Below are 72089 nucleotides of genomic sequence, written 5' to 3'. Positions count from 1 at the left end.
CATAACTTTTCTTGATAAATAATTTTTATCCATTTTCTTATGGATTTGATGTGGGTTGATTTTGTAACCATAATCTTAAGTCACTATATTTTATATTTTCTTTATCAGATTTAATTTTATCCCATAATTCTGAAACACTAGAATATGATACTTCACTCTCTGGGTTATAACATAAATCTCTTAAATATTGTTCTTTTTTCATCTTATTTTAATCCATTAATAATAATCTTGGTTTATTTTCAATGACTTCATCATTTGACTTATTTTCTGGTATAATAGGTTTATCATCGGAATCATTATCAATAGATTTGGATTTATATTTATATATTACACCAGAAAATATGATAACTGTTACTAATCCAATTGTAATATATAATTGATTATTACTTCCAGCATGAGAAGAATCAGATGGATTATCATTCGAATCAATAACAGATAGTTTCTGTGATTCATTTATGTCAGCTAATTTCTTTTTCTTATGTCAGTTAATTTCTTTTTCTTAGCTTTTAAACTCAGAAGATCTTTTACCCAATTCCCTTGCCCATTTAATTTGTTTCTCAGATCTAGGCTTCTTCTCAACATCATCACTCATTTATTTTAATTAATTTTTGTTCTGATTCAATATCTTCTGATTTATTTTTATCTTTACATACGATAGGTTTAATGTTAGGAAAAAAGTTATAACTCCAGTAGAGATCAATGTCATTATTCCACCTAATTGGAATGAAGCGTATCCAACCCATTTCTGTAATTCTGTCATAACTAAATAATCATTTTTTAAATCGCTATATAATTTATCTTCATCATCAATTGGTATTATCCGGTTACATAACTTGCAATAACATTTTATAATACCATCACTTATCGAGTCGTTTATTCTAGCTAATCTAGCTTCTTCATGTATTTTGAAATGTTTTATTACTTTATCTGGTTTCATGTTATCTAATTCTTGAAAAGTTATAATTCTATTTAAGAATTCCTTAGATTTTCCACCAGCAATCAATAGTCTAGATGGTGCTTACATGTTAAATAGTATTCATAATCAATATCATCATTTTGAATACAATAAGAAACTGTATCATTATTGCTAGTAATGCCCAAATCCTCAATGGTCTTTTCAATATCAGATTTCTTTGACATTTATTTTAGCAAAAAAGCGAAAAAAATATTATAAGTATTCTTCAAATGAAACTGATAACTCTTCAGGTTAATACTAGTAACTCTTTAGGTTAATACTAAATTGACTAGCTTAGTTAAAGTTAAAGAATTTTGATTCAAGTCTTATCAAAATCTATTTAATCTCTTTTTGAAAAGAAAATATTAGATTTTGAAAATAATTAAAATAGAAATAATGGCTGGTTGAAGATATGTAATTTTTGATATATTTTATTTGAATTCTATTTAAAATCTCACTACTTTTGTCTATCTATAGGAGCAGTTAAAATAACTGTCCAGATAAGTCATTTCGGATTCTCGATATTAAATTCCTGTAAACTATTCTTTAACCACTTATCAAAGGCTCAACGTATTGTTCATTATTTGGATCATTGTTCCATAATTCAATGAATTTCTTTGCTTTATCTAATTGATCCAAATATAATTGTAAATCTAGTTTGTTAAATTTAATCTAATTTTCTTTCTTTTCTTTAGGCCTTAAATTTTTCCAATTCCAAATTAGTTTTTTATTGTGTTCATCATTCATGTTAAATTTAGAAATCGGCAACACATGATCTATTTGGAAATATTCGCCATAATTATTAATATTCATTTCATCATTAAACTGATATATAATCCATGATTTTAAGAATTCATCTGAACAATCTAACAAATTTGTTAGTGTAACTGAGTGTTTATCTTCACTGAATAATTGTGTTAATCTAGAACTTAAACATTTTCTCATTTTGTAATTAAAATCTGTTTTATACCTTTCATTTTGATAATTATTTTTATTCTCTATATTATTTTCCAACCATTTTCTCATATATTCTTTTATATAATCCGGGTGATTTTCTCTCCATTCTTTATTCATTTCTTTGCTTTTTTTCTGGATTATTTGCTCGATATTGTTTACTATATAGTTTACTACAAGTTTACCACCTTTAGAATATTTATCTTTATAATATTCTGCTAATGATTTATTTATTTTACACTTATAACATTTCTTGTAGTAAATATTAATAACCCCAGTATTATTGTTTATATTGATAGTTTGTGCTTGTGTACTTTCCATTTATAATTTATATTTTTATTAAAATTGATTAACATGCTGGAATTCTTTTTAAAATCTCATTCTCTTTTGTTTCTTCTCTTTTGAACTTTAAGTTTTCTTCTAAATTGCAACCATAAGCAACTGTGTGTATGCCATCATCCAGAATATATCTTTTATCGTCAAATGGATTTAGACTAACCTTTTCAATTTCTTCAATAAACATTTCGTGGTACTCAGATCTTAAACATTTCATCTTATGTTTTCTAACTTCTTCATTAAATATACAATTGATGTAATCTTTAAAATGAATATTCTTTTCAACAACGCTTTTGGTAATTCCTTTTAACTTTTTAGATTCATGAGTTTTAGTTTTGTAACTATACATTTTAGATCGAATACCTAAAAATTCTATCATTTCTTCATCTCCTAATTCATCTTTGAATTTACCGGGCACCTTTTTATTATCATTGCTAAACAATTCATAATCTTTAGGATAATTACTAAAGTCGAAATGATGTTTTAATGTTTTTAAATCATCTGTTATGTTATTAGTTTTTATCTTTAATATGTAACTGTCGGTATCAAAATATAAGATTTCTATATGCCTTTCTCCAAAATGAGGTTGTAATACGTTTAGTAAAATTCATACATTAATAATTTTGATATTTCTAAAACTGATGCTCCAACATAAATTGGTTCATTAAATTTCATAGAAGTTCTCATTTTAACTGCAGCTAAATTTTTATCAAATATTCTGTTACCTATAAACTTAGGATATGTTTGTAAATGTCTAATTCTTTTACCATTACTAACTAACTCAATATCATTTCTATTTCTAATATTTTTACAAGTCTTACCATAGAATGCATTATTCATTAACTTGAAGAAATCTTTCTCAAAATCAGTTTTAGCTTTAGTTCTCTGTTTGGTGTTAAAATCTATATATTTTTCTAACCATTTAGATTGACTGAATGAAATATATCTATGTACTTGTTAGGCCAGCCGTAGGCTGAGCCTATTACTATACAAATGGAGCGAATTTAAATGACATGGTTTCCACACAAAAGGTTCTTTTGCTTGCCAAGTGAAGGCATATTCGAACAAATCACGTATTTAAGCGTAATCCATTCTCGGAATCGTAGCGAGCAGAATTTTGAAATAGGCTTTCATAAAAATGTTTTCTGCATTTTTCACGAAAATAAAATCGGGAAAATTTCAATTTTTATCAGCCAATCAGGATGTTGTGTCTTCCCTGTGATTGGTTTATCTAAAAATATCAGCAGCTGTTCACGTGAATTATCGTGATTTCATTACTGGCGCTTTTGCGCATGACGTCATGTATCAACACGCGACAATACTTCCGCGTTCGCTACGTGTTCGCTGATTGGCCCATTTACTGGGAAATTCCACAGAAGCCTAATGTGGTTTGTTACAAGCGCTGTGATTGGCCCGACCCGATTCTGGCACGGCTTTAGCTTAGTGGGTTCGAATCCCTTGACGGGAGAAGATGATGGATCCTATCGATGCTATCAACAAATAAGTTTCCCGGTTGGGCAGCTGCGGATATCTACCGAAAGTGTTGCGGTTCGATATTTCGAGGTTTCTTTGAATTTTGGAGTGATATTGAAATCCGGTAAACACCGGCGGTAGATTGTGAAAGCCCATTGCTTGATATTTGTACTACACTTAATCAACGAAAAGCGTCGGGGCCGCGCCAGGAATTTTCGCGATTCAAGTAGCTCAATAGCCTACTTCTTCGTGTTCGTCCACCTCCGCAATTTTCACTCCGCCGATCTCTGACACGGCTCTGTCGCCGTCGGCGCTGTGATTGCACTATTCGTACCACCAAAATTTGTTATTTCTGGAGAATAAAAAAGTCAAAATTTGGATATCACATAGGCCTGATTTCATCGAATAAGTCGACCATGGTCGTTACGTTTCCGTACTTATTACCACCTAAAACCGTCTGAACAATTTTGTCACAACCAACATTTCGTTTACAAAAATCAGGTGTTCACGTGAACCCGCGGTATCGTCTATTGTTTTACTTCCGGGTTTTATTTTAAGATTTAAAATCGTATTTCAAGATCGATTTCTATGAAATCTTTAGCTGATTTGGTGTTTGGGAGGAATTTTTATTTGCTCTACAGAAAATTCATCCTTGACAATTGCGCAAGGTTCGCAAAAAATTTCTTTTCCCAAATCGAGTGTATGAACTTGATATGCTAATTAGCCATGTGCTCGAATTGCAAATTCAATCAAATTTTATTCTGCCAAAAAATGTTAAATCCAATTCGCTTTCCGAGAGTTAATGGTATGCTGCATGGAACAAAGTTGTTTTGAGATGGGTCTTGAAGCTATTGAGTCGAGAGATAACCATCTAGATAGTTCATGAGAGTTCCAAAGTTTTGAAGACGCTTCAAGGTAATGTCTTGATATTTGGTTTATACGTGTATCTACCCTAGACACATCTTCAGGCCAAAAACTGGCCCTGTCAGATTCAAGATGGCCGACTGGCAGCCATTGTTGTTCGCCATAATCAGCACTTTTTACACATTTTAGAAGTTTTCGAGGGAAATTTTGAAGACACTTTTATCAATAACCTTGATCATTCGTATATATTTGTATCCCCCAAGGGCCCATCGGCATGAGAAAAATTGGGTCGATCGGACTCAAGATGGCCGTCCTGTGACCTTTTTTGTTCCCAAAAATGTTAATTTTGGCCTGAATTCTGAGTCCTGTAGCTTTCTAATGATGTGCCATTTTTCATTGCAATTTGTAATGGGTATTCTTTGGAAAAGGATCTTTTATATCCGAGAGGGTATTTTTGACCAGGCAATTATGACGCAATTGGCGGCCATCTTGGGGTCATCAGTACTCATTCATAGGTGGAAAAAAAGTTTTGCCACATCATTTTGATACTTAAGCATATTTTGCTACCATAATTAATTGGAAAGTTGTAGCTCATGACATGTTCTATGATTGAGGTGAGTTTCAAGCTCATTGGTTTTTGTTTATGGCCACCAGGGGGCGTTGAACAATACAATAACTTAGTATTTCTATATTACATTCGTACCTATGCATATTTTGCTACCACAATCAATTGGAAAGTTGTAGCTCATGACATGTTCTATGATTGAGGTGAGTTTCAAGCTCATTGGTTTTTGTATATGGCCACCAGGGGCGTTGAACAATACAATAACTTAGTATTTCTATATTACATTCGCTCCTGCTGTCTGTGTTAACACACGATTGTACTATGTAAATGACATTGAGCAGAGGGTGTATATTGATAAATATAACCCACAGATTACATCATTTATAAAAAGCAAATCTGACAGCAAGCCATTGTGCCCCTTGGGGCTCTTTTTTTAGAACCATTCCTTGATTCAAATAAAACTTCATTCTATAATGTACTACATAATTATATTTATCTTCCTGAGTTACCATTAACTTTTCTGTATGAATATGATTTTCAGGTTTAATTCTTTTTTGATAATTTGATAATTCTTCGTGAATAACAGTTTTATGTTCGGGACAGTATGCTAGATTTTTACATTTAAATTTTCAGGATATTATCTAATTTCTAGATTCTAATCTTCAGGATATTCTAAATCTACAACAAAAAAGTTACCAGTGTCTGAATCATCCGAAATATCTAGAATTATTTTCTTCCAATCAAATTTATCATTATTTTCATACTGTAAAACTTCACTTATTTCAAATACTCCATAAGGCTGTGGTTCCATCACTGCCCAACCATATAGATTATTTGCATCTATATATAATAACTTATATCCAGGGTTATCATTTACATTGAAATATCTATCACCTAAAACACCCGAAAGTCCTCCTCTTATTGATTTTTCAAATAATGATAATTGATCTATATTTGTTAACAAATCCATTCTTATATCTGTAAATTTTAAACCACCATCCGAGCCAATCCTGGGCTCGAATAACAATGACATGGATCAATATTAAAATATTTTAGATTTACATCTCTAAACCTTTCAAATATATCAGTTAATAATAATACATCTGAATTTAGATATAAATCTACTAATTGTCCATGATTTTTCATTCCGAAGTGATTCCAAATATTCACTGTTCTATTATAGACTTCATCTTTAACATATTCATTTTTTAATTCATCATAGAATTGTTCTTTTAATAATTCAGTTATATTGAAATCATTATGTGATTTATAAAATGAATATGAAATTGCTCCTTTATATCTCATTAATTGAAAATCATCATTATTTGGATAATGTTGTTTCAATATTTTTAATTCATCATCAACTAATGATTTTGATAAATTATCTAATGAACTACTTAAAAATCTATATGAATCTATAAATCTTAGACACCCAAATTGGAAAGATATATAATTCTCAGATGTTTTAGCTTACATTTTAAATTTATATGTTGGTATTTTATCTTTTGATCTATTTGAATTTACTCTCTCTATTTCATCAATGATTTCTTCTATTTTATGACATAGCTGTTTGATAAATAAATTAGCATCATACCCTGATTGATTATGAAATATTACAGGAACAAAATTGATTTTCTTAGCATGTAAGTTACAATTCTCATGCGCTGCACCTCTAAACTTTCCATTCAAATGATCATGGTCTCTAACTTTTTTATCTTTAAAATTAAATATCTTTTCACAATAGTAAAATTTATCTGCAAACTCAAATTCTTCTTTATCTTCTTCTGTCATAATTATTTCTTTATTTTTATTTAACAATTTATTAAATTTTATTTCATATTCAATTAATAAGTCACAAAAAAGATTGATAACATTTTCATTTCTATAATGATAATATTTTTTTTTAATTAGTTCTGGATAATCAGATTTAATATATAATCCAAAAGCTGCAGCTCTTTGATGAATTTTTTTAATAGTATTTGTTATTAGAGGATCTGAATAATCAATTACATCATTTTCAGAATTTAATTTCTTTCTTTTATGATATATTTCTTTTCTATCTTGATCAGTTAATTCCTTATTTAATGATTCAAAATCTCCATGTATTACATATGGCACTTTATTCTTGTAATCATATTTTTTTGAATTCTAATATCTTATATTTTTCATTTGGTAAAACTATTTTACAATAATCATGATTTTCACATAATTGTTTATGATTTAATAATGCACTTTCATTACTGAATTTATGTAAACATTTTCTACATAGATATATTTTACGAGTATAATCATTTTCTGATTTGAAAAATAAGTCGATTCTTTTTCTTTTAATGTTTTATATTGTTACCTTTTTTTTCTTGGTAATTTGATAAAATCAAATACATTTATCTTTAAATTATTATCTCTTTCTATTTTTGGGATATTTTTAATTCTAACAGGATAATTATCTATCTTATAATTATTTTCAAATGGTTTATAATTTGTTAATCTAAAACTATGTGTAATATCTTATGTTGGATGTAAAGAACTTATAATTGTCCATAGAAAACATTTATCATCAAAATTTTGTACATTTAAAACAGCATTAGTTTTAAATGGTAATTTGATATAACTTGATCCATTTATATTATCATCTTTATAATATGATAAATTATTTTCATCTATTGGTTTTGATTTAGTTAACTTAGTATATTTTGTGTTATAAACATGTAAAGTCATAAATATTATTTCATCGAATATTAAACCAGATCCTTCAAAATATTTTTCTTCTATTTTACTTTTTATTTCATTATAACATTTATCTAATTTATCATCTATATGTTGTTAATAGATTTTAAAAATTTTACTTTAACTGATATACTAATCTTAGGGTATTCAACACCAGTAATTATTTTTATAATACTTTTCATATTTTCTAAATGTTTTTTATTTTCTTCTAATGTTTTACCTTTATGAAATTTAAATTCAATAGCAGCTGGTACAATATCGCTTTTAAATGCTTCGGTTATTTCTATTTCTTTTTTATTATCTAATGAATTAATGTAATCTCTTACATCTTCCATGTATGGCCTTTTATTGTTTATTTTATTTTTTATTCTTTTAATTGTCTTCTGTTTCTTCTCATTATCGTTATCAAAATAATCTTCACCTAAGATATCATTATTCATATTTCTAATATGACTTTTAGATTTTAAATGTTCTTTATAATATCTTTTGTTACTGAATGATTGATTACATGTGTCACATTTGTATGTTTCTTTTTCATTCTTTAATTCATCTAATTTAGTTTCTAATATATCATCTTTATATTCTAATTTCAATTTATTCTCTAAATGTGTTTTAGTTTTATTATGTCTTGCTTTTTGAGATTTATCTATATCTATTTTACATGTTGAACAGTAGTACTTATTTGCTTCCATTTTGATATCCAATTTTTTATTAAAATTGATTTTAGAAGTTATTCGAAATCTATTTCATGGTGCCCTTTTTCATTCTTACCTTTATATATGAAATAGAAATCACCAGAACATAATTCTTCGAAATCTTCACTTGATAATCTATGAAATCTATCTGGTAAATATGTTCTGAATTTATATTTATTTCCTTTTAATCCTTCATATTCTAAGTGAATAACTAATTTATCTCCATATTTGTTAGTAACTGTATCAATATTTGTAATTAAATATTTCTTATGAATTGTTAATTCTGTTAACTTCTTAAATTTATAATCTACTGATTTAGCATTTGTGATATCTTTTATTCTATCTAGAAATGATTTGTTATTCTCACTGTGTACTTGTTTACTACTCTCAATTTTAATACCAATTTTTTTATTAAAATTGATTTTAGAAGTTTTTCATTCATATATATAAATAATTTAAGAGTAATAGGGAATATGTTGTTTCGTATCAAAGGTTGAAAGGTCGAAAAATAAATTCGAGTGTGCGAGAATTTATTTTTCGACCTTTCGACCTTTGGTATGAAACAACATATTCCCTATTACTTACACTACATAACATTCCCACTGACTGTTAGTAACAGCTTACAATTTTTTGATAGGTAAGACATGATCAAAAGTACAAAGTTCATAGAAATCATAGTTGAGACTTTGATTGGAATGATCATTTTATAAATTCTAAATTTATGTATATATCAACGTTAGCCCCAGGGGGCTTTACGACCAGCCTTAGATATTTGCATTTTATGAATGATGCAATTTATGGGTTATGTGTCAATATACATATTCTGCTTCAATATGATTTACAATCGTGTATTTAGTAACACAGACGGGAAGTAGGCAGAAACAATTACTTCAGATCTAATTTTCTCATTGATTTGAATGCGTAATAAAATGGGATTACTGGCAGGGCCACTGAGAGAAGCGAGGATTCGGTGATTATCCGCATGGGTCGCAAGTGGCACTGGGTAACCGCGCTTCTTGTGGGGGCGATTGTCCACCACCACGATATCCTTAGGATTGAATTTGATACGAAAGACGAATAACGAAAAGAAAACGATGTGTCCTGTACGATGCTGCGATTATGACTCTTTTTGTCCCCCGCGCGGCATGGGCCGCGAGCGGGGGACTTGGTATCCGCTTCCGTCCGTCCGTCCGTTCGTCCGTCCGCATGAGCTTGTGAACGCGATTCAAGGAGAACCGTTGATCGCAGGACTATGATATTACACAGTTTATTTCCACAGTCAGTAAAAAGTTTATCTTGAAATTTTCTATGAAATACCCAATTTACATTGGGGCCATCCATAGAAATCTGTAACAGTCGACTGAAGCACAGATCTTTTACACAGTCAGAGAAGTGATCCACGAGCATAGATGAATCAGCATGACCCATGAACTCTGAACCATAATATCGGGAAACAATTTTGCCATGGTCCCAGTATCGCACGAACATGTCAAGTTGCTTTTTTGATTCTCGCGATTTAAACTTTCATCGAACAATAATACAGAGTTGTCTTGGCTAGCAACATTTTTTAATAACAGTGACTTGAAGCAAGGAGCCAAGCCATAAACAGTTAAGTACATTGCCTTTTTTCACCACAGCTAAACCCAGCAGCTATTTTGCTATCGGGGAACATAGCACGTAAAACTGGCTTCAGATTCTCACATGAATGATACGAGTAATGCGATGACATCGCTTTCATAGTCCACAGAAGTTCCGATTTCAATACATCTGTTTTCATGACGGCGCTTTCGATAGTCGGTAAAACAGTTGAAGTTGGTCTACCAGTAGTTGCAGTTGTAGATTCATAACTGGCAGATTGTTTTTCTTTACGTCCAGAGAAAAACTGTGTTATTGCAATTGTGTTTGAAACACTCTCCTTGAATTTTTTCACAGCAGATATATGTTTCTTCCCTTTCATATGGCTCTTCGGTGCCGCTTTGCGCATCTTTCCAATATCGATTGTATTATCACATAGCGAACAAAATGCACGGTATCGACATTTAATATCCTTGCAAAGCCAGTCCTTGAATTCATCGGCAGAAATCCATTCATCCTGGAACATGCACTTTCCCCCAGGCATCGTAAGAGTCGTTCAGATTTTGTAAACTCTTAGAATTTTCGTAGCGAATGACTAACATCAGTGAACACACGCTGGCACAGCAAACGATAATGATGTGGTGTTCAATCATTTTATCTATTTAAGCTTGTTCGACTTAATTTGTTCAATTCAACAGTAATAGCCCTAGACTTGAAGACATAGTTTTACAGTCTGTCATTATCTAAATTACACATTACCTTTATTCTTTCAAACTTTACGTCCTACATAAAGGAATAATGATGACCACTAATTGCCTAATTAAGAAGGCACGAGTCAAATGCTCTATACACTTAAATTGTATAGACACTTCACAAACGATACCTGTACAAGACCATTCTTTGAAAATGGACTGACCATTGAAAACAACTAGAAAATATTCAGTTGACCAAGATCCTGAAATTCCATGAGTTTTCCAGGAAAAGCCCTTAAAAACCCTGAATTTCCAGGAATTCAAGGTCCTGGAATTGATTTTGCTCAAATTCCAGGAATTCCAGGAGGTGTACGAACCCTGAAAATTTAATTTTACAAATTAGCACCATTCGAAAACAAAAGGACAAGAAGATTACTACGAATTTTTTAATTACGGAGAAAAATGGAAGACTCGTTGAAACGCATCAATCGGGAAATTATTTTCTGCCAGATTCGAATTAATTAATTTTCAGCAGGAAAATTCAAATGTCAATACTGTAGCGGTTGTAGTGTAAACATATAAAATAGTAATTCTGGTAGTGACTGCAGTTGTCCATAGGTAGCGTGGTTGTAGTCACTCTGCTCTGCCGGGGCGCTCGCTACACGGGTCCGCCTGGGTCGACCGCACTCGGGTAGTGAATACGGCAAGGAGACTCTTGTCTTCCCCAGGAAAGTAAATGGTATAAAATATGTAGAATTTGTTCCTCTATTGAAAAATGTCGCTAAAAAGGGTGCTCAAGCAGTACGCTCTCCTCCAAACAGTCGCCTCGCTACTCCACGTAGCCTTAATCTGTGTGGCCAATACAATCCCCCCAACCCGCTCTCCTCAGAGTAATCCGCTTTAGGGGCTTTCCTCGGACGAAACTCACAGTGTTGATTACTCGGCGGATATGGCTACCCCCATTCCAAGTGCCCTCTCGCACATGGCTTTCCCCCGTCATCTCAGGAGCTAATTGCGACTCATGCCAGATCTGTCAAACTAGTCGTATGCATAAGTGTTGTCCGTAGCGACGGTCAATAGGGGAACGATCCTCACGTAAAACTAAATGGATGAAATGCAGTAGGAAAACAACAGAAATCCTCGTCCTTCCTTCCAGTGCCGGCGAATAAAATAAACGCAAGATTCGAAGTTTGATTGGAATGTAGTACGAATTATTAAATATATATATTTTCTTATAATACAAAGTTCATCGTTCTTGATGCCAAGGAGACATCACGTCCACATGAAAAATTCCATTCCAAAAATTTACATTTCGATATATAAAAAGAATGTTCCCTTGATGGCTTGCAAAGCCTTGGTACAATCAATGTACGGTAGCATACAAAAGAGACGACCGAACGTCAAATAGAAGCGGTGGCGCGGCGGACTCCGGCGTGTATCTAATATAACTTGGGTCTAAGTAAACGAGCATTGAAGCTAATCAACGATTAAGATGTTTACGACGGAGCGTCAAATAGTTAACGACGAGCGTTGTCGTTAATTAACGATAAGAATTATACGACGGAGCGTCAAATATAGTTAACGACGAGCGTTGTCTTCAATCAACGATAAGAATTATACGACGGAGCGTCAAATAGTTAACGACGAGCGTTGTCGTTAATCAACGATAAGAATTATACGACGGAGCGTCAAATATAGTTAACGACGAGCGTTGTCTTCAATCAACGATAAGAATTATACGACGGAGCGTCAAATAGTTAACGACGAGCGTTGTCGTTAATCAACGACTGCGCGCCAAATTCAAAATGTCGTTGACGCGAACTCGAAGAGTCGAAATTCAGAGGCGACGTCAATAAGGAGATGAAACGACCGCGTGTTCGTTCGAAAAAGGAGTGATACTGAATACAGGCGATTTTCATGGTCAGCAGAAATGACATCTCGGAGTAAGATTACGGAAATAGCACAGAAGATATACTATACCATTTTGTGAAATTTCTTGAATTTTTACATTGTCACCATGCCTACGAAATGAAGTTATTTTTCTTGTGGGGTCTCAACAACTAAATCAGGGTGGCGTTGGCATGGTAACAATGTTCAAATCCAAGAAATTTGACAAAATGGAGGATTTTCTCTCTCATTCAACTGGACTTAAGGAGTCTTTTTGCCAATCCATCTAATTGGTACAGAACTGGAAATATATCGGATATTCAGTTGTTGTCCGCGATTTTTGGCATTCTGTTAAGACATAAATGAGGTATGTTCCCCAAAAAGTAAGCAAAATATCCCAGAAAAACAGGTCTCATCAATTAATAGATAGACATACTATTACAGCGACGAGAGCGTTAAGATGGTGTAGCGTTTCTCTCCTGGGTAGCGTGTTTCTTTATAGGGTTGGATAAGTAAAATAGGCGTTTGCTACTAGGGTTCGCCCTGAAACAATATAATCGGGTGATACGAAAATATTGGGGGAAGTAATTCCTCCTCAGGGAAAAGATATAAATTCTTATCTAAATTATCGTCAAATAAATATTCATCCTTCTCATTCCATGATCAGGGCTCAGCATCCAAGTAGGCGACTACCTGGCCAGGATTTCGCTCGGGTTCGAACCTAGTTCTCTCCAACATCTACCGTTCTCTACGTATGACACTCTGTCATGACTACCCCCGGATGAAGGCCATCAGTCAATAAAGGACTGCGGGTTCGGATCCTCGATTGATGGTCTCCATCTTACTACTGCTGACACGTCCCTGATCGAACTGGTCCTCTCATAAAGACGAATAATAATAGATTGGCACTGAGGTGAAAAATAGGAGATTGGTGCGGTTTCTGACATTTTTCATACTTTACTATCGTTTTTTCTGACTATTTCCGGATCGTTCCAGAATAAATTAGAATTGCTTTTCCAGAAATTTCCGGATCTATCCAGAAAGCTGATCTCGTAACGGCACGGAGGAGGGGATGCCGCGGAATTCCGGAAAATCGGAATTATTTTTCCAGAAATCTCCGGATCGTTCCAGAATAAATTAGAATTGCTTTTCCAGAAATTTCCGGATTGTTCCAGAATAAATGGTCACCTGGATACCATAACAAAGTTTTACCGTTTTGTGTGAATATAAATTGATAAAATGGCGTTTTATTTACGTCTCGGGGGGGGGGGTACCGCGGAATTCCGGAAAAATCAGAATTATTTTTCCAGAAATTTCCGGATCGTTCCAGAATAAATTAGAATTGCTTTTCCAGAAATTTCCGGATCTATCCAGAAAGCTGACCGGCACGGAGGGGGGGGGGGGTACCGCGGAATTCCGGAAAAATCAGAATTATTTTTCCAGAAATTTCCGGATCGTTCCAGAATAAATTAGAATTGCTTTTCCAGAAATTTCCGGATCTATCCAGAAAGCTGACCGGCACGGAGGGGGGGGGGGTACCGCGGAATTCCGGAAAAATCAGAATTATTTTTCCAGAAATTTCCGGATCGTTCCAGAATAAATTAGAATTGCTTTTCCAGAAATTTCCGGATCTATCCAGAAAGCTGATCGGCACGGAGGGGGGGGGGTACCGCGGAATTCCGGAAAAATCAGAATTATTTTTCCAGAATTTCCGGATCGTTCCAGAATAAATTAGAATTGCTTTTCCAGAAATTTCCGGATCGTTCCAGAATAAATGGTCACCTGGATACCATAACAAAGTTTTACCGTTTTGTGTGAATATAAATTGATAAAATGGCGTTTTATTTACGTCTCGGAGAACTGTGTTCTTTTTTGAAAGCATCAGAGCTTTTCCCTAAATGTATGCCAAATCGATGGAAGCATTTTTGTACATATCTTGGAGCTTCTGAGGACATTTCAAACGATGAGACGAATAGAACGTATATAATGGTAGCAAACAGTAGTCGCTTTTCATCTGTTAGGACATTCGAAAAAAATGAAATGTGCTGCCGTGATCTTTATGGGGTCATTAGTCAACAATATCCGGATATACTTAGGATGGAGACTATTCACAAAGATATAATTTATGGGACTGTGTCATCCAGAAGAGATGGATTTAAACCAATCGTGCTAATGCCGCCGTTACAGATGTGTTTGTTTTGCGATCGAAAAATAACTTTGAGAAATGAACCGTCTTTTCCACATGTATTTACGAAAACCGGAGTTCACATAGCGGCTTCGTTTTCTGGATTATGAAAATCCAAACGAAACCTATTTTCTATCAACATCTCAAACCGCGTTTTCAATTGATTATCTTGAACATGTTTCCGTCTCGATAAATCATTTCGGGGCCTCTTTCAAAGCGCTCGCGGACGCCTACAACGAAGAACACGAAAATGCGAACAAAACAAGACTGCACTGTTCATCGGTCTTTTCGCGTACTCCTACAAGTGATGGTCAAGATGATTCGATAAATTGGTACCTGAATGAACTCAGACTCGAAGAAGCGTGGTTTTTGTACAGAATAACTAGGGAATCAAAACTGAACTACCCAAACCTGAAGACGCCAATATCAAATTTCAAATACTTAAAGAATGGACACATCGATTTAGATGCAATTTGCAAACAAGCGTGGCCGGTGAGTCTTTGAAAATTGTTCCTCAATGTTGACAAGAAAGATATAGGCTACTGATATCATGCTACATTTCACATTGAGTCCATGTTAACATTACATATACTTATAAGAAACCCACATAACATGAACGAACTAGGATTCTAACCATCTAAACCCTAACCTAATAAGCTATGGTACTCTCAAGCATAAACACCCACCAAAATAAACCTAACCGTAACTCTCTAAACACTAAACCCTCTAAATTCTCTCTAAAACCTTATCCCTAAACCCCCATTGAAACCTAACCCGCTAAACACTAAACCCTAACCCCCTAAACCCTAACCCTCTGAACACTAAAACCCGCTAAAATCTAACTCTCTAATCCCTGAACACTAAACCCTAGCCCCCTAAGCCCTAGCCCCCTAAACCCTAACCCTCTAAAACCTAACCCCGTAAACCCTAAACCCAAACCCTCTAAAACCTAACCCTATAAACACTAAACCCTAACCCTCTAAATACTAAACCTCTAAAACCTAACCCTATAAACACTGAACCCTAAGCACTTAACCACGTAAACCCCTACCCTCTAAACACTAAACACTAACCCCCTACACACTTACCCCTAAACCTTAACCCTCTAATCACTCAACCCTAACCCTCTAAACACTAAACCCTAGCCCCCTAAACCCTAACCCTCTAAAACCTAAACCTCTAAACACTAAACCCTAACCCTCTTAACACTAAACCCTAGTCCCCTAAACCTTAGGCCCCTAAACCCTAACCCTCTAAAACCTAAACCCCTAACCCCGTAAACCCTAAACCCTAACCCTCTAAAACCTAACCCCGGAAACCCTAAACCCTCTAAAACCTAACCCTATAAACACTGAACCCTCTAAATTCTCTCTAAAACCTTATCCCTAAACCCCCATTGAAACCTAACCCGCTAAACACTAAACCCTAACCATCTAAAACCTAAACCCCTAAACCCTAACCCTCTAATCACTAAACCCTAACCCTCTAAACACTAAACCCTAGCCTCTAAACCCTAACCCTCTAAAACCTAAACCTCTAAACACTAAACCCTAACCCTCTAATCACTAAACCCTAACCCTCTAAACACTAAACCCTAGCCCCCTAAAACCTAACCCTCTAAAACCTAAACCCCTAATCCCGTAAACCCTAAACCTCTAAAACCTAACCCTGTAAACCCTAAACCCTCTAAAACCTAACCCTATAAACACTAAACCCTCTAAATTCTCTCTAAAACCTTATCCCTAAACCCCCATTGAAACCTAACCCGCTAAACACTAAACCCTAACCCCCTAAACCCTAACCCTCTGAACACTAAAATCCGCTAAAATCTAACTCTCTAATCCCTGAACACTAAACCCTAGCCCCCTAAGCCCTAGCCCCCTAAACCCTAACCCTCTAATCACTAAACCCTAACCCTAACCCCCTAACCCCGTAAACCCTAAACCCTAACCCTCTAAAACCTAACCCCGTAAACCCTAACCCTCTAAACCCTATAAACACTAAACCTCTAAACACTAAACCCTAACCCTCTAATCACTAAAACCTAACCCTTTAAACACTAAACCCTAGCCCCCTAAAACCTAACCCTCTAAAACCTAAACCTCTAAACACTAAACCCTAACCCTCTAATCATTCAACCCTAACCCTCTAAACACTAAATCCTAGCCCCCAAAACCCTAACCCTCTTAAACCTAAACCTCTAAACACTAAACCCTAACCCTCTAAACACTTACCCTCTGAACACTAAACCCTAACCCTCTTAACACTAAACCCTAGCCCCCTAAACCCTAACCCTCTAAAACCTAACCCCGTAAACCCTAACCCTTTAAACACTAAACCTTAACCCTCTAAACACTAACCCTCTGAACACTAACCCTCTTAACACTAAACCCTAACCCTCTAAACACTAAACCCTAACCCCCTAAACCCTAGCCCCCTAAACCCTAACCCCGTAAACCCTAAACCCTAAAAACCACTAAACCCTAACCCTCTAACTCTCTAAACCCTGAACCCTCTAATTTCTCTCTAACCCTTTGAACACTAAACCCCCTAAACCCTAACCCTCTTAACCCTAACCCTCTAAACACTAAACCCTAACCCCCTAAACCCTAACCCCTAAACCCCTAAAACCTAAACACTAAACCCCTGAACACTCTAAACCCAAACCCTTTAAAACCTAAATCTATAAAATTTAACCCTTTAAAAACTAAACCCCTAACCCCGTAAACCCTAACCATATGAAACCTAACGCTCTAAAGCCTAACCCCCAAACACCACTCCTCTAATATAATGGGAAATAAATAGTTCGTTGCTTTGTTTATATAGAATCGCAGACAATAACGCGATTCTTTGCGATCTAATTTTAAAATAAGCTTAGCAGTCCGGTACTCGTTATATTAAAGGTATTTGAAGAAAAAGAACGAAAGTGGATTAAACATGTGTGCGAAACGAAGGGGTGTAGGGAGGGGTACGTCACTATCGATGGCAATGAAAAGCTTCATCGGGCAATGTGTGCAGCGGATAGCCAAGTACATTTTGACGATACAAACTCAATCAGAACAATCATAACATGTCAGAATGACCCTTCTTATGGCGGGAAACACAAACCCTCGTCAAGGTAGGTGTCAGCTCTGATCACTTCAACTCTTACGATGAATTCTCGATGATAGTTTATTTACGGGCGTAGGCTATAACATGCTCGTACATTTAGGTTGCCCTATCATTGAAAACATCAGCAAAACGTATACCTGTTAATTTAAAGTTACTTAATATCAATAGGTTCTGTAACGAACATAGACCAATGGAAGAGAAAAAGCTGACAGACAAACCCAATAAAGACGACCATACAAAACGACCTGAAAGACAGACGCGGATTCCATTATATCTCAAAGGTACATGAAAATTAACGCTAGGTTTATACTCATAGGGTCAGCGACAATTCAAGATGTTTTTGATTTATATTTTTAATTACAATCTGTTACTATTAAAGAATATATTTAAATGTTTGCATGTATATAAATATAAATTCAAGGTTAATTCAATACAACCTAAGAACATATTTAATATTTCAGTCCTCTAGTAACCCTCTAATGACAATACTAATCCTATGACTTCACTGACCATGTAATGATACTGAACATGTGACACTCTCGAACACAAGAACCCTCTCTTATGCTCCAACGCTATTGACAATATAACCCTATTACCTTCCCTGACACAACAACCCTATGATCCTATGACCCTCTCTGACCCTACGTTTAACTATACCCCCAGTATGGTTATGGTCAATGTCAGGGATTTACTTTAAACAATGATTCTGACCCTGTAAACAGGGTTTTATTTCTTTCGTTGCGATTCATATAGTAACGAAATCGATATTGTTTACAGATTATGTACACGATGTTAAACGTGCGCGAAATATGTTACTTGTGGATGAATCCGTCGCTGAATTAGGATGCAAAGATAGAGTACAGAAATTGAATAAGTTTTACTCTACTACTGCCGGTATGTTTGCTGCGATAAAACCTTGTGGAATCGTCGTCAGAATGGTTGAGATGTTTTCGCATGAAAGTATAACACAGGCTTTCCTTTTCTTACATGAAACATATGTGAGAAATGGATATAAAGATTACTTGAGATACGTCGGTTATGATCGTTGCTGTGAGTTGCATCCATTTTTGTGCCGACTAGCCAAAGACGGTGTTGTTGAAGCATCCGAATTGTTGGAGAACACCAAGTTTTTGGTGGATATTTTCCATGTTGTGAAACACACGAAGCCTACATGCATGCCTCTCGATGGGCCTCAATGTAAATACCATCCTAATTTAGATGCATTTCAAGATATCGCCGGCACGAATACAGAAAGTTGCGAACAGGGTTTCGTTCGATTGAATCGATACAAAGCGGCAACTAGATACATGACCAGGAATAAAAGGAAATTATTTTTCAACTTGATTAATAATGACTTTAACGAGAGACTTGAAAAAAGATTAAAACTTGTATAAAACATGTGTAAAACGCGCTTCACACCGTATGTTTATTACTTTTCTAAACTGATAAAGATATTAGTATAAACGAGGAGATTTTTCAAAGCTTTTGGCTACATATTCCAATGGTCGTTTTATTGAAGCTTGAGACATGAAATTTGATAGAAAAATGTTGTATTATACAGAACTAGTAACATGTTATGTTATGTTGTAATCACAGCAATGAGATTTGCTCATTATAGGTTATTTTAGCTGATGTTTGTCTCATTTCAGCCCAACATTAATGAAGGAGTTAATACCCGGCATTACTTTTTCCGAATATAGTATTTCCTTATAGTTTCTGAAATATTGAACTGTAAACTGTCTAATAGGGGGGGGGGGGGGGGGGTTACAAAGCTAATCCCGCTAAAACCAATTTCAAACGTCTTCTCTGGGATTAAAGATGTAGTTGACACGAAAATAGATGTGAATATAAACTTAAATCATAGCTCCAATGAAAATATATATATTCCCATTGTAATGTTACGATGTAAATAAGGATATACTTTTGAGATATTTTCAAGAAATGGTAAGTGGATAAGTTACTTCAGTTTAAATTCTAATGTGTACCGGTAATTATATTCGGATGGGCAAATATATAAACAGATACACTTACTGTTGTTCCAAAGGCACTTTTGATGCTGACAAGCTGTTAACAAACTCTGATCTTGTCACTTTCAACGAAGTTAACATCTCATCTTCTATGTTTTCAGTTTTGAGAAAACTTATCTGAAAAGAGATCAATCATAATTGTATATCAATATATATGCACAGAGAGGAATGAAAGGGTCATAAATATTTTAATGGACCCATGTATACAAATATATTGTGTTTGTATATCACGCGACAAACTGAAAGAATATTTTTTGCCTAGAACTAAGAATTGTTTAAAATGCCTACCTTATCAGTAGCAATGTTTATGGTGCCGGCATTTCGGTTCTCAAGCATTTGGAATATTTCTTTAATCTTATTCTTCCCCCCATTTACTTTGAATGCCGACTTCTTTTGCATCGCACTCATGAATACCTCTCTCCCTTGATTTAATATGACAATTTTCATGAGTCGTTGGTTCGTTTCGGTGATACCTTTAGTAAAACAATATTTAGATAATTGTTTGACGTATACGAAATAGTCGATGCGTGTACAAATGAAAAGCACAAAAACAAAATCTGGATTTTCCCGGAAAACTCAATCTAAAAATCTTATAATCTTTCTATTATGAGACCAAAAATGAAAAATAGTGGTTTTTCTCGGGAAATGCACATCTTTATATCCCTCTAGTTATCATGTAGGCCTATAGCTCCCATTTTATGTTGCGGTACCGTGGAATTCCGCGTAAACATAATTATTCTAACATAATTATTTTTATCAAGACATTATATTAGGATGACTGTCGAAATTAATTTTTGCTTTTATTCAAAAGCCGATAAGGCTAGCCTGTATACCTATATACCTGTACAAATATAACATATTTTACATTATTCTACCGGTTGATAATCTATTAGTGAAAGTTACACTTTTACCATTAATCTAGTAGTTTAAAAAAACAACAAATACGTGCGTTTTCATAATTGATAATCATTTACCATCGTATGTTTTACAGTCATTTTTAATAATGAAGCTTCAATTTGTACAACCTACTACGCTTCTTCAATTACACAAAATCTACTCCGGAATGAAGGCCAGTATACGCCAAACGTGATTTAAGTTCAGGACACTGTTACAGGATCCGATTGACCGATTGCCCGGGATAAGCATATTCTCAATAAGGCAAGTTAGTGTCAATAGTTCTATCGATTAGGACGAGGTACCTTTTCTACAGCCAGGGTTTGATGTAGCCTACGTCTTAAATTTTTTGACCGTCCATGTGGAGTAGTCCCGAGTGCATCGTCGACATAATGTTACATCACTCAGAAAAGTCCAAGGTGACTTGTGAGGAACTGTTATTGCGTTTATCTAAGTAACGTATCTTACCATCCGGGATTAAGACTGGCGGCGAATCATTTTCCATTCCCACCACAGTCGCGACATGGTCAATGCATAGCGAAACAATTTCTACCGAAGCCCTGATCACTTCTGATCTGATTGTGTTCCTCTCGTGATCAAGCTGTTCATCATCACCGTCATAGAAGATGTTGAATAGTAGTTGTATCGCTGGGCAAAGACGAAGTACCTGTCCCTTGCCTTTTGAGTAAAGCGCTGTTAATATGAAAGCAATATCAAATTAATTTTTCTTTAATGATTTTGTGGTAATATGTTAAACCGTAAAGTATGATCAATATTCAAATCGTATAGAACACTTGCTGATTAATTTGCTATGACATTATCATTTGCAAGTAGGTGAATTTGTTATTTTCTTTGTTTTCAACAGCTGGAAATACCTGAAGACTTGAAAGTACTCCTCGCTACTAAAATATAACTATAATATAATTTATTAGATTTAAACTCACCACTTAGCAGGTTGTTGGCCAAACAATTCGATTTCAATTTTTGTTGAAATTTATCATAAATGTCCGAAACTTCGTTATCTGTATCTGTGTCTATTCTGTACAAGGTCACATCATTGTCACCGTTGTGCAGTACTTGTTTACTGAATGCCTCGCCTACATTTAGTGAAACATTTATAAATCAAAAATTTGAAAAATATAGGAGGTACTTTTTAGGACTAGAATAAAAACATATAATGATCTTAATAAAAAACAAATTTTTTACTTTCAATACGTAAAAATACACTTCCAAGTAAAGAGTTAATTTAGAATTTTCAAAAAATATAATGAAAACTAATTGAACTATTTCAACGATTTAGCAATTCACGATATTCCGCTCCAAAACACGTTTTGTGCGATGATGAACAAGTGACCAACATCAGTCACGAATCAGAACATTAAACTGACCCGTTTCCCGTCTCATAGCAACATTTCATAAAACCGGCAACTATCTATTTACTTACATAAACGCTCAATGAAGACATCTCCGGTATCATCGTCCGTACACTTTAAATCTTCGAATGTGTTGAATTTCGGCTTAGGAAATAACCAAAGAAATCTTGATGTGAGACCTTTGTCAATATTTTGCTTCTCCGTTATTAATGAATATGCCGTACTTGGCTGTGTCATCCTAAATATCGATAGGCCGGTGGTTTCCATTGTAAAATTAGCTTTTTCACCAACTGTAAAATAGATACCGGCATTATTATCTTTTATGTTGAGCATGTTTATGTTAAAAATGAGAATTTCTAACAATACAACCGGTGGGTGTCTACAAAATTGGCGTAGCCAATGTTCTTGTTGTTAGTAAATTTTGTATATCAATAGACAAATGGTTACTAGTGGGCTCATGTGTTTTGATTATGTTCAATGACTTTAATAGGTGGCAGCTTCCCTGGCCTGGACACTGAGAGGTGACGACTATTGACTTGTTGCCGCGATCTGGACTGGTCCGGACACAAGTATGATTTAACTTTTATATGGTTTATCTTATTTATTGAATTGAACCTGCAGTGAATAGGCCTAAATTATTTGGATGAATCCAGAAATGACCTTACCCGTTTTCCTTGTCCAGGAATTACCGTTATACATTTGTAATATTCTTGAAAATTCGTTTGTTTCTAACAATCCCTTGCTTCCGCTGTATATGTTTATTTGCGTTAAGAAATTTGTTAATTCATCTTGTAGGGCAAATGCTTTTCCGTTGTTTTCGGCCATCAAGGCGCCCATTTTTTCAAAACTTTGATCGTCTAATGTCCAGATAACAGATTTAACGTCTGGTTTTGACTCTTCCACCTTGTTTTTGATCATTTTTAGTACTTTACTCATCAGCCTATACACTGTTGACTTCCCTGACCCAGTCGGGGTGCAAACGGCAAGCCAGTTGATAGCCGGTTCTTCCCACATGGTGTTTGAAACTTTGACGATCGCGTTACTACATATATATGATGATATGCCTAATAACCCAAAAAGTACTGACGAATCGGGTACGTTCATCTTATCTGCAAGAAATTTACAACCCTGCAACAAAATAAAATAGAATCATTTTTTTAGAATTACTTTTTGTTATAGGCCTAGGCCTATAATGAAATGAACTTCATAAAATATTATTCTAATACTGTTATACTTTGTTCAGAGGTTAGGCCTAGGGCTCAACCGCATTCCTAAATTCACGAGAAAAAGGTTAAATATTCATTGACTTGAATATGGAAGAAATGTATTTTTTTATGATTTATACCCTAGAAATTTATTGCTCAATTTCTTGTAAATGATATCCTAGCTATTCAATGACAAGGGTTAAATTTTCAAATTCCTGGAGCGGGGTGTTTTTGAGTCATGCAGGGCATGGTTTTGAGAAAAATTATAGGTTACCAGGGCTGTTAGGAAGTCTACTGACTAAAAAATCTAATCAATAATTAGGCCTAGACCTAGCCTTAGATCTATAGGCCAACCATGTTGACGATATTAATGATGACTATTTCCGCGATTTAAATTATTGTTGTTATGAAATAGGCTTAGCCTAACTAGAAAACCGAAGAACAATTTTGTATGAAATAATGGTAATCTCTTTGACGCGACGGGTAATACAGGCGGACTCTGTGTTGGTATCAACAGACAAATAAGAGGCCTCTACAGGGACACATTTACGTCATTTCAAACGGTGAAATGGTTAACGACTTCCACTACATATTCATTAAATAGACCTATTCCAACTGCATAATGTAGACAATAGTGCGGCATACATAGCCATTGAGCTAAATATCCATACGATGCAAGGAAATAGCATATGTTATGGAAAAGGTGCATGAATTACGAATTAATTCTGTTGCTAAATGCAGGCCTTAAGTATTTGATATGGTTGGCTAAAGTTTACTTACCTCTTCCAGCTTCGTTGGGAAAACATTCCAGCGTATTTCTTTCTCCCAACATTTATTTAAATAAGCTAATCTAGATTCCATGTTGAAATGATTGAATGGGATCAGCTTTTTATGTTCGATGATAAAAGTCGTTGTGTTACTACGCAACAAATGACTGTTCCCTAAATAAATTAGTTAATTTCCGTGGTAACGGATCAAAATCCTTATAACATTATTCACTGTACACGATTTTTGGAATGAGATTTCCGGAAATTTCCAGAAAAATCCGGAATTTATTTTTTTTCGGAATTCCATTTGACCCCCCTGCGATAATGAGATTTCTAGAATTTTCCGGAAAATTCTGGAATTATTTGTTTAAATTGTAAGACCCCTCCTTAGATTTTTCCGGAAATTTCTAAATGATTCCGGAAATTGAGAAAATGTCAGAAACCGCACCATTATGAAAAATAGCGGCGGAACTCCTCTCCTCGTTCAGAAAAGACGAAGATATAAGACTTATATAAATCGTCATAAGATAAGAGTCCGTGGACTCTCAAATTTAATGTCACTAAGTCAATAAAATTAACAGCATATCTTTAAAGTCTCTTAGTTCGCGGCGCGTCTCGAAAAAGTCTCGCGTCGTGGTCGCGTCAAAAATGCATGTCTCATTCGGGCGTACAGTACGAGACTCGAAAGGTGCTAACGACGATCTCAAATCATCGCTCGGATTATGTTATATATATATATACATTTATTTACATTTAAATCGCCCGACCGAGAGCGAATCAAGTCGGCAAGTAAATAATCTAAAAAATCGAAGCACCCGGCGGGTAGATAACGAATATGTACACAAGCTTGCTCGACGAAATATTTTGATCGGTGACGCTCTCAGTCGGCCGATAAAAGTTTAACTAGAAGATAGTCATAAACGGCGACATCAAACTCGGCCGAAAAGTCAAACTCGGCCGAAAAATCAAACTCGGCCGAAAATCAAACTCGGCCGAAAATCAAACTCGGCCAGACGATCGTACGTAAGTTAACGCGAATAATTAATTTGTTTCCTTCGGGTTGGATAAGATGATCTTATCCAACCCGAAGGCGAGATAGGAAGGATCAATCTCTTACATCTTAAATATACTTTATGTTCTCGATATACAAATAAAATCGCCCCACCCGGAGATATCGGAGGAAAGGATGAGGTGCTGAAACAAAAATGAACCAGAGCCTAGAGGTGTTAAAGAGAAACAGGGTCCATTTTCGCCACAACACCCCCTCCCAGCCTCCGACCTCTCCCGGCGGAGGCGATAAATAGCGAAAATCGGATTAGAGTCTCATACGATGCCAAACACCTTCTGGTCGATCAGACACAACGCGCATGTTACTGGTTCGTTGCTGAACCCATAGATTTCTACATCTCCGGCCGCGGTAGGGTGGCTGTGTAGCATCCCGAATGCCGTAGGTCGCGTCACCTCCACATGTCGAACGAACTCTGGAGTCGGCCACCGAATCTTGAACCTCAAGGATTCGACAACGCACTGGTTGCATACTGCTCTGTCGCATGGAGAACCGAAATATTTATACGCATTGCGACCAGGAACAGGATGACTGTGTAGCAGGACCATTTGTTCGCACAATGCTGAACCCGCGTCGTTGGCCTGGCAACTCTCTGATGACTCGTCGACTATGACATCTTCCAGCTTCGACTTATCTTTTTCTATCTCGACTGACGGCTCGGACGAGGATTCTTGCGCAACTGCTGGCAGCGACTCCGTTGACAACTTGACGACGGAAGTCGGAGACTGAATTACTGGTGTCTTCATAGCAGTAGTAGGCGGCTCGATTGGCAGGCTCTCGACGACGGTTGGTAATTTATCGCCTGCAGAAGTCGGCAGATCATCGCTGATGGCGGCTGGGAATTTCTCTGTGACGATCGAAGGCGGATAAACCTCATCTATGGTGCCCGACATCTCTTTCATGATTCGGGTGACGACGTCGGAAGCCGATCTCCCTTCCGATTGACAGCTGACGGGAGTGACGTCCATCTCTTGTTCTCTAGTTGAAGTAGCGGTATGGGATGGCGTACCAAAGTGGACCGTTCGAGCGTCGCCAGTGACCGGCTCATCTTCTTCTAATATCTTATTGATTTGAGCCGCTAACTGCTCTGCCGTCTCGTCGATCACTTCTCGCTCCCGCTGTCGATCCAATCTCGCTTTCGATTCTTCTGCGCGCTTACGCCGCTGCTCGTCACGTCGAAATTTTCTTTTGGCGGACACCGCGCTCACAGTAGAGGTAACGTTTGACGCGGATAGGACATGTGCAGGCGGGTCTCGGTCCCATGAATCTTCCGCGACCTCGAGGATACGCACCCTCTCATCATGGTACTTTACGTGCCCACGGGCCTTCAGTTTGGTAGCGAACTGTTTACCGCACTTTTCACACTCGAAGACTTTCCCCTCGCGGGTCCGGCCTTCGCAATACCTATTATGCGCGTGAACGTTTTCCTTGTCGACTCTACGCGCACAATAAATACACTTAACCTTGGTCGTTTTATCCCTATAAAATAGAAGGATAAAAAAAAAACATGAAAATTACGATGGCAGATGACATCTGGACTAGCACCAGTCGCCATATCTATCAGGTGGTCTCGATGTACGCCCGAAAAAAGTGGTTCTAAAATCGTCGCTTTTGATTTCGTCTGAGTATTTCTCTGGATAGTCAGGAGTCCTCAGGTCAGTTGCGGTTGGCTCAAGGTAGGGTTTCAGTCGGTCGAAATGCACGGTCATACGCTTGTTCGAATTAGGAAGCGCTATAGTATATACTACGTCGTTTATTATCTTGAAAATCTCACATGGGCCTACCCAATGACAGGCCAGCTTTGATGACTTCATGCCAGGCGTGACAGGTCGGAAAAGCCATACCCGTTCCCCGACTTTGTAATTCGTTCCGTGACTACGAGTATCATAATGTCTTTTATTTCTTCTAGCACGAAGCGCTAAGTTCTTTCGGGTGTGAGAAAAAGCGAAAGTAAGGCGTTCCTTCAGTTCCGTTGCGTACGTCTCAACTGGGAGCTGTATCGAAGGATGGGGAGTTCCCGAGAGAATATCTATAGGTAAGTTTATATCCCGGCCTAGCATTAAATAGTTTGGAGAAAATCCAGTTGAATCATGTGTTGACGCTCGGTACGCCATCGTTAAAAATGGTAGCTGCTCGTCCCAGTCGTCCTGGTTTTTATTCACAACCATGGCGAGCCCATTCAACAGGGTGCGATTGTATCGCTCAACTAATCCATCGGACTGCGGGTGATAGGCGGTAGTTCTAGTCTTACGCATTTCTAGCATGCCGCAAATTTCGGTCATCAATTTTGACTGGAAATTAGACCCTTGATCAGAGTGAAATTGTCTCGCTACACCAAATCTACTTATGAATTCTCGGACGAGTGTTGCTGCTATAGTCTTGGCTTCCTGATTTGGTAGAGGGTAGGCCTCCACCCAACGAGTAAAATAATCGGAGACGACTAAAATTACTGTGTTCCCGGCTTTCGTTTCGGGTAGGGGCCCCAAAATATCTAAAGCTATTCTTTCCATAGGTAGGCCAACGCGATAGTCTTTAAGTTTTGCTTTATTACTTCTAGGTGGACTCTTCCTGGTGGCACATAGGTAACAAGTCGCACACCAGAGCTTGACATCATCCCGAATTTCGGGCCAGAAATATCTTTGGTGAATGCTAGTGAGAGTTTTCTTGTAGCCAAAGTGTCCGGCGGTTCTAGAGGCATGAATCTCGATGAATACTTCGTGACGGTAAGTTTTAGGCAAAACTAACAACGCAGACGGTTCTAACCCTTCTCTTTCCTTGGTGATATACAGTACGCCCTCGACCAATTTTAATTGTTCCCACCGGGTTGCTAGAAATTTGCTGGTAGCGCCCTCACTTACGACATCCTGCCAGCTTGGTCGATCTTGGGACTTATATCGCTCTACAATCCATCTCAAATCAGGGTCGCTTGCTTGTGCTTGGCCTAGTTCTGTTGGCGACCATTTTGGCGCGCACAATAATTCAGTGGAACAGTCTCTGATAGCTCTCACCCGCTTGATGTGGCTGCATGGACTCTCGATTGTTTCATACCTCTCAGAAGCCCTCAAGCAATGTTGACATTCCCTGCGACTCAAAGCATCTGCGTTAGTGTGAAGACGGCCGGGACGATGTTGAACCTTGAAGTTGTATTCTGACAAAAGTGTAATCCACCGGGCCGTCTGTCCCTCTGGGTCTTTAAAAGACATGAGCCAGCGTAGCGAACCGTGGTCGGTGCGGAGCAGAAACTCTCTCCCTAACAAATAATGTCTGAAATGCTTGACGTATGTGACCACTGCCAATAACTCCCGTCTCGTGACGCAATAATTTCGTTCTTGCTTTGACAAGGTGCGACTGCCATAGGCGATCACTTTCTCAGCCCCATCGTGTACTTGTGACAAAACAGCCCCCAAGCCTACCCCACTAGCGTCGGTATCTAAGATAAACTGGGTATCCGGGAGTGGATATGCCAGTATGGGCGCTGTCATGAGCGCGTCCTTCAATTCCTCAAAAGCGGACTGACATTCTCCAGACCATTCAAATTTCCTTCCCTTCTCGGTTAATCGGTGGAGTGGTTTCGCCGTCGATGCGAAATCTCGGCAAAAACTCCGGTAGTAAGATGCTAAACCCAAAAATGATCTTACGTCAGTTTGACATCGAGGTACAGGCCAAGTCTTAATTGATTCGATTTTACCTGGGTCGCACGATACGCCATCCTCTGAGACTACATGTCCTAAAAACGCAACCGATTTCTCAAAGAAGTGGCACTTCTTGGGTTTGAGTTTTAGATCGAACCTTCTAAGCCTTTCGAATACTTGGTGTAGATTGCCCAAAGTCTCTTCAAAATTCTTTCCGAATACTATGATATCATCTAAATAGACTAAGCAAATCTCATACTGCAGGCCACAGAGAACCTGTTCCATGAGTCTTTCGAACGTCGCGCCACTATTGCACAACCCAAAAGGCATCTTGCGAAATTGAAATAGACCATCTCTCATGACAAACGCGGATTTCTCTCTTGCAGATTCGGACAGCTCGACCTGCCAATAACCAGATGCGAGATCCATAGTACAAAAATATCGAGAGCCAGAAAGGGAACGGATAGAGTCATCAATTCTAGGTAGGGGATAAGCATCTTTCATAGTGACGTCATTCACCCGCCGATAATCTACACAAAATCTAATCCCCCCGTCCTTCTTCGACACAAGAACTATCGGACTAGCCCACGGTGAAGTTGACGGTTCAACCACCCCGCGATCTAGCATCTCTTTGACTAGGTGACTGGCTACCTCTTGTCTTGCCGGTGGTAAGCGTCGAGCCTTCTGTCTAACCGGCTTAGCATCCCCTGTGTGTATATCGTGCGTAATTCCCGGGGCTACCCCTAAATCTGCGTCGGACCGAGCAAAGATGTCTCGATACTCTAAAATTAACTTTTCGACCTGAGATGCTTCGTCTGGCTGTAAGTCTTTCGTGCTTCTCTGGACGAGATCTCTAAAAAATTCGGGAGTCTCTCCGCTTGGAGGGCTGGGAGTATGCGTGGCTCTCACATTACTGGATTCTACTCTAGATGCGGGTCTCAAATAGCCAAGAGTCGTCCCCTTGTAAACCGTAATCTTGTGTGGTGTAGGATTTAAAACTCTGGTGGGTAACCATATTTTTTCGGTGTCGACGAGACTTCTCGCTGTCAGAAATCGATGTTTGTGGCTAAACTCAGACGGTTCTATCATAGCCCACTTCCCGGAGTGGTGTTGTACATCAGTCGTTCCTTCCAGCACTTTTTCGCTAAAAGGGGGGATAACGACTCGCTGACGGCTTCTGACGTGAGTATTGTTCTTATCTAGCTGACATTTCTTTCCGTAGATGATTTGCTCACCATGACACGTGATACTTTGCCTGGCCGGGTGAATCTGGCAGTCGTAGTGTGAAAGAAAATCTAAACCTAAGACGGCTTCATCTTCGATATCAGCTACCGCGAACGACCAGGGCATGACCTCGCCGAAAATCTCGACTCCGACCTCAAGTTTACCGTATGTTTTCAGAGGGGAATTATTGATACTGTATAGCTGTAAATTCGATTCTTCTAGATTCTCCTGCGATGCTGGGTGTAATTTCTCGAACACGTCTTCACTCAGAACTGAAACACATGCACCAGTATCGATTAAAAATTTGGTTTGTACATTGTCGATTTTTCCGCTGATGATTATGCTGGATACCGTGTTGCTGATCGCGCTTACAGTAACTCGTTCATTCAAGAGGGTTGGCGATGAGAGTTTGGTTTTTAATCTCTCCTCTGGCTTGACTCTCTTTGAGCCAGGGGTCGCCCGTTTCCCCGTCTCGGTCCTTCTCGGCAGTTTCTAGAGATATGGCCTGTTTGACCACAACTGTAACAGATGATAGAATGATTATCTCGACGAACGCTCTGTTGGGATTGTAGGCCTACTAACTGCTTGACCATTGTCGTCAACTCAGTCACCTGAGATCTCAATGCCTCAATTTGGTCGCTCTCTCCTACTTTTGTTGCTCTCACGAACCCATGAGATCCACGTTCTCTATCCTCCTCTAATCTCTTAAACCCCTCTAACTCTACGGCTAGACGGACTAACTCGTCGAGCGATTTACAATGACTCTGGTACAATTGCATACGCAGCTCTCTATCTTCGATCGCGTCTATAAAATGTGTTCGGACTAAACGGTCTCGCTGAAACGGGTCTAAATCGGGATATGCCCTTACGGCAAGGGAAAGTAGTTCTTGCCCCAGCTCTCTCAGGGTTTCCGTCCTCTTACGCCTTCTACTCTTAATTTCAGCTAAGAAGAGTTCAGATTGATGGCCGGAACCAAATCTCGAGTCGAGTATACCGACTAACTCGCCATAATCAAGCCGACTTTGATGCGACAAAGTGCAAGCTAATTGACGGGCGGGACCTCTAGGGTGTGCGAATAGAAAATCCGCCTTGGATCCATCGTCCCAGCGGTTGATACGTGCTACTGTCTCAAAAACTTGGATATAATCTCGCCAGGGACCATTGCCGTCAAAGGTTTCGGGTTTGATTCTACATGCCAGGTTACGGTCTTGAGTGAGGCGCTGACTCTCGAAACCAAAGTTTGATCCCGACGGAGCTCGGTCAAGACGATCACTCGTTTCGACATTGGACTCAAAACGGTCGGCATAAATGAAATTCTGATCTCCGGAGCTAACCCTACGAGGAAGCGCTGTCGTCTCTAAAGCCTGTGAGCCTTTCTCGAGTGCATTAGGCGCGGTCACCACTTCTGTCACGGTTGGGGAATCTCCTACGACCGTCGTCTCTCCGTCTAAGGGCTGACGATGGGTTAGATTCCCGTCTCTTCGAGATTTCGACGCCTCGTCGCTAAGACTTCGGGGTTGTCTACGAGCGTTACTCCTAGTCGAAGGTCTACCTCTCGGATCACCATCCACGTTAACTGATTGAGTACTCATCTTTGCTAAGTCACTAAAATTCAAATAATAGTCTTAATCGTCTTATACAAATTCTGAACGAGTCTACACTCTAAAAACAACAAACATATTTGGAACGCGTAGAACGCGAAAATAGAACACATAAAATGGGACACATTTTAGAACACTTTTTCTCCAGAACACCAGATTTAGAACACGAGAGAACATTTGTATGACATCAAGAACACTTCTATTGAACAGATTTTTCAGAACATATTTCGGGAACACTTCTAGGTCTGAACAAATCCAGAACAGGAATCGACCACTTTCAGAACACATGAAGAACAAACCTAGACTTTTCCTGGAATACAGCAGTGGGATCAAATGATTTTCCTCCAAAGCAGAAAAGAATCAACCATACACATAATACAAGATATCAGAAAAGATACAAACACTTTATTAAATTTTAAACACATTGTGTTTGATTAAAACAATATAACAATTGCTTTATCGTAACAAAAACATTAAACCGAGACCGGGTATACGTGTATCTCTCGTGGAGATCGAAAAGATTTAATACTTTTTAATACCTCTCTGTATTCAAATACTGTAATTAACAAAATACCACGTTAGTATATAACTGTATAAACTAAATCTATCAGGATAAATCATGATAGTCCAAGGAATGTGCCTGACGAAATAACCAAAATGAGAAAATTCTTACTTAGTTCACTTCAATACTTAGAAGTGAAATCTCATAAAATAAAAAAATGTTACTTAGAATTAAATTAGAAAGTGTAAAGCTAATATCAGCTCAACAAGTGATCAAGGTCCATTTAGTAAAAGATGCCAGATGGTACCAACTTTTTCACGGTTACTGCATTTGACAATGTTCATACCGGACACATACCAAATCTGAAAACTTGCAAGATACCAAACAAATATCGCTGTACTCCAAAAGTTGTAGAGCTGTAATAGGCAATTCCTAGTAACACTTTTAGAGTGGTACTACCTCTGTACATTTTGTGACAGCCCCTTAAACTCAAACATGTATCATAAAAAGCCCCTTAAACTCGAACAGAAAAAAGCCCCTTAAACTCAAACATAAAAAGCAATCATCATAAATTGAAAAAATTCAATTTTTTGAATGTTTTTCAAAATGATTCCAGTTAAAGGTAACCAGTTTCAAAGAGATAATAATAAAGAGAGTAAATATTGAATTTAAAAAAATCTTTTTAATTACTATACTGAGAAACTCACCCTGAAATCTCTTTAAAATTTCTCTTGAAAATGGCTACATATTATGTATATATACAAGTATCAGGTATACAAATGGGCAATCTATCTGACTTCTGGTGTCAAAACATAATGAAAAAATAGCTAAATCCAGGGAAAAATTAATTTCTGTTAGTTTTCCCAGTATTAGGAGCTTGTAGAAACTTTCAGTCTAAAATAAGTTAAGACTACATCTGTATTGAATTCACCTGAATTAAAATTTACCTGATATTTATATATATGCCAACCTATATAACCTGTTACAAAATATTTTATATTCTTAAACGATTTCTATAGATTGATAGTCTATCACGCCAATTTCAATTTTTGGAAAAGTATGCAGCAAGAAATTTCACAAGTTTTGGCTGCTTCTTCGTTTCAATCTTCGCATTCAACAATGCAACTTGTAGAAAATTCAAAATTGGTGCGAACTGTCGCGGATAGTTAATGTCAAATACATAATAAAATCCGAAGAGATCATGCAAAGCGCCACTAGTGTTATGTTCTGTGCACTCAATCATACGTTCCGCGGTTTGAATGAAGAACTCCAAATTGTGGTTGTTTTCCAAGTACACAATCCTTGGGAACTTCAAAGGATTCTTTACATCAGCAGCCTAGGAATGAAAGGTTAAAAGTCTGGATTACAAAGTGATGACATGTATCATTTGATCTGGGAGAACATAGAAACAAGAGCCCCATGGGGCACTATGGCCAGCCTGTCGCTTTTTCATAAATAATGCAATCTGTGGGTTATATTTGTCAAAATACACTTCCCGCTCAACATAATGAGGCCCTTTTTCAAAATTCGGCTTCGTAGAAATTGGAGAACGGATAATGCTTGAATGCATGAATTGTATGAATATATGCTCAGTTGCACAGTGAAAAAGCCTTTCAATGTATCTCATTTGAATTGGGTAAAATCTTAAATGTCTTTCCAATGGCATGTATTTAACTGAATTTGCTATTTTCACTGGATTCTCCAGTTATTCTTACATGCATTCAGATATATGGATAGCTAACCTTTATCTGACTGTAAATAGAAGAACTAGTACTACCATAACCAAGCTGATCTTCTATTCGCTGTATCAGACTGATGGTTTCGATGTTCTGAAAAAATATCAAATCAGATACTGAGAACATAAGTTTTTGGTCACTCAAGATGTTTTCAGTGATTAGTGGTAGTCAGTAAAGGTTGGAAGCTCTGCCGCTTTATTCGATATAACCATTATCGATATCTTAAATGAAATGAAATTAATTTAATAAAAACTTAAAGAAAATTTTTACTAACTCTGCCATTAAAACTTAAGGAAGGGAAAGGATTTATTTCACCCCTTAAGCTTTCAGGCCATATTGGAGCTAATAAACAAAATCTAATATAATTTACCGTTAATTGCTGTTCGATGTTAAACATCAAGGAGCACTGCGTAGTCATCTCTAAGAAACGCTTATGAAAGCATTCTCTTTCTGTTAAATTTAGCATTTTGAAGTCATGCATAATCTGAAGGCAAAAATTTACAGGATATCAAACTAATAGACGAATGCTTAACCAGGTGTCCAGGGTCACAGTGCCCACTTGGGAAATAGTATTTGTTTCAAAGTTTTTTTTTAATGGCCAACCGTGTGTACGTATTTGCTGCGTATTTGAAAGTTATTTTTAGCTGATTTTAGAGGGCCAAGAAAGATTTAACCTTAACTGTGGAACAAGCGTGAAATAGGCAAATTGTATATAATTCAAAATTCAACTCCCCTGGTGGCGAAAACCTGGGTAACACCAATTCCACGTGAGATGAATACTACAACAGTGACACTATTTATTAAATATCAAGACTAACTATTTGGAAGCTACAGGTCTTGGAATTGAGGGCAAAAATGACCTTTTGGGCACAAAAAAGATCACACGACGGCCATCTTGGGTCCGATTGACCCAATTTTTCTCATACTGATGCATCATAGGGGGAAACAAACATATGTGAAAGATCAAGATAATTGTTTAAAGCGTTTTCAAAGATGTATCTAGGGTAGATACATGTATAACCTAAAGATCAAGAAAATCCATTCAAGCGTCTTCAAAACTTCTCAAAATAACTGGATTCCGTCTATGGACGGACGACGGACGAAAAGTGAACGCAATAGCCCGCTGGGACTAAAGTCCCAAGTGGGCTAAAAGGGATACTACAATTGTGGAATCAGGGTTGGAATCATGAGCATAAGATGAAGATGATTGGTTAGAGATTAGGTTTCTTGATGACTTACATATTGCATGAAGTTGAAAAATTTGTATTTTCCAATTACAGCGTCTATGTCACCAGATTTCATGATTTCTTTTCTTCTCGCCTCAAATGTCTTCTCCATCAATTTGTTTATTCGTGGTCGATCTAACGGCATACTTTCACCAAGTTTTTCAAGGAGTTTCATGGAAAATGCAACTAAAATACATATGAAGCAGGCTTGTAAATGCATTATATTTCATGATTGACCATATAAGCATGTTCTTCAAGTCACAGAATCTACAAGTATCTTTATTACAGGAAAAGCCAAAGTTCGATCGAAATGTGGTAATACACTCATGACACTATGAGAGACAACTTTCCAATTTGGCGAAGACCAAGTGGGCGAAATACCAATGACTTTGGCACTTTTTTACTGAGTGGGCAGAATTTGCCATAGACGAGCACCAAATATCAAACATGTTTAAGCAATTACAATTGTATTTCTAGAGCCAGGTAAATTACCGTCTTTAACGTCAGCATTTTTGGTAGAATCTGAATACACGACATTGTCCGAAGAGATTGTTGGGTCTTTGCTGTTTCCCTTGTCATTTGTATGCTCTACTGAATGATTTTGTGACGTTGATGTAGCATTACTAGTACCTGCTTGAACACAATTTTCATCAGAACGGTCTTGTGGTTCAACTGTTGTGCAAGATAAAGCAAAATTAGGTAAACTATTTCAGCTTAAAAGCAAAGAGAAACGATTAGAAAGATTGATTTGGGAATGTAACAATACTTTTACAATTTGTAATTCGTTCTCACAAATCTTTTTCTATCAAACAATATATTTTGACTCAAGATATCAAGCTATTAGATTATTTTCTGAAAACTTCAAGAAATCGGTGTATTAGAAAACAAGATATTCCTAGGAGATTGATTGAGAGATGCACCTACCTGTAACTACAAAGGAAGAATCCTTCACAGCATTCGGTGTTTTGCAATCATATCTGATATGTCGGATTTTCTGTGATAGACTTTTTTTAAAAGCGGCCTAGAAATGCAAATTGAAATTCTAAAATATAAATAAGCGAATAACTGCTTAATGAAAATATACAAAGTGCTTAATTCAAAAGCCTGTAATTATTTTATCTAATTCACCAAGTTTTCCATTGAGGCCATTCTTTTCATCATTATATGAACAAAATATTTAGAGAGTGAAATTTGGCTCAATTACTAATGGTGCAATTACATAGGTTACGCTGGTAAAATTTCACTTGGGTTTTCTATTGTGAATATCCCAGTTATGTATTAGCATTATCAAAAAATGCCAAACAGATGAACTTATTGTATGTGAACAGATGAACTTATTGTAAGTTTTATACCCATGGTTTTTCTGCCTTCTGTCTTTTATTTTCACCCTGTTTCACATCATCTCTCTTCAGATTTGGATATTTCTCAACAATCTCTTTGCAAATCAGATCATATTCAGATTTCCTCCGTATGTCTATCTGAGCTAAAACACCGTAGGCAACTTCTGCTACTACATTATCCCAAACAGCTATGGCAGAACTGCGTGACTTTAATAAACTTTCAGATAACGTATTACTAATTATAGGAATCTGAAAAACGAAAAATAAAATAAGCATAAGGACGCCTCAGCACAAAAACTACCTTGTTTCTAATTATCAGGGAGTGGGTGAATTAAAATGAAAATGAAATCCAGATTTTCTCATATTTTTTAAGAATAAAAAATGATAGAGGGTGGAGGTTAGCTCATATACTTTGTTCATTAGTCCTTATAGAAATTTTACATTTATTTACTGGTACATTGACATAATGACATCAGGGGCTGTTCGAATATCACGGATACCGGATACCGGACACCTAAATACCGGATACCGGATACTCGAGATTGCAGAGTATATAGCGCATCGGGTCTAAGGAGTCGTTTCCGTGCTGTTGTAAGTAGTACTGCCGCGACATACAATTTATTTGTCAAATTGTTACAGAGGCTAACCAACTTATTTGTCAGCCTGATTACAGCCTGCTTTCACGTTTTTAGTGTCATCATCGATCTCAATATTATACATATTTCTTTCTGAATACTGTTGTTCTTTGGTTAGGTGAAGTTAAACGTTATATTCATTTTTTATCTTACTTCACTGGTGATGGATATGTATTGGTGGCCCTTTTTGGTTTTCTGTAAAATCCTTTCGTTAATAGGGCTGAGTACTGCAAGGCCCTATATCTCAAGTTAGAAAGCCATAAGCGAGTCTGGCATTTGTAACGTTTCTTCTAATAAAATTTGTTTTAAAGATCTCTACAGTTTGTATTTGTTGATTTAGGATGAACACCAATGAAAAACAAGTATTTACAAACAAAGAATTAAAATTCGTTTTCTTATTTTATGGAGTAGAATATTCGGTATATTCTATTTATTGGACGATATGTCTACATTTCATTCTCAATCACAATGTCCCTAAAAATGAAATTGAGTCCATGGCGATCGTCGAAAATCAACACCCCTGGACACCAATTGTTTTGGTATAACCTTCAAAAATCAGTTCGTCGAATACAGGTACCTACCATTTCTCTAAGTGACTATTTACCCTGATGTTAAATTTGATTCTAAAGATCATGAAAATATAGATCGTCAATAACGCTTTACTTAATTAAAATGGCCTTCTTCGTGAAACTGAATGATAAAGATATTTTGTATTGTACAGAAGCTCTGCCCAAAACGGTAACGGTCTATTCGGTAATCCGTTCAAATTGGCAGAATTATAAAAAATATTTTCTGTCCACTGTTTGTTACCGGGTCTGTCGTATGTAATCGAGTTATTACTCGGAAGCAATAAATCTGTATTGAATTGTCTATACCGGTAACATTTGTATGCTACTTTACTTGAAAAGCATATACCGATGTATTATGAAAATAATCTAGGCCTTTTATTCTTCTACTTGATCTCACACGAACTGCCGTTTACCGCTGACCGTTAGACCCGATGCGCTATATACTCCGCAATCTCGAGTATCCGGTATCCGGTATTTAGGTGTCCGGTGTCCGGTATCCGGTATCCGTGATATTCGAACAGCCGACATCAGGGCCGTACTAGCATTTTAATTTGGGGAAGGGGGCAGATATAACCGAAAAAGGGCGGTTCTATAAGATGTAACAACATTTGCAAAAAGGACACTTTTCAAAAATTATCTCATTTACTGAATAACTAAGGGAATAACACTAAGCATCATACATATGATTACATACTTACAATCAGCATAGCTAGGGAGGGTCGAAGTTTGGTACCTATACAATTGTGTCATACCTTCTGTATAGAGAAGCTAGGAGTGGTCAAAACAAAACAGCTTCTTTTCAAGGGAGTTTAAAAGTTCAGTAAATCACATTTTCAAACGAGCATTATATATATTACCTGAAAATTAGATTCTCCAGTATCAGAGGAATCATCATGAAGCGAAGCTGTATCCGATGACGATGCTTCATCCAAACTTTGTGATGACGAGTCATCCAAAAACGAGTCAATTTTGCTGGTGATGTTTAGTTTGTTGAATGAACAAGATGAACCTAGATATAGTGGCAGAAATACAAAATTTTTCAGGACCAGGAAGTTTTATTTTGTACCCTACCTTACAAAGTGGTGGTTTGGTGTATATCAGGTATGCTAACTTGCATGGGTATCCAACCTTTTCTTATCAACAATTTTCAATAGACATTTTGGTAAGATTACTCATATCACCAATTCCAATATTGGTTAAAAATCATATACAATAATAAGTATGGCAACTAACCAATATATTTGTTTCCAAAAATATAACTACGTATTGGCCTATAGAAAAGGGTACAAATCTAAACTTAAAATTTCTTACGATGATTGATAGGAATAAAAAAGATGCCTGTCAATTATAAAGAACAATGTAGGCCCACCTGCCATTGTGATTGGATCTTCATTGCAAATATAATATGCGTCAACTTTCAAGGCGCTGAACACCTCCTCATCTAATATCTCTGCTCCATCACTGGTGACAACCATCGGCAAGTGCAGATATCCAAACTTAGTCATAGCTGTAAAAATTAAAATGACATTTTTTAGTTGAGTTTTCAATAATGATGAATGATTTGCTGTAAAATAATCATTGTAGGCAATTTTGAGTCGAAATTATCAGGTCAAACAGTTTCTTATCATACTGCTGCATTTTATGAAGTAAAGAAATTAATATTGAATGGCTAACTAGAGATGCAATAAATCCACAGAGGATCCAACCAAGGAAAATACCTAAAAATAAGCTCATACCTTTCTTGCGCAGATCATTGAAGGTTGTACAGAAGATCCAGACCTTTCTTTTAGTGGCTTGCTCGATACATTTTACTAATCTATTCTCCATTATAAGCTGGGGTGAAAGATAATTATGTGCAACATTAACCTTGATGTAACTGCAAAATTCATTGTTGTTTATGGTTTTCATTATACATACAAGTAATATGATCAAGTCCTAATCAGGTAATATGATCACATATATCACTGACACAAACTGTTCAATTATGTAGCTAAATATGCTGCTAAATTCAGTTAATTCCACTGATCCCATCAATCTGAGTAAAAATGTTTTCATGTATTAGTATTAGAATATTTGTCCAGCCATTGCAATCGGCCAAAAATATATCCATTCAACCCATTAGCACTCAGGAATTTCACTATGTAGTGTCTATTACTCCACAGAAAATTCAAGGGAAAATCCAAATTTATTACGATACAGAATAGCTCATTCCCAGTTTATTTTCATGTATTTCAAGTTCGTGTTATTTTGTAGTAATATATACCACTATAAACGTTTTTGTGTAGCAGACGAAAAAAGTGTCAGGACGGATTCGGGTGGCTTGAGTGCTAATGGGTTAAAATTTCAAATTAACCAGTGCTTGATCCTACTACTATGGTGGCTGATTCGGGCCACATGAAAAATAAAATAAAAATGAAACTAGCTCACCACCAATTTTTTTCTAATTCTACATTTTTCGTTTTAACGATGAAAACTGGTTTTAACGTGGTGTTAAAACGAAAAATGTAGAATTAGAAAAAATTGGTGGGGACCAAGTGTCATCTTAAAAAATTTTTTTAATCAGCCACCATATACTACACCTTTTCATGCTAAATTAACAAGCGGCGAATAACACAGCAACACATAGCATGATTCATCAATGATAACCTTGGGTAGTGGCCAAGGGAATTTCAGCTCATCTGCGCATAACATAAGTATATGTTCGCCAGGACGAACTTCGTATGCATTGCGAGATAGACTGTAATGTTGAATATCCATCTTACAAACACAAAGATACTTGGTATCTTTGTAAACTAACACATGGACGATTCTGACAAAACACGGTAATTCTTCTTCAAAGCCAAGCAGGAGAATTTCATTTGGCATGTAACAATGTCCATTTGCTAGAACCCTTGGGCTCACCATGGCCCTATTTATTGTGAAATCTGGATCCTTTGCCATAAGGTATGTTCTCATAATATCTACATGATTATGTACATTGATATCTAACATAGAACCCAAGCAGACAGTATCGTGTGATTTGAGAAAATTGCTACTAAAGCTGTAAGTGAGCCACCGCTGATGTTTGACAGCCATTGATTTGGGGATATTTTTGAAGTTTTTCCATCGAAGTTGCTTGAAGTAGGCATGTTTAGCCTCGAACCGCATACACCAATGGTTTCGTAAGGGGCCAAACATAGCCATTTGTGATGGCAAATGCAGCAAATAGTGCATTTTAGGAGTAATGTTAATAGCTGGGTATAAGTCTCGAAATCTTTGATTATGCTGAGTAACAAGAATCTCCAAAAATGTCATGGTATCCTCCGATATTACTGGAGATAAACAAAGAATTGTAATCTTCTGTAACCGCAGCCAATTTTTCCAGTACTCATTGTGACTAGGTATGTCAATAATAAAAGGTAAAATAAACATAAGAATTTTCATTTCCTGTGCACTTTGACCAAGCTTTCCACTAGTTTGATTCTTAAGGAGCTTCTTGTCAATTGCTTGAGGCTTGTCTTTTTGATCTAAAAAGCTATATTCAAAGTTTTCAATAGCACTGTTTAATGCACTTAGGGAAATAAGGTTATCATCTATAAGCCTTGAAAGAAGCAATTTCGTTTCCATTGGGCAAACACCCTCTAATAGCACATGCATCACATCCATTACCAAGCATTCCGTGACTCTGAACCCTTTAACATCTAAAAGAGTAGATCTATAGTTTATACCATACTCTATACTCATTGCTTTCCTTTCCTGCCCATCAAGTTCCTCAAGATAATCACACCTTGCTAGGTGTTCTTCTTCATCTCTTTTTTCTGAATCATCAGCATGGAAACAAGTATTTAGATTTTCACTTTTGATTTCACATATTCTACAAGGCTTTTTGGCACCACCCACACCCTCTTTAAAACCTCCTATCTCATTTGAGGCTGGAGTGTCTGCTGAAAAGCAAATTAAAGCCCCATTAGTTCGGTATGGTCCAGTTTTTAGAGGTAATGTGTGCCCATTATATAATACATTTATATCATGCACAAAATTGGCTAGAAGTTTCTTAAAAGTTTTGTCAAATTTGTTTATGTCTTTCCTCTTTGCCACTGCAATTAACATTATATTTGGTAATTTGGAACGCATCTTTGGGGGAATATTGCACAGCATTAGATAAAAAAGAACGATTTTGTGCTTTTTAGTGTGAGTCCCAATGGGATTAACAATTTCTATGTCATCATCGTATGCAAGAAAAGACAATGTCTTTCGATTTGCAATAAAAACAGGATGATTTTTCACAAATTTTCCATCACACATATCATGTAAATATTCATTTGCACTATCATACGGACCAGAATCTACACATTGCTTTACATCTGACTGATTGAGTAAATTTGTAAGGGTCTCGAGTAATGGTATATAATATCCTATTGCAGGTACTCTCTTATACCGAAACTTCCCTTTGAATTTAATTTTTCTTAATTGATAACCTAAAACAATTCCAATTGGTTTTACTATATCGAAAACCTCAGAAAAGTATTTATCCTGGTTATGAATCGATCTTAAACCTTCAAAAATGTTTTCTCTATCAGCAAAACATCCACTGACAATATCTTTTTCCTCATCAGTCAAATTAGGAAGTTGATTAAAAAGGTTTTCTTTTATAATGAAATTCATATCCTGCAATAAATCTTCCACATTTTCAATAACCCTTAGGGTAGCTTGATGGCTCAATTGAGCACCTTCACGTAAACTGAGCAAAAACTGCCCAATACGCTTTTTGAAATTAGCATCCTGCTCAACGTCAGCATTATAATTGTCTATTTCCATCCCCTCATCTTCATTGTGCATACCAGCATCATTAACAGGTTCCAGTTCATTCACATTATCTTGTTCTACTCTATGGTGCCTGCTTACATGAGTACGATAGGATGAAAAATTAGCATATGTGGCCCCACAGAATTGACAGTTTATTCTAAAATTTGGAGCATTTTTGTGTTTCGCCAACAAATGTTTTTGGAATTTATAAGGATCCCTGTTAAAGTAATTGCAGATGCTACAATGCCACAGCATTTTATGGAATGTTAAACTTACCACTTTAGGCTTTGTTTCTAATCTGATATTCACATCTCAAGTGTGTAATAAAGTTTATCAAAACACATAGATCTGTATATGACCACACACGTATCACATTATGGCTATTAGGACACAAATAGTCAGTTACATCAAGAGATAAATATGCACAAAACTCTAAGGCTTTTATAAAATCGTTTGAGCGTCTGAAGTGAATTTCTGCACCCATTGGTAACTACGCAGAAGTTTATTGTTTTTAAACATAAGAGCAAAGCCCTAAGACCTGAAATATCAATGATGATTATTAAATTTTGACACTGAATTCTCACTTTGAGCATGCTTGATACAAGAAATTTGGAGTCCACCGTCTAAACGAATGGATTTTGAGCATACAAGTATCCTAAAAACCACTTTCAAATCTTAAAACAAACAACTGCAAAGCTCATTTCATGGCAATTTAGGCAATGTTGAATACTTTATTCAATCTGCTATAGACCTATTATACTGTAAACGTGAAGAAATGGGGTTAGGGTTGGTTCAAAATATGATTCAATTACATTTCACAAGGGTTCTCAGCTGGCCACGATGGTTCAGAGCAGCGTATGCCATTTCTTAGATATTATATCCTTTAGGTTCGAATCCGATTTTGATATTTACCATTACCAACAGTTCATGTTTCAACATTACCCAACTTGCCATTTCATGTAGGTAGGCGCATTTGTTTAAATCAGTTTGTTAAACTCAAATTGTTTCGGTTTAGGCCTAGGCCTAGGAAAATAGATGGGTTTTTTAGACTGCACAGTGTAACTGTGGTTGTATTAAAAAGACTGAGGAGGTGGTAGGCCTATGACTATGTGTTCATAAGTTTAAGAAAAATATTCCCAAAAATCAATGTAAGGCCTATAGAAGTAAGGTATCAGTTTACCGTCACCCCATAAGTCAAAAGTTGATACTTAATAGGGCCTATAACATCTTTAATTACCTAGAATTTTAAAAATGACAGCTTCAATTTATGTTTGATAGATGGCGCTAGTGGTAGCTCAGCTGTCAAAATAAAATAGATGACAAGGCATTCATATTCCAATAATAATCTCTAAATTTCAAGATATAAACATCGCAATCCAAACTTCTAAAGCCAATCTACATATTAAATATTGCTTTAAAAAACTTTTTATCAATGACTTTTATGTGTTTGGTGCATTATGTTCATTTTCTGGATATTAGAACATAAAAGATGAAAAATAATGACAATTTCCATGCGGGACCCGGCCATCTACGTGGGCGGTGACGGTAAACTGATACCTTAATTCCATAGGCCTAAGAAAAAACATTATCTTTGTCTCTTTAAGTCTAGGGCCCTCTAGACTCCAGCCTATAGCCTATAGTAGTATTATACTATAACTGAACGCTAGTAGGCCGCCGGGGGGAATTTCTTAGCGTCGAGTCCCTGTCATTCTCACTCGATTCGATGATCATTTACTGCCGTGCCGGCGAAAAAATAAGTCACAGCATAGGCCCAAACGTAAGGCAAGAGGAGAAGATGACAGAGAGACAAAACTTACCGCCCTAACCAAAATATTCTCGCTGACGAAAGCAAAAGTTCTCCCGACTGCACAATGGCGTCCTACAATCACGTGACTTTTGAAAAATGTTCAAGCGATGTTCTGTAACTGATCGGACATTTTGAGAACACGGCTCATTCATGGGTTTCCCACAGGCGTTCTGAGTTGGTATATGGAAGCGCTCAGAACACATTCACAAGATGTGAACACGTTCTTTTAGTGTAAGCATGTTCATTAAGTTCGAAATATGTTCCCTGTTTTTAGAGTGTACGTTCCACTCAGTGCCAAAATAATAAAGATAAAAGAATACTGTGCTAAAATTCTCGTTGAGTTTCTTCTGTGCAGGTCTATCAACTTATTGATCAAATCAATTCAAATACGATCCCACCGCTGCCACCATTTTTGTAGCGTTTCTCTCCTGGGTAGAGTGTTTCTTTATAGGGTTGGATAAGTAAAATAGGCGTTCGCTACTAGGGTTCGCCCTGGAACAATATAATCGGGTTATACGAAAACATTGGGGGAAGTAATTCCTCCTCAGGGAAAGGATATAAATTCTTATCTAAATTATCGTCAAATAAATATTCATCCTTCTCATTCCATGATCAGGGCTCAGCATCCAAGTAGGCGACTACCTGGCCAGGATTTCGCTCGGGTTCGAACCTAGTTCTCTCCAACATCTACCGTTCTCTACGTATGACACCCTGTCATGACTACCCCCGGATGAAGGCCATCAGTCAATAAAGGACTGAGGGTTCGGATCCTCGATTGATGGTCTCCATCTAACTACTGCTGACACGTCCCTGATCGAACTGGTCCTCTCATAAAGACGAATAATAATAGACTGGCACTGAGGTGAAAAATAGCGGCAGAACTCCTCTCCTCGTTCAGAAAAGACGAAGATATAAGACTTATATAAATCGTCCGTGGACTCTCAAATTTAATGTCACTAAGTCAATAAAATTAACAGTATATCTTTAAATTCTCTTAGTTCGCGGCGCGTCTCGAAAAAGTCTCGCGTCGTGGTCGCGTCAAAAATGCATGTCTCATTCGGGCGTACAGTACGAGACTCGAAAGGTGCTAATGACGATCTCAAATCATCGCTCGGATTATGTTATATATATACATTTATTTACATTTAAATCGCCCGACCGAGAGCGAATAAAGTCGGCAAGTAAATAATCTAAAAAATCGAAGCACCCGGCGGGTAGATAACGAATATGTACACAAGCTTGCTCGACGAAATATCTTGATCGGTGACGCTCTCAGTCGGCCGAAAAGTTTAACTAGAAGATAGCCATAAACGGCGGCATCAAACTCGGCCGAAAAGTCAAACTCGGCCGAAAAATCAAACTCGGCCGAAAATCAAACTCAGCCAAAAATCAAACTCAGCCGAAAATCAAACTCGGCCAGACGATCGTACGTAAGTTAACGCGAATAATTAATTTGTTCTCTTCGGGTTGGGCAAGATGATCATATCCAACCCGAAGGCGAGATAGGAAGGATCAATCTCTTACATCTTGAATATACTTTGTGTTCTCGATAGCAAAGTCAGAATTCTGCGTGTGACGCGTGACCATACCAAAGATCGGAATGTCCGACAGGAATGTCCGACACGCTCGAACGACCCGCCTTTTATAGGAATCCGAGTGCGCTCATTGGCCAGTAGTGATATCACTACGCGCGAAGTAGGCCAAGAGCGCGCACTAAATAGAACGCGAATAAAATAGAAAACAGGAAGATTAATGCTCCCAGAAATTCAATATAGTCAATACACGCGCTAAAAATACCAAAAGAATACATTAAAGAGGATAAAAACGAAATTCGAATATCAAACCCGAGTTTGATGTACGCGCGCAAGAATAGTGAGCCGTCTAGCGGTGCGACAAAACTCAACTCGCCGAGCGAGGAGCCGAAGAAAACAAATCAAACTACGTAAATATGATGAAAATAGGATTATGACATTACCAAACGGCGAGTCTGAATTGAAAAACGATATCAAAAGAATAGACTACAGGCAAGTAACTCGAATGTTATAGCGCGAATTTGCGATAAGAGCCGAATAACAAAAATGTGATCGTGCTATTTCCCGACAGAAACCGATCGCAAACCCCAACCCGAACGCGAATAGACCGTAACGAGACGCCCGAAAAACTTTACAGTGTCCAAATTTTAATACTACAAATTTAAACCATAGAAAACAGATACATATAAATATATACAAATAAAATCGCCCCACCCGGAGATATCGGAGGAAAGGATGAGGTGCTGAAACAAAAATGAACCAGAGCCTAGAGGTGTTAAAGAGAAACAGGGTCCATTTTCGCCACAGGCCTACTGTCTGTCACACCTACTCTCCGTGCGACGTTTTGGTCCGTAATTTCGTTAATAATCGGTTTATCTACCTTTATTATGCATCAATTTGTGCAGTGAGGAATTTGCATTCAGAAATAAACAACAATTTTCACTTAAGTTGTTTTTGTTTTCATTTATGAGCGATAGTTTACTCAGCATACGCTCGCGTAATGCTGAAAAATCCGCTTCGCGGACGCTCGGAAACGTTACAGTGACGTCATCACCTGCTCATTTGCATATCAAAATACAGTAGGTGGCGCCACGTGACGGGCCATAAAAGCCGTTTTTTAGCATTACGCGAGCGTATGCTAGGTAAACTATCGCTGATAGAAGAAAACACAAACAAATTTCTGCCAGTTCATGATTTATTTCTGAATGCAAATTCCTTACTGAACATATTGATGCATAAAATTTACAGATCAACCGATTATTAACGAAATTACGGACCAAAACGTTGCACGAAGAGCATGTGTGACAGACAGTAATATAATTTCACCAAAGACCGACATTTTGAGGTCAAACCCACCCCAGATATAGACAATTTTCGCCACAATACAAAAATTGATTTCTCTTACGAAAAATATTTATTTGTTTCTAATCCTCCGGTAATGTCGAGTACCGGGAATCTATGGCTCAAGTAAATAAGCAGTGCACGTGGCTAGTTCACTGAGAACCTTAGTGTCAGTGGTATATCGCTAACGCGACCCCTGACACTAAGTCGCGGAAGCCATATACGCGGTGACTTTAAATTCTTTTTAATTCAACTCTAATTATATCATCACTACGATTTCAAAAAATAAACATTGCAAACCTCTGATCTTTCTTGCTCTTACTGTTGTGTTTATTTAGTCATTTTGTCATCATATTTTGTGTATGAAACGATTTTTCATGACTTGTCAAATATCCACGAGTTGCGCAAAGCGGTATCTATTGTTGTGTTGCTAAGATATTGATTTTTTCATGCGGGTGAGTCTCGCGAGGAACCGTTTTTTAGTAAAACAAAAGTGGTACTAAAATATTTCTTGAGGCAATTTCCAGCCACTTGAAATTCAAATATATTCTTTGGAGTGTAAACAATGAAAAGATAACAACATAAGGTCAGTGTAGGTAGTTTGTTTATTGAAATCGGATGAGTAGTTGCCGAGTACTGAGTGGTTAAAGTGCCGACTGAGCGCTAGTCGGCAATTTTGACGTTAAATAACGACTACGTGACTGGGTGGGTGGTTCACGCGAGTTCTTTAGTATAGGCAGTATATGGAGCTCTGCGAACCGGCCATTCTCAGGACTGGGTGAAGTGGCTAGCAGTACCGAATTCCTTATTTGGTGAAAGAAGGGGCGGAGACTAAGTTGTTGCCGACCGTGATGTTGTTGCTGCTGCTCGAGCGAGACCGATCGGCGATCCGTCACGCTGCCGTGAAATTTTTAGGAAATCGTACGACTCGGTCTAACGCGACTCTCATCGCTGTTATAGAGTCATTTAATTTGATAAGATAATTAGATATTTCAGTGACTGCGGCTGGGGTTGACTGTGTAGCGGAAAACGGGGGCAAGGCGGTGCTGCCCTCTCTCTTCAAATATGGCGGTCGTTCTTCTGCTCGTCTCATAAATTCATTGATATAATCGGCAACCGAGAGAGATAAAATTAGCCACGATATGAAAATTCTAATTTAGTGTATACAGATTGTGGACACCGAGCACGAATAACCTTTTTTCTGGTATACGCTTATCCTCTGCAACATGTCTCTTACATGCCCGTAAGGCCCACAGCATATAGGCCTAATCGGGTTGGCCACCCCGAATTATACCTGGATCTAAGTAAGTGATCCCACCCCCCATCTATACAACATATCAATGCACAATATCTGAATACAGTAAACATCTTAAATTAAACAACAGTAAATAGATTTACATATATCATGCCCCCTCAAAATATTCAATTCAATACAATACAATACATTTTAATAATAACAATTGTACAAACGCTACACTACCCCCCCCCCCCTCCAGCTCTGGACGTCCTCGTCCAGAAAATAATTACATTGTATGACAATTTGATTAAAACTTCAAAATATTAAAAAATTCACATTCTACCTTGCTTCCAACCGGATAAACTAATACGAATTCCCCCCCAAACATCTCTCTAACATGCCGATGTTCAACCATCTTCCTTCTCGGGTCGGACGTAACATCTACCGGTATTAATGGAATCGTCCATGGTCTTGCGTCTTGATTTGAAGTTTTTGGTTGGAAATTTTCTTTTCTAATGGTCTTCTGTGGGCTATTAAAAGGACTCACACTTGGTGTTAGTACTGATGTTTCTTCCTGCCAGTTTCCGGTTATCTCTAAAAGTTCGTCGATTGAGATTTCTGGTACTTCTATAATGGGTTCCAGTTGAGTTATTTTAGTGTCTGTTGGTACTTTTTGTATGATTGAACGAGGAATTGATGGTAATAATTCGCGATCGTATCGTTCCGTAGGTTCTACTGTGCGTATAAATCTGCCTGAATGTCCTTTGACTGCATTCTTTTGGATTTTTTTTTCGACGTGCTCTTTTAGCAGGCTCACACTGTGTGAATTGAATTCACACAGCGTGCACTGGAATACTCTGTTTTCGGGTGTACATGTATTTTCCTTCCTAGATGATTTATTTCTACAGTTTCTTAGATGCCTTCGCTTGTTCGTACCTTCCGATAACGAGCGCATGCAGTACGAGCATTTCCATAATTTCTCGAAAGTAGGAGCCATTTTCTTTAAGCTAAAAATATAAAATCACATTTCGGTTTTCCAGCGGCGTGCCTTTCGGACTACCCGCCCCCCTCTTGTTGTCTGGTCACTTGAAATCTCATACTCTTCATCTTGAACTGTATATTCTTTGTTATTCTCTCTATCTATAGTCGCCATATATGGCTTTAATCTGTTATAATGTACTGTCTTTTCTACACCTTCATCCGGCAATTGTATTTTGTATACTACATCGTTTACTTCTCCCTTAACTATACAGAGTCCTAACCACCTATTTGCTAATTTCTTGGATCAATCTTGCGGAACCGTTGGATTAAATAACCACACTAAATCATTGCTCAGATATTTACTATCCTTCGTTCTAATATCGTAATTCTTCTTATTTCTTGTACGTACGGTATGAAAACGTACTTCTTTGAATGCCTGTTCAAGACATTTACTCAAAGAAATGCTATACGCGGTATAAGATTTCTCTACTTGAGAAGGCAATCACATCGATTGGTAAATCTACCTCTCTTCCAAGCATCAAGTGATTAGGAGAATAGCCCGTGGCGTCATATTTCGTGGCTCTGTACGCCATAGTTACGTAAGGTAGGCACTCATCCCAATCTTCTTGATCATCATGGATTGTCATTGCCAAACAATTCAATAAAGTTCTATTAAATCGTTCGACCAATTCATCAGACTGTGGATGATACGCGCACGTTCTAGTATTCTTTATTTCTAATAATGCACATAATTCTTTCATCAATCTAGATTGAAAGTTAGCACCTCGATCTGTATGAATTATTCTTCCCAAACCTCAATATAAATTCTACTAATTTACACGCTACGGTTTCTGCACTCTGATCTGGTAAAGCATAAGCTTCTACCCACTTCGTGAAATGATAACAAACTACTAATATATAGGTCATTAAGTTGCGTGAAGTAGGCAATGGACCCAAAATATCCATGGCTATTCTTTCCATTGGAAGACTCACTCTGTATAACTGTAAGCTAGCTTTTGGTTTCACTGTCGGTGTCTTTCAAGCACCACATACAAAACAACACAAGCAGTGCGTTCTTACATCTTGCCGGATGTGATGCCAATAAAAACGGCCGTGCACTCTTGTTAAAGTTTTACGAACCCCTAGATGTGCAACAGTTATAGAATTATGTAAACTGTGTAAAACTTCTTCCCTGTAATCTTTCGGTAATAATAGTAAAACGGATTCACTGAATCCTTCTCTCTGTTTACAGATGTATAAAACATCCTCTATAATCTTAAACTGTTGCCACCTAGCCCAATAGAATTTTGCGTCCTTGCCTAATTCGCTCACATCGGACTATTCTGGTTTACCATTGTTTTCAATACACAGAAATATCCACTTGAACTCAGGATCGTTACGCTGAGCCTGTGATATATTCGTAGGTAGCCAATGACCCTCTGGAGCAAATTGACTATACGTATATTGAGTTTCAGTTATATCTTTTTCTGATACTAAGTTGTTTACTCTACTCTTTCTCGTTTCATTACAGTCGCCCTCATTCTTTCTTGTGATACGATCGCATTGTGTGCACTCTTGTCTGGATAATGCATCGGCATTACCATGATTCTTGCCTAGCCTATGGATGATCTCAAAATCGTAAGTACTTAATACGGATATCCACCTTGCTATCTGTCCCTCTGGTTCTTTAAATGACATTAACCATTTTAAAGAGGCATGGTCTGTTCTCAAAGTGAAACGCTTGTCCATCAAATAGTATTTAAAATGCTTAATGAATGGTACTACAGCCAACAATTCTCGTCTCGTTACACAATAATTTCTTTCAGGCTTGGCTAACGTGCGACTTGCATATGCTATCACCCTTTCTTTTCCATCCTGAATTTGGGAAAAAACTGTTCCTATCTCCGTATTGCTATGCCCTAAAAATTCAATACTACTTTTGAAGAAATGAGATTTCTTCGGCTTGAGTTTCAACCCTGCTGCTCATAGGCGCTCAAAAACTTTTTCTAAATTCGTCAAAGTCAATTCAAAATCTTTGCCAAATATAATGACATCATCTAGATAAACTAGGACTATGTCGTTCAATAAGCCTTCTAGAACTCTTTCCATGAGTCTCTCAAACGTAGGGCCACTGTTCTTTAGACCCATATGCATTTTTCTAAATTGATATAAACCTTGCGGGACTACAAATGCAGTCTTTTCTTTGTCTTTAGGCGATAATGGAACTTGCCAGTAACCTGCCTGAAGATCGGCTCCACAGAAATACTTGGCTCCTGATAACGACCTTATCGTATCATCAATTCGAGGTAATGGATAGGAGTCTGTCACTGTACACTCGTTTAAAGCCCGATAGTCTAAGCAAAATCTAAGGTTACCATCTTTCTTAGTCACCAATACTATTGGACCACTCCATGGTGATTGGCTATTCTGGATCACTTTGGAATCCATCATATCTTTCAAAAGTTTATCTAATTCTACTTGTTTCGCTAATGGTAATCGCCGAAATCGCTGTTTGATAGGTGGCGTTGAACCAGTATCTATAGTATGGTAAACTCCTTTCGCTTCCCCTAAATATGTATCCGGTTTCGCAAATACATCTGTGTATTTCACAATTGAATTTCGCACTTTTCTAGATTGTTCTGGGCTCAAACCCTCACAACTACGCTTGATTAAGTCTTCTAGATAGGCCTATTCTAGAGATTCTTTACTCTCTACTTGATTAACTTGATCTGATTTGACACTTGTCTCTTCCTGTGACCATATAACTCTCACTCTTGAAATCTTAGCCATAGAGGTATTTTTATACAATACTCGCGGCTGATCGCCTAAATTTACGATTCTAACCAATATTTGTGATTTCTCTGTATCCACTACACTACGTGCTACACACATTTCGGGCCCTAACTTCCAATTGTGGTTCGATTCTAACATCGCCCATTTGCCTAAGTACCCTTTATCTTTCTCGTCGATATAGCCCGACGCAGTTATCTCAGATAAAGGTGGGACCTTTATCTTCTTTCTGTTGATCTAATTAATATTGTGTTCTCATGAATAGGAGCTATTGACTCCTCCTGAATTTGATGACCTTGACAAGTCACTGTCCGCTGTTTTAAATGAATATGACAATCATATGCTGTCAGAAAATCCATTCCTAGAATAGCGTCTTCTTTAATCTCAGTCACTATCACTTCCCAAGGTACATTTTTACCAAATAGACCTAAGGGAATGACCGCTGTACCTCTCACTCCAATACTACTATGATCAGCTGCATAGAGTTGTATATTTGATTATTCTAATTTTATCTTGTGATTCTTTATAATTTCAGTATACAAACGATTACTGATGATTGTGTTATGAGCACCGGTATCTACCAGATACTTCACAGACACTCCGTGTACTACTGCTGACAAATAAATCGCTGATTGTGATTTATCATTTTTGGACAGTACGTATACTTTAGAATCATCATTATTTTGTCTATCTTGAATCTCTAAATTCTTTGGGAGACTTGCTTTATTTACTCTAGCCGAACCTACTCCCTTTTGAACGGCGCGGGACAGTTTAAAGGCTGCTGTGTACATTGTCTTGCTATATGACACTTTTGTTGGCAGTTATAACGAACTACGTTATTACTTGCTCTATATGGTGTCGACTGAGATTTATAATTATCTCTACGACTATTGCACATACGTCGCACATCTTCTCTTAAACTTGCCATTTCTTACTTAAGCTCAGAAACTTCGTCTGAAACTATCGCTTGTCTTACATACGTTTCTCTTGGAAACCTATCATATGATGATTCCATTATATATATACTTTCTAAACGCAACGCGTACGAGATCAATTCATCAAAACTCTTTACATCTGATTGCCATAATCTCATTCTCATCTCACCATCAGACAATGCTTCAATGAAATGGGTTCTGGCTAGCTTGTCTCAGGATATGCTTGAGCACACAGTATTGTTACTGCTTGTCCCAATTCTTTTAAACTTTCATGTCTCTTACGTTTTCGATTGCGCGGTTCGGCCAGATGGACTTCAGCAAAATCCCCTGAACCAAGTCTTGCATCTAAAATCTTACAGATTTCTTGATACTCTAATCTTTCCGTATCAACCAACTTGGTACAAACTAATTGTCTAGCCGCGCCTCGTAATGAAGCAAACAGGAAATCGGCTTTAACCTCGTTTGACCAGTGGTTGATTCTTGATACTGTTTCAAATTGTAATCTATAATCTTGCCATGATCCGTCACCTGAATAATTTTCTGGTTTTATCTTACAGATCACATTTGGTTCTACATTGCGGGAACCGGGAGAACTTGTTCTACCTACATCCGCCAAACCACTACTTCGAGACCATGTTCCATCGTGACTCTCGCCAGAGAACGTTTGTACCACTACACGTACCACTATATATTAAACTTATACTAAACTTATCGACTCTATCTGAAGGGAACTTGTCAGAATCTACTAAAATATGTATCAGTTATCTTGCGAGACTATATATACAAAAAAATATCTCTCAATCTGGAATCTCAAAAAATGAATCATCCGACATCTGACACCAATTGTAGCAGAAAACGGGGGCAAGGAGGTGCTGCCTTCTCTCTTTAAATATGGCGGTCGTTCTTCTGCTCGTCTCATAAATTCGTTGATATAATCGGCAACCATCTAATTTGTCAGGATGTCTAAACAGGTAAAAATCTTATCTTCTAAGCCCGCTACGGAGTTCGCTCACGTTGAATGATTTCTGGGTGTGAAATCAAAAAGGAAATAACTAATATCTCGCCGCAAGGGATGATCCTCATGGGAAACCGAGAGAGATAAATATATAAAAATAGCCACGATATGAAAATTCTAATCTAGTGTATACAGGTCGTGCACACCGAGCACGAATAATCTATTTTCCTGTATACGCTTATCCTCTGCAACATGTCTCTTACATGCCCGTAAGGCCCACAGCATATAATTGGGTTGGCCACCCCGAATTATACCTGGATCTACCCTACATTCGACCGGTCTTTAGAATAATCTCGTACCCCTCACTTCATACTAATGGCAGTCCAATATTCTACCATCGATTCTCCCTCCTCATGGGCTGTAGGCTCTAAGTCCCTACTAAATAGTCCTCTGCTATTCGTCTCCACGGTGGCATTTTACCACCGATAAATATAAATCTATCTTAAAACGGCCTGATACGAAAAGAATTGTTCCTCAGTCCTTGTTAAGATTCTGACAATCACCAATAGATTAGTCTAAAACTGTATGAAATTATTATTAACGATTGAGAATACTCTATAAATTAGAGTACACAATATTTATATATTTACAAATCTACATTATTCCTAATAAAATATCGCTCTATTCAAAATCTAATTCGTTTCTTTATAGTAGCGTAGTGTTAAACCATCTAAATATCCTGTTTTCAAAAACAGACAAACGTACGACTGAGGTACGACGATACGTCTTTTACTAACGCGTATAACTAAGGGACTAAGATCATAATAAATATGTCAGCAGAGCAGGCCGTCGATCACGATTATCGGGAGTCAACACGACTGACAAACAGTTAATATCGTTAAATAATGATCGGTTGATCCCAGCATGACAACGGGCAGCTCGGCGTAGCATCCCTGCTAGCCCAACAACTAGCATGACAGCAAACCAACACCAGCTGATAGCGCCGCCACTCGCGTGCTACGGACACTACCAGCATGGCCGAAATCAACGGATATTTAACCGGTTGAAAATACGAATTTAAGTAAGTGATCCCACCCCCCATCTATACAACATATCAATACACAATATCTTTATACAGTAAACATCTTAAATTAAACAACAGTAAATAGATTTTCATAAAACATGCTGCCCCCTCAAAATATTCAATACAATACAATACATTTAAATAATAACAATTGTACAAACTGCTGTACGTGCGCGCTAGAGCGTTATTCTCCAAGATTCAAACCCGTGCGTGATGCTGGACCGGGCGCGTTTGTTATTATGAATTTGCTCCGGTTGCTAAGGGAATTTCAGCTATTTTGAACTCGTTCGATCAACGCGGTTCATTGTCAAACGATTCAACGATCCAATCTTGGTAGAAATTTCACGAAAAAATACATTCTGAAATCACCCGAACCAAAAGTTGCCGGATTTTAGTTACTTCGCTGCCGGATTTTCGTGTGACGTAATTCTACTTCCGATTTCCGAACTTCAAACCAGACGTACTCTGATGTCATTTTTTTCTGACTTTGTCAGTAAGTCAGATTCGGTCAAAAAGACACTTTCTAGAATCCAAATATACGCGTTTATCAAATGGCGTCGTCCGTCTATAAATGAGGCTGTGGATTTTCAATACTTCAAATGATACTGATTGGTGCGCCGCAATTTACAGGATTACGTTCTTCGAGAGAGCTTTCATCGATTTCGCGACAGCAGAACATAAGTCCTAAACCAAGGGAAATATGTAGACCAGGAGGAACTAGGTGGCCTAAATCAAGAGGCTCAAGAAGCATATCGCTCTGAATATTACCTGTGTCAGCCCCGATAGAATGAGGGAAATTTTCAGCCTTTTTAGCATTTTGTATGTATGTTGCTATAGATCTTTAGGGGTAAGATTGATCTAGTCCCAGCGGGCTATTGCGTTCACTTTTCGTCCGTCCATAGACGGAATCCAGTTATTTTGGGAAGTTTTGAAGACGCTTCAAGGTAATGTCTTGATATTTTAGTTACACATGTATCTACACTAGACACATCTTCAGCCCAAAAACTGGTCCTGTCAGATTCAAGATGGCCGACTGGCAGCCATTGTTGTTCGCCAAAATCAGCACTTTTTACACATTTTTGAACTTTTTGAGGGAAATTTTGAAGACGCTTTGATCAATTACCTGTATCTTTCGGATTTATATGAATCCCCCCAGGGCCCATCAGCATAACAAAAATTGGGTCGATCGGACTCAAGATGGCCATCCTGTGACCTTTTTAGTGCCCAAAAATGTTAATTTTGGCCCGAATTCTGAGTCCTGTAGCTTCCTACTGGTTTACCATTTCTCATTGCAATTTGTGATGGGTGTTCTTTGGAAAGGGATGTTTTATACCTGAGACGGGTATTTTTCATCAGCCAATTATGACGCAATTGCGGCCATCTTGGTGTCACCAGTACTCATTCGTAAGTGGGAAAAAGTTTTTCCACATTATATTGATACCTAAGCGTATTTTGTTACCACACTCATTTAGAAAGTTGTAGCTCAAAACGCGTTCTATGATTGTGGTGAGTTTCAAGGTCATTGGATTTTGTATATGGCCACCAGGGGGCATTGAATAATGCAATATTTTAGCATTTCTATATTATATTCGTACCTATGCATATTTTGTAACCACAATCAATTGGAAAGTTGTAGCTCATGACATCATCTATGATTGTTGCGAGTTTTAAGTTATTCTATATGGTCACCAGGGGGCGTTGAATAGTAGAATAACTTAATATTTCCTTATTATATTGGTACCAAGGCATATTTTGTTACCATGATCAATTGCAAAGTTGTAGTTCATGACATGTTCTATGATTGTGGTAAGTTTCGAGGTCATTGGGTTTTGAATATGGTCACCAGGGGGCGTTAAATAGTAGAATAACTTAGTATTTCCATATTATATTGGAAAGGAGGCATATTTTGTTATCACAATCAATTTCAAAATCGTAGCTGCTGACATGTTCTATGATTGTGGTGAGTTTCAAGTTCATTGGTTTTTGTATATGGTCACCAGGGGGCGTTGAATATTGAAATTGTTAGATTGTTGAGCATTTGGAACCACTTCCCAAGTGGGCATGGTGTCCCTGGACCCCTAGTTTCGGAGGTCATCAAGTTTTACCTCACACCAAAGGCAAGGATACGTAGATGCACTGCCTTGGTGACCCATCATCCGGCACAAAAAGTGGAGGTCCCCCATGTAAAATATCCCGATGATAATTTCTTCATTATACAGAGTGATGCTTTCGATAGAGTCAATCTCGGTCCGAAAATGACAAAAAATCTGTTTCATATTTTCGTTTGAGTCGACCCCTTCGAAGAAGCTGACTAATTCGGAGGAATCTGGGCTATTTGGAGATGGCCTGTTTATTACTGCGAGTACCATTTTAGTGCTTCCGCCGCCTTTGTCTACCCCAACTTTGACTCATATTTCGCTGTGAAAACGAGTTGATTGATCTAACTGTTGTGCTTCACTTAATCTCTCGACAGAACGCTCGATTTGTGTTTTCACAGAAGTAACAGACACATATGGGCACATTTTTTTTCATGGGTTCGGCTGTTAACTTCTAGCAATTCCTCTCCAGCTTTAACGCATGACGTGAACAATGATTGTCGTTTTAGCAATTCTTGCCTGATTTTTGCTGACGCGGGAAAGATTGGTATACTGTAGTATTCTAAAATTCTTTTCAGGTCAAGAAATGTATTCATAGGGAGTCGTAGCCGAAGTTTTAATTCAATTGCTTGGGATGGATCTATGTTTTGAAGAATGCCATACCTACTTCATCGAAGGCCATTTTTATGATGTCGGGATATTTCTTTATGAAACTTGATAAAGTCATAGCGATTTCACGGTGTGATGGAGTAGTTGAAGATATCTTTTCTAAAATCAGTTTAATCTTTTTTGCCCTTTGATCCAATGTTTTTTTCGATGCATACGCTGAACTAATAGTTGGCATTTCTAATTTTGTAAACGTACCGGTTGACAAACGTGAATTAGTGGTTACAAGTGGTGATGCTTGAAATATATCTGTATTTAGTGTACCGGATTTGATTTTAAGTATATCTGCTGAATAAAATTGACTTAGTTGATCTCTGAGCTCTTTGATTTCCGTGTACTTCTTTGTGATTTCTTCAGACAATTCATTTATTTTCAATTTTAGTTTGGATACCTCTTTTTTATATGTACAAGTATCAGTACAATCCTGAATATTATGGGTGACTGTAAATGAACTAGAAAATTGATCTGTTGCATCTTGTTCATTTAAAAATGAAAAATTGAAAAATGAACTTTCAGGTGGTCAGCTTCAGATTGAAATAGCGCTGAGCTGTCGAATTCATTTGCTGCAGATATCAGCGAGCTGTCGAATTCCTTTGCTCCAGATATCACCGAGCTGTCGAATTCATTTGCTGCGGATAGCGCCGAGCTGTCGATTTCATTTTCCGCGGATAGCACTGAGCTGTCGAATTCATTTTCCGTGGATAGCGCCGAGATGTCGATAGGATTTTCTTCAGTTTTGGATCCAGTATTTTTTTGTCCCTATGAGGCAAATGGTTAGAGGGAAATGTAATTCAAATTGTTTAGATCATCTATGGAAATTTTATTGACTGAGGTGGATCTGTATGCCGACTGACCCCTCTGGACTGGCCCAAGTAGTGTCCAGCCAATTGCTGTTCGCATAGCATACGGTCCTTCTCGTTCTGTGGGAATTATCTCAATTGGTCGTATTACTTCCGGTACATTCGCGCCTAAAAGTAATCCGACTGGAGTGTCTACAAATTTCAAATCGACGTTTCTCAACTGATGATACTTCGAGACATCCTTTACGGTTGGAATTTCCTTCCTGTTAATAGATACGGTGCGATGGGTGTAGAGCTCGTGGAGTTTGACCCAATTCCCTCCTGCTAGGCCTCGTACTTCCAAGTTTCGGATCTTTCTCGCTTCAATTTTACTGCTTGTCTGTAACATGGTAGACAGATCTAATGTCGTGGCTTGTCCTCTCAGCCCCATCTTCTTGGCCAAAGCATCAGTGATAAAGCTGGCCCTGGCCCCAGTATCAAAGAACGCGTTCGAAGTAATTTCGACTCCATTTTCAAGACAACGAAGTCTCAATGGTAATACAGCCATAGCTATAGTCCCTTGAGACCCAACTCTTCTTGAGTTAACAGGTTCAGGTGCATCGCGTGCCGCTTGTAGGCCATGCTTCGTTGGTTCTACTTTTGCTGTTTTCTTGTTTCTTCATTAGCGGACAATCTCTAATCATGTGCCCTCGTTCTAGGCACTTGTAACATCGGCCTAATTTCTTCAAAATTTCATTTCGATCAGTTCTTGTCAATCGCTTCAGTTTCCAACACTCCTGGAGCAAGTGATCTCCCTTGCAGTGATGGCAGTATTCATTTCGTTCATTGGACGCTACATTATATATGGGTCTTAGATTTGGTCGCTTATTCTTCCATGTTGATTTAGCTTCATCTTCTTGGGTTGGTCTAGAACCATATCATGGATTTGAGACCACTTTGGCCTCAATCTCAACAAATGTTACCAGGTCTTCGTATCTTGCTGGATATCGAGTCTTACTGAAGATATCCGTATCCCGTCTGATCCATTTATATTGTAGGCAATCTGGTAACTTGTCGACAATCTGGTTCATTGTTGTTGGGTGTTCTAGCTCTGTTAACCGCCCTAGCCCCTTAAGTGCGTTGAAGCTATCTCTTAGAAGAATAGCATATCTGTCCATCTCGACTGGCGCTTTCATAGATAGTCTAGGCCAGGCTTTCAACTTTTTTACGTATGCTCGACTTGTGTCATATGGAGCACCATATCTTGCTTCCAACAGTCTCATTGCCTCATAGTAACCTTCATTTGGTGAACACAGCCACGTACGAGTTCATGTGGAGTACCAGTTGATAAGGCCCTTAACTGTGTCAACCTCTCTCTGTCGGTGTCCGTCCATTTCGCTACGTATTCTTCAAAATCAATCAGGAATTCTCGAAACCCTATTTCATCACCGTTAAATTTCTCGGGTTCAGATTTCGGAAGACGCATCTGATTTGTCAAGTCTCGTTGGGTGTCTGCAATGGCCGAAAGTGCCCGTTCAGTAGCCTGTGTCATGGTTGTAGCGTGGGATGATCTGCTGACGTCAACAGCTACGTCGTGGTAATCGGTTCTGCCATTTCTTGGCACCGCCTCAGCTGGGGTGGTCTCTCTAGTTAATGACTCAACTTGTGGTGTCACTGCTGATGGTAGGTCAGATATACCTTCAACCCTTGTCATTTCTGGTGGCGATGACTCCGGTGGTGAAGTCTCCCTTTCTATGTCTGCTACTCTGTCTGTGGTGGTCTCAGCTCTGGGTGTAGACGTATTGGTAGGCATTGAAGTTATTCGTTTTGGTAGAAATGGGACTGCGTCTGGATGAAGTTCACTTCTCTGTGGTAGTTCCATTTCAGCCATCGACTCAATCCAACCTGTGACCTCTGCTCGAAACTGCTCATAACCATCAGTTCTAGAGTCACAATATTCCTGGTCAGTTTCACGTTGTTTTATGGTTAGCTTAGCTTCGAGTTGGTAGTTTGTGTGACACTAGAAATTTCTCAACCAGTTCATCGTACTTATTCAATTCGTGTTCGACTCTTTTTGTATCAATACATGTTTCCATTAATCTTTGAAGCAAGTTTTTCCTTGCGGTTATGCGCCCGGTTAACGCGGACTGACTGTGTTTCAACTGCTTTATATCTTTTTCTTTGTCTAATTTACTTGTTGCTACTCGTCTGGTCGGCCTCCCATCACTAGTTGAAGGGCTCACGATTAATGCTGAATCTTCGTTTTCATCGGTTTCAATTTCTCTGTCAGCATCTTGACTGCTCACTGAGTTTTCAGTGTTGCTCATGATTAAATCTATATCACCCTTTGGAGGCCTCAAGTAGTGCACCCGAAATTATGTAACTGGGTGTTCTAGTTGATGGTGTGTAAAGTAATAAACTTTACTCACAGTTCTTCAACGTTTATTTTCTAATGGGTTCGTGGTCCAAGGTCCAATCCGTTTACATACAGCAGTCTTCTTCTGTTCGAAAACATATCAGTGTAGTTGGCTCCATTGATGCGAAGAAGACCTTTCTTTAGGATTTATATTGGATTTTAATATCGAGACATAACGAACATGAAATGCTGATCTGAAATTAATAACATATAGAATTTAAACTCTGATCTTAGATAAATTTGAACACAGATCTTAGATTAAGTTCCTATTTAAATAATTCATTATCATAATAGAATACAAATTAACTGGTTAAACTTACATGTTTTTGACCAATATATTCTCCTAAATACTCATTTAATTGCATGAAATCTAATCTCTAAAAAGAATCGACGTGTCGCTCGTTGTATCTACTAAAGTCCTAGATTTCGTTGTTACACGTAACTCTTGATGAGGCTCTCTATGAGCTATTCGTACCTCTAACAATCGCATTAACGAGGTTTAACAGTACAAATAGCCTAGGCTAAATCGTTCGGCAGAAAATAAATTCATTTTCAGGAATAAAATCGTACTAGAAAAATAGACCTTTAAGTCGGTGGTCCTCCCAATCGACATCGTCATAGAAGATTTGCCGGCAGATGTAAAACATTATAACCACTTAATACCACAGTATAATCTACCAATGCTTCAAGGCCCATGGGCCTCTGGTTTCTTCTGATTTTATAAAACTTACTTTTCCAGAAATACTAATTTTTGGATATTCAACATCTTTAGCAAAGTCCATTAATTTTTCAATTATTTCAATATATTTGCTATAATCTTCTATTGTTGAACCTTTAAAAAATCTAAATATAATAGCTGCAGCACCAATTTTACTACCTAATGTTTCTAAAATTTCAATTGTATCTTTTATTTCTAGTAAATCGATTTAATTTCTAACCTTTTCCATAAAAGGTTTATTTGAAATAGATTTAGTTTTTTACTTGTTGAGGTTTATCATAAAAATATTCTGTTCCTAAAATATTTTTATTCAAATTTTGTTGGTGTTTTTGTGATTCGAGATGTATTTTATAATTCATTTTTTTCTATAAATTCATTACAAACTTCACATTTTATTTCGTCATTTTTCATATCATTTAATCGTTCTTTTCTTTCATTTGAATTTCTGGTGTTTCAAAATCTATAACATTTTTTAAAATGATTTTCAGTTTTTCATGTCGAGATTAATTAGATTTATCAATGTATTTTTTACAATATGGACAATAATATTGTTTTTCATTAACATAATTTTTTCTGTTTGGTTTTCACTCTCCCCCATTAATCAGGGGGAAAAATTACTTGTGGTGATGAGTGATGTGCCATCCTCTCGTCCTCTGATCTGAAACCCTCATTTTCCAATTACTCTCAACGTCCGTAAACAGCGTCGCTTCCCCATCCTGTCTCGCATCAATTCATTTTCTTAAGTGGTAGCATTCATTCTACTTAGGAATCGGTGTCGAGTTCATTGTTGATATTTTCTCTAGCGTAGCTCGTCTTACAAGGAAATTTCATCTTTTTTCGGAACTTCAAGAGATTAATTCATTCTCGCGTAGAGCGTTTTCTTTGGAATCCGATACCATTCCTATTTTGGATTAACATCCACTGTCCGGTTTTCTTCATCACGAGATATGAATGAGGTCGACTATCTATCGAAGTTTGGGCGAGTAGCCTTATGCATTGCGCCCGACTTATCCTGTCCGGTGTCTCTCTCTTTCTCCTTTCCGTAAAAATACAATTATAACAAAACTTACAGCCCTTATTCCTGTGGTTTTAACTTAAAACAAAATTCGTATGAGGTAAATTGATAATCAGAAATACCAACATCCCCCACCCCTAGGACGCCCTTATGGTGTCGTCATTATAAGGTACATCATTCAAGGAAAAGAAAAGAAACTTACTGCCGTCGTTAACTTTTTGTTGTTCCATTCTAAAATCCATGAAAGATATCGGTGAAGCGTCTAGAACCAGGATTAGAATTGAATAAACTGTAATTAGGTCAACCTTTTATCAAATATGGCGCTATACAATTACATCCATGAATGCATGTCCGTGTCTAACAAATCGATTCGAATCCCGAAAATACACCAGTACCGTACGCGATACACTTGCCACAGCTGGATCGCTACCTGTAAGTACTGAACGGTTCGTTGAATGTACACATTATATAGGCATGTATAAGACCGTACATATTTCAACGAGCTAAGGACATTGGACCACCGTAAATATATTAACGGTTTGTATGGAGACACTGTTGATTATCCGTAGGTATCCTATCGGTTATATGACGTATTCTTTGACTTGTTGACTTTTATTCTTTGACTTGTTCTTGGATTTGCAATATTGAACAGCTGATAAAGATGAAATCATGGTGCACTTTGTAGCATGTTAAACTTTGATGATGATATACATGGTTATCGGTTTTCCCTTTAAGTCACAAGTAAATGGTAGAAAACACTTCTCGATAATGTCACCGAGAAAGCCCGGGATTTCCAAGTGATGCCCTTGTGAAGGGCTCTGTGATGTCATGAAACGAGGTTAAGCATCGAGTAGTAGAATGGGGGAAAAATTCATTGAAATTTTGCACATTTTCTCCCAGCACATCCAAGTGGCTTAGAGCTGATGGATTTCATGGCATGTGATTCCTTCCCTTCTTTTTGTGGTTGGCTCATTAAGCTCGAAGCTTCACTTTATGAGGCTCGAAGCTTCACTTTATGAGGACGGGGAGAGTTTCTATATGCGTGATCTGAATTACATTTGACTTTAGACAGTCTGCTCGACTCCCCCGAAATGGAACTTTTATCCTCGTTGGACATGAATCTCTCCTTTTGTTCAGGAGTCGATCTTGAGTTTGCTGGAATATATTTTTTGCGTAGATTATCTTCTATTTTTATTTTTTACATCATTATCACTTGGTGTTTCAGCATCAATGGAGAAAATGTTTGCACCAGTACTGTCATGCGCGAAATCAAAACGATCATCATCAGTTACATAGTATGCACATCCAAGCACATAGTCTTTTTGAACTTGTTCATTAGTAGCAATTGATAGTAGCAAAGATCTTACCGTCTCCAATTTTGCATAACCTTTCACTGCGAGATAACTAGCTTGTTAACAGTTTTAGCTTTATTTCTGTGTAGCTCTTTATTTATTTATAATAATTTTTAACGTAATCGAAATATCTTTAAATTCAATAGCGCCTGATGCGGGATCAATTTTTACATTGTTTTCCTCCAAAAAATCCAATCCTACAATAAAATCTGTATGTGGCCTGAATGCGCTATACATACTCATCTATCCGAATGACTATGACAGGATTTTTGATACATCTTTCGAACGTCGACCTAGCAATACATGAAATTGATGCACCACCTGTATCGACTAATGCTCGTAACAGTGTTTAACGATTAACTATAATCCTATTCGATCCCGAAACAAAGCTTATATCAACCGCGTTGATATCACGTACACATAATCGAGATGCCTCTTAGTGACAAACATTCTTACTAAAACGGTTGTAAATTTGAGCTAAAATCCTCATTACCTGCCAAAAAAACCTAAATATGACTTAACCTAACGACCGAGCAACCGAGTGGACCGAAAATCCAAACACAGATTTTGTCGCATCGAGAACTGTTAACTCAAAATCTATCACAACAGTTTTCGGCAAGAGAAAAAGTCCCTTTGCATCGCACTTTTCACATAATACGGTGCGAAATTCTTCATAAGTTTCCTGAGTTTTCCTTTGAAGGAACGCATAAACTGGAGAAATAGCAGAATCAGCAAGAGGGACATGGATTACACAACTGTTCGAACAAAAGTTCCATTTGGAAATTCCCGTCCATGAACCATGTATCAGCTCACTGAGTTTTTTTGAAACACGTCTGTTGCAAAAATCACGATTCTTGATGTATGTTGTGTGCTCGCGTTATCATACATCAGGAACTCTTCTCCATCGTCTCGGGTGACACGACTCGACGCGACACTTTCGTTTTAACACCGGACGCACAACCGTTGAGTTCGTAGACCGGTTTTCGTCAGATGGTCGAAGCCGTCTAATCTGTACGGACCGCTTCGTACTTCGCCGCCGATCAAGGCGTGGTTCAATCGCATGTTCTCCATTTCTGCGACGAATTTCAGCCATCGGGCGGCCATCTTAGACGTCTTATCCCCTCGCCGGTATCCGCCGATGGGGATGAGACCGTAACGCTTCGTCGCACAGTTTTCGTAGGAGTCGACGTGAGTAATCGAAAAAACAGTTCTTGAAACTCGACGACGGACCTATGTAAAATATCGCTTTTTTGCGTCCATACCGACCGGGTTATAAAAACAAGCGTCTGGTAACGGCCAGTCGTAGTCCATGTTTATGGGTCTAAAAAAACGTAAGGGAAGTAGCCCTTCTTTTATTCTTCGGAGCCGAGCGTCTTCGATAATTTCGCTCATTTCATCGGCAAGAAACTAAGCGAATCCAAGACTGTCATTTCTGTATGCTCGACTTTCCTCGATAGAATCTTACCACCGACCTGTATGATCGAAGGGATAATACCATTGTTGATTAAGTATTAATCAAGATTAAGTATTCTAAGACGAAAATACCATCGAACGCTTTGAAGTTATGAGCAAATACTAGCCCCGCTATGCCCAGCGATGGATGTACGTAAACAGCCTTTGACAGAATTCGTCTAGCTTTCGGCAACGGAATATATTTCTCCCGCCGAATTTCTTGCACTTGCTTACATCGGTGCGATCGTTTTTACATTGATAGCAAAAGTGATATGCTACACAATAACTGACTTTGTGTTCGGACGACGAGAAGTCCGTTTTAAAATAAAAAACAATCGTTTTCTTTTTCAAAACTGTCGCGTAAGTCATTCTCTTTTTAGCAAAACCCGCGTGATCTGTTAGATATGTGGACTTGGGCTTTTTGGGGTTAGAAAAATTGACGGGACAGCGAAGGGATACCGAGCTCGGTTGCGCGTGAGCGTGGATTGTGTGTTTAGGAATTAGTCTTTTACAATGCGTGTAAGAGGCCTTACTGAAAATTAAGGTGATTATCAAATAGTAGCAGAGCGAAACAACTAAATTTGATTGGTAGTGCGGTGAGCTACTGTGGCTGTTGACATCGAGACGATCCGCTGTGGATGGCAATTCGTCGTCGGAGTTTGTTTCAATGTGCGAAAGTGGAATAAGGGCTTTATTCATCGTTTTGTTTAAAAAAAAAGGAGACGAAAGAAAGATCGTTGCTGTGTTTTGTGTGAGTAGCTGAGGTTTGCATCGGTTCGTTCGTTTAAATAAAATTCGTTGCATGTGGCCGTCATTTTTACCGTCCGGTGGCGCCGCATTGTGTTAAAAAAAAAAAAAAAAAAAAAAATCGCTGGTACATTTCAAAATGGCGTCCGTTGCCTACAAAAATCCGCCGCTGTTGGATAAAGCGACGGATTACCAATCGTGGAAAGATGAGATTGAGATATGGACTCTAGTTACGGATTTAGATGTCAAAAGCAGGCTTTAGCAGTGACGTTGACATTGCAAGGACAAGCGAGGGCTGCTGCTCTTGAGCTGTCAACGGCATCGTTGAATGCTGACGATGCAATGAAATCTTTGCTTACAAAATTGGATACGGTTTTTAAGACTGATGACACGGATAGTGCATACTCAATATACACAGCTTTTGAGAAATTTAAACGGACTGAAGGTATGTCAATTAATGATTATATAATCGAATTTGAAAGGCTCAACAACCGGTGTGTTAAACGCAACATGCAGTTACCGGAAGCTGTGTTGGCATTTAAAATCTTGGATGGAGCTGGATTACAACAAAAAGAGAAGCAGCTTGCTCTCACAGCTTCACCTACCCTCAGATTAGCAAGTATGAAATCTGCTCTCAAGCGGATATTTGGAGAGGCAAAAGTCAAACAGTCTACTGATGACAATTATGATGAATTTCGACGTTATGGTACTGATGTGAAGGTCAAAGGTGAAGAACATGATACATTGTATGCAAATCAGGAAAATCGTGGTGCTCAACATAGATCTGGAGATAGATCTGGACGGAGAACTAGATGTGCTGTTTGTGGCAGTACTTTTCACTGGGCTAAGAACTGTCCGCATAAGGCAGATGAAGTGCATGCTATGCAACACGAAGAGGTTTCTGATGAGGTTGTCCTTTTCGCGAAGACAAGACAACACAATTTTCATGACAGAGGCTCTGGGTGCCGCTGTTATTGATACTGGATGTACTAGAACTGTGTGCGGTAAGAAGTGGCTCCATGATTATGTTGACTCATTATCACCTTCCGAATGGGATAAGATTGTCGTCACATCTTCTAACAGGTTTTTCCGTTTTGGTGACGGTAGGAAAGTATTTCGTCTGAAAATGATATCATCCCTGCAAACTTTGATGGTCATACGTGCCGATTATCTACAGACGATGTAGATCTTCCTCTGCTCCTTAGCAAAGCGTCATTAAAAAAAGCAGATGCCATAATAAATGTAGGTAATGATGAAGTCCGTATGTTCGGGAGGAATATCAAATTGGAGCAAACTTCTATGGGACATTACTGTGTTAATATCTGTAGTGATAGATATTATAACGATGATTTTTGTAGTGAAGCAGTATTGATCCTTCAGACTGCTGACGATGTGAAGAGTAAAGAGAGGGCTATGTTAAAACTCCATCGTCAATTTGGACATGCTTCTTTAGAAAAGTTGAAAAATCTTCTAGAGGAAGCAGGAATCAGTGATGCAGAAACTCGTCAAGCTCTAGAACGAGTCGTTACTCAGTGTCATTTATGTGAAAAGTACAAGAGAACATTAAGTCGTCCAACTGTCTCGCTACCCATGGCCTCAGATTGGAATGAGACAGTTGCAGTAGATCTACATCAGTTAGGAGAATCATTATGGTATCTTCATATCATTGATCTCTACACGCAATACAGTGCGGGTGCTATTTTAAAGTCTAAAAGAGCGCATGATGTTATAGATGAATTCATTAAGCACTGGATTAGCGTTTTCGGCCCACCAAAAAGATTGTTCAGTGACAATGGTGGTGAGTTTATGAATGAAGAAATGATTGAAATGGGAGGACAGTTTGGCATCGAAATATTGACTACGGCAGCGTATAGTCCGTGGAGTAACGGAATTTGTGAAAGGCACAATAGGACACTAACTGAAATTGTTACAAAAATCAAGGACGATAGAGATTGTGACTGGGAGACAGCTTTAGCTTGGACTCTAATGGCGAAGAATACACTAAGTACTATTCATGGGTATAGTGCACATCAACTAGTTTTCGTCTGTAATCAACTTACCATCAGTCTTATGTGACAAACTGCCTGCATTAGAAGGAAGTACCACAGCTAATGGTATTGCAAAACACATTATGACTCTGTTTGCTGCAAGACAGGCATTTACTCAGGCTGAATGTTCTGAGAAGATAAGAAGGGCCCTTCGAAAACAGGTTCGAACTCACAATTATGAAATTTATAGAAGTGGTGACAAGGTGTTCTATAAAAGGCCCGACCAGTCAACATGGAAGGGACTTGCTCGAGTTATTGGCCAGGACGGAGTTGTGGTATTTATTCGACATGGTGGTCAGCTCAACAGAGTGCACACATGTCGGTTAAAAAAGCTGTATCTGAGATTAATCATCAACCTTATGATGACAAACGTTATCAACAACAAGATAAGTTTGCCGTAAGAAATGAAACCGAACCGGCAGTTGTACAGTCAAATAATGACAGTGATGACGAGAAAATCAACAACGAACAGGATTCCAGTGATAACGAGAAAGTTGACAGCGCATCTACTGGGACTGCGGCGCGACTTGAAGAAATAGTTGTTGATAATATGTTATCTGAGAACCAGACTTTGCCCAACACGGTCGGAAATGTGAACAGTTCCGATGACGCTTTGAATCAGGGAGTGGTTGATAATGAGAAGCCAACCTTAAAAAAGGGTCAGCAGATTAAATTTGAAGTAAATGGAAACACACAGGTAGGGACCATCATAGGCAGAGCTGGAAAGAAAACTGCACAATATAAAGACTGGTACAATATTGCAACAGTAAATTCAGATGGCGAGAGATATCAGAGTTCAGTGGATATAAATCAGTTAGATAATCTTCAAGTTCTCGAACCAACGATTGACGATGCCGATGTATTAGTAGCGCAATATGGGATTTTTGACCAAGCTAAAGAAGCAGAGCTAAAAAGCTGGAAAGACCATGGAGTGTACAAAAGAGTCAATGATAATGGTCAGCGTGCCGTATCTACCAGATGGATCTGTAATATGAAAGAAAAAGAAAAGAGGGTGTTCTGGTACCTAAAGCTAGACTGGTAGCGAGAGGGTTCGAAGAAAAAAAAAACTGTCTGCTGAAAGAGATTCACCTACATGTTCCAGTGAGTCGCAGAAAATAGTGCTAACTATCCTTGCTAAAAAAAAGGCTGCCCAAGTCAATGGACATTAAAAGTGCTTTTCTCCAAGGAGACAACTTTGACAGACAAGTCTTTTTGGTACCCCCTAAAGAAGCCTGTGAAAATGGTTATTTATGGCAGTTAAAAAAAATGCGTTTATGGTCTCAGTGATGCTTCTCTGTGTTGGTACAAGAAGGTAAAATCCACCTTGTCTGGTATGGGAGCAAGGATATGTCAATATGACCCAGCTGTTTTCTACTGGCTTGAAGAGAATGGTCTACTTACTGGCATACTATTATGTCATGTTGATGATTTTCTATGGGGAGGTGATGAATAATTTGAAAAAAAACTGTTATCTGCAAGATTCGAGAGAAATTTATCGTTGGAAGGGAAGATGTACAGGCTTTCAGATATGTTGGTATGCATCTAAACATATCGCAAGATGTCACGACTCTCGATCAGGATTTCTATAAGCAAAATTTAGAATTCGTAAAAATTAGTAGTGTCCGGGCACAAAACCGAAGTGATTGTCTTACTGAAAATGAGAAGACAGCGATGAGGAAAAAAAGTAGGTCAGCTTCTGTGGCTTGGCCGTCAAACAAGACCAGATTTAATATTCGATGTCTGCCAGCTTGCATCCTCAATAAAGAAAGGAAAAGTTGGAGATATTTTGGCGTTGAATAAAGTGATTAAAAGGGCTAAAGCTGAAAATGTCAGTATACAATTTCAGTATCTGAAGAATCCTAGAATGTTGGTTTATTGTGATGCATCATTAGGGAATTTATCTGATGGCGGTACTCAAGGTGGCTGTTTTATTTGTTTCGTTGGTGAGGATGCAAATATGTCACCAATATGTTGGAGCTCAAAGAAGGTCCGTAGGGTTGTGCGAAGTACCCTTGCGGGTGAGACGTTAGCTTTAGCGGATGCGGTTGATGCCGCCTTACCTTTATGCTTGATGTACACTGAGCTTATGTTTGGCAGAAAGGAGTTTGGTTTAGTTGATGTGATATGCCTCACTGATAGTAAATCGCTGTGTGAAGCAGTCGTTTCCAACAAAGCAGTCACTGAGAAACGTCTCAGAATCGATATAGCTGATATAAAAGAAGTTATTGAAAATGGTGCGCTGAAAGAGCTGCGTTGGATCGACTCGAATAAACAACTAGCTGATTGCCTTTCAAAAAAAGGTGCGTCAGCTGCGGGTCTGTTGCAGGCTTTGGAGTCTGGAACTATTCAGTGGACGCTATAAACATTGTTGATGCCATGTAAATAGATAAACCATGACTTATCAATTTTTGTAATTCTTCAGTAGAAAAGTGTTCTACTCCGTTAGAAAGTTACGACTTGTAATTCTTCAGTAGAAAAGTGTTCTACTCCGTTAGAAAGTTACGACTTGTAATTCTTCAGTGGAAAAGCGTTCTGCTCCGTTAAAAAGAAAGATAGATGAGATTGTTAGATATGTGGACTTGGGCTTTTTGGGGTTAGAAAAATTGACGGGACAGCGAAGGGATACCGAGCTCGGTTGCGCGTGTGCGTGGATTGTGTGTTTAGGAATTAGTCTTTTACAATGCGTGTAAGAGGCCTTACTGAAAATTAAGGTGATTATCATGATCGACCTCACCATCATAACGTTCCGCTGATTTCTTATTAGTCGTTCGATCGGTCGCGCCAGTTTTGATATAACAATCGTGCGAAATCGACTTGTTATTTTTGCACGATTTACATTATTTTTCACTGCAGTGGCGCGTGTAAAATTTCCTGCGATCGCCGATCTTCGTGCAGACAATGTACCGCATCTGAGTCTGGCACATTGACTGACGCTTTTAGCGTTGACGACCAAGTGTCGGTTTTAACAGTCATCGCTATAGAAAATATTCCACATCGGTCGCAACGGAGACTCAATGCGGTGACTTGACACAGCTGCGACGACGAATGTTCTGGCTAAACATATATTATCGTCGTTCGCGATCTCTAATACGGATGTCTTACGTCCTTTGCTTTATTTTAAAACCGATTTATTTTAAAACCGTCGATCATTTTTTTCGAGTGCTCTGCCACGGATCTATCTAACGATGATGCAATCTATGGTAATCGACGAAAACAGCAAAAACTCGTGACTTTGCATCACCTGTTCAATGGCCCCCAGTAGAACGTTTATCGTTCATACGGCATGAAAGATAGATTTATATTGTTGGCCAATGACGGGTGGTGTTGATATTCGTATACAATCACGAGGGTTTACGTCGAGACGGTTACCGATACCGTCGAGAACTTTTTAGAATGTGCAATGAATCATACAGTGCGTCGACGGATTCGTCATTTGTTTCTCGGTCGTCAATCGTTATTTCGTAATGAGTACGAGTCGCTTTGAATTTCTGGCGAAATTGCTGTATGAAAGAATAGAATCTTAAATACGTCATCAAA

The 72089-nt window shown here is 37.9% G+C and overlaps 1 protein-coding gene and 3 long non-coding RNA genes across 4 annotated transcripts; 2 read left to right on the top strand and 2 right to left on the bottom strand.

The window, feature by feature from the left end:
* Nucleotides 1-21579: 21579 nt before the first annotated feature.
* Nucleotides 21580-22521, bottom strand: LOC141912314 (uncharacterized). The gene is made up of 3 exons (XR_012620143.1): nucleotides 22385-22521; nucleotides 21885-22037; nucleotides 21580-21633 (listed from the first exon to the last, which is right to left on the bottom strand). It is a non-coding gene; the product is annotated as an uncharacterized LOC141912314 (long non-coding RNA).
* A 4733-nt stretch (nucleotides 22522-27254) lies between these two features.
* LOC141912137 (uncharacterized) lies at nucleotides 27255-31849 on the top strand. Its single transcript, XR_012620129.1, has 5 exons — nucleotides 27255-27386; nucleotides 27909-28074; nucleotides 29370-29465; nucleotides 30206-30372; nucleotides 31151-31849. It is a non-coding gene; the product is annotated as an uncharacterized LOC141912137 (long non-coding RNA).
* Nucleotides 31850-40399: 8550 nt separating this feature from the next.
* Nucleotides 40400-42856, bottom strand: LOC141911558 (uncharacterized). The gene has a single exon (XM_074802545.1). The coding sequence runs from the start codon at nucleotides 42854-42856 to the stop codon at nucleotides 40400-40402; it is 2457 nt and encodes an 818-aa protein (XP_074658646.1).
* A 3442-nt stretch (nucleotides 42857-46298) lies between these two features.
* LOC141912071 (uncharacterized) lies at nucleotides 46299-54838 on the top strand. Its single transcript, XR_012620118.1, has 5 exons — nucleotides 46299-46432; nucleotides 51031-51137; nucleotides 51713-51805; nucleotides 52825-52944; nucleotides 53782-54838. It is a non-coding gene; the product is annotated as an uncharacterized LOC141912071 (long non-coding RNA).
* The last annotated feature ends 17251 nt before the right edge of the window (nucleotides 54839-72089 follow it).

Source organism: Tubulanus polymorphus, chromosome 10 (assembly GCF_964204645.1).
Source record: "Tubulanus polymorphus chromosome 10, tnTubPoly1.2, whole genome shotgun sequence".
NCBI classification, from domain to species: domain Eukaryota; kingdom Metazoa; phylum Nemertea; class Palaeonemertea; order Tubulaniformes; family Tubulanidae; genus Tubulanus; species Tubulanus polymorphus.
Note: the sequence above shows the minus strand (reverse complement) of the source record. Positions and strands in the feature narration are given on the sequence as shown.

Coding starts and splice junctions, on each gene's coding strand:
- LOC141911558 (XM_074802545.1), bottom strand. CDS start 42,856: ATGCTGTGGCATTGTAGCATCTGCAATTACTTTAACAGGGATCCTTAT.